Here is a 72,089-nt window from a genome sequence, read left to right as displayed (position 1 = left end):
ATGTCCAAGGCAACAGACATGATACTTGAAGAAAAAGCAATGAATGGTTATTGCTCTTGTCATACACCCAGAATTTAACAGTGATTAGCTCAAAAATTAGACACAGACTTAAAGAGTCTAAGAAGAGGATTTATGAATGATTTCATCTGTTTTGTTATTTGATAAAGAGATCCGTAGGCCAGAAGGACTACAGGACAGATGAAAGGCTAACAATTAAAAGAATCTGGAGACTGAGCGGGTTCTTACAGAGGCCTGTCCCTCCTGTGTTCACTTACAATTTCCCCCCAACAAAAAGACTTCTGTGGCAAGGAGAGGATTAGTCTAAAGTTTAGAAAAGTCTCAGAGAAGATGGTTTCTTGGATAAAGTTGTCAACAAAAGGACTGGCTTAAGACTCTTTGTTAAGATTTCTTAGGGGGTGTTTCTTTCTTCATTATCTGGATTATCAAAACACACTACTACCCCACTCCAGCTAGATTTTAGAAGTTTGGATTGAGCTCCCAGTTAGATTAAAATTTTTGGCTATCTCCTTCTACTCAATCTCAGTTATCAGTGATGATAGCAAAAGCAATGAGGAGCCTAAGCTCTGATTTGATGATGGAGATACTGAATAGTAGGAACAAAGAGTTCCAAAGATGTAATTCAAGCCCTGTTACACCATCGGACACACACACATGTGCTCACACACACAACCCCCAAATAAAATGAGAGATCTGTCTCAGCTAACACATGTATCATTTTCTGTAATGACTCCTTCTAAAAGAAGCCAGGGAAACTCAAATTACTTCATCTAGGGATCATCTACTCAGGAAACATAGTAGCCTAGAAATCAGAGACTTCTATGTATCCTTTAGAAGAACAAGGAAGAACTAATGAAGAAAGAATTAAAAAATAGTACCTATAGACCCAAAGTCTTCCCAAAGATGGGAAAAGGAAAAATGCATACAAATAACCCAAAGAAATCTACCTTACTAAGTATTGGATTTTCGTGAGGTGTTTGACAAAACCTCTCCAAACATACCTGAGATGAAACTGTGTGGGCTGGATTATGGGACAGATATATGTGCTCAATGAGTGGTGGTTTTTCAACCTAGAGAAAAGCTAATAGTGGTATGGTACAAGGTACAGTCTTAAGTCCCATCCTGGCCAAATATTTGTATTAATCATCTGAATAAAATCAGAGAAGGTCCACAATTTATTCATATAATCATTGAAGTAAGTAGTTATAATTAATGTATTACTTCCATTTTACCAAAGAGGAAATTAAAACTCAAAGAAGTTAAATAACCCATCCATGGAGTATACCAGAGTTAAACTACAAACTTCAGGTCTGGGTGTCTCCAGTGTGTATGATCTTTCCAGTAATCACATACCTATCGGATCTGGAGAATACACAGTTCTTGAAGAAGCACCTGGTATTTACCACTGGATCATAATTCAAAAGACTAAGCCCTTGCTAAAAGCTAATGTGTATGTACCACTATATACCTATTAGAATGGCCAAGTTCCAGAACACTGACAACACCAAATGCTAGCAGGGATGTGGAACAACAGAGGAACTCTTGCTCGTTGCTGGTAAAAAATGCAAAATAGTACTTTGGAAGACAGTTGGGCAGTTTTTTACAAGCCTACTCTCTTACCATACTCTCTTACCTATGATCCAGCCACCGTGCTCCTAGGCATTTACACAATGGAGCTGAAAACTTATGTCCACACAAAAATCTACACATAGGTGTTCATTCATAATCATCAAAACTTGGACACAACCAAGATGTCCTCCAGTGAGTGAGTGGATAAATAAACTGTGGTATATCCAGACAACAGACAATTATTCAGAACTTAAAAAAAATGAACTAGCAAGCCATGAAAAGACATGAAGGAGCCTTAAGTGAATATTACTAAGACAAAGAAACCAATTGAAAAGACTGCATACTGTATGATTACAACTATATGACATTTTGGAAAAGGCAAAACTATAAAGACAGTAAAAACATCACTGGTTGCCAGGAGTTAGGAGGGAGGGATGAATAGACAGGGTACAGAGGACTTTTAAGGCTGTAAAAATAAGTATGATGCTATAATGGTGGAGATGTGCCATTATAAATCTGTCCAAACCTATAGAATGTACAAGACCAAGAATGAATCCTAATGTAAACTTATGGGCTTTGGATGATAATGATGTGTTGGTATAGGTTCATCAATTATAACAAATGTACCATTCTGATAGGGGGAGGCTATGCATGTGGGTGGGGAGGGGGCAAGAGTTATTTGGAAAGTCTCTGTAACTTCTGCTGAACATTGCTATGAATGCTAATATTGCTCTAAAAAGTTACGCCTATTAAAATCAAGCAGATTGCCTGAGTGGTTCAGTCAGTTAAGCATCTGACTCTTGGTATCAACTCAACTTCTGATCTCATGGTCATGGGATCAAGCCCCACATCAGGCTCTGCGCTGACAGCATGAAGCCTCCTTGGGATTCTCTCTCTCTCTCCCTCCCACCCCCCTCTATGCCCCTCCCCCACTCTGTCTCTATGCCTCTCCCCCCACTCATGCACACAGGCATGCACTCTGTCTCAAAATAAATAAATAAACATTTAAAAACAAACTAACAAAAACCCCTAAAGAGCTATTGGGCAACAAAGCAATATAACATTTATTCCTATAAAATTTTATCTGATTTCATTTCTTGCACTTTAGACTTAAAATGTCAGCAAGTTAAGTAAAACCGTGACTTAGTGGAAGTTGGCATTTTTAAGTACAATGAGTCTGGCTGTCCAGGAAAGATAATGCCAATACTTTTAGGTGATATAAATGAAAGAATAATAAGATGGTGTACCAGAGAAGGGAAATAGTTTTCTCTCCACTGATCAGGTCACATCTAAATTATCGTTTATCTGTATCCATCACACTTTAAAAGAAACATCATATTGAAGTAAATATTTATTGTGTATCTATTAGCTTACAAATCTAATTCTGTTCAGTCCTCTTCACAAGACTAAGAGGTAAGTGTAGTTATTTTACAGAGAAGAACACAGAACCAAATTTAAGTAGATTTGATGCTCGGACTCTCTGTCCCCAAAGTCTGTACTTTCCCTACCCCAAAATGCAACTCTGTACAGCAAGCTCCAAGGATGGCTACTAGGGGACTAGAGGGTGTGGAGGCCAAGGCACAAAGAGGAATAGTCCAAAAAGAGAAAACCCAGGGGGCAGAGAAACTCCCTCCAGAGGATTGAGAGTTCTCATAAAGAGGCTAGCCTTCTACTGGGTGGCTGTGGAGCCAAGACAAATACATTGAAAACTCAGAGATCCTAATTTTGATACAGCAGGAAGAGTCCTTGAACAATTTCACTTGCCTACTACCAATGGAATGAGTTCCCACAACAGTAAGGGGCTTCCTCTGCACCCCAGAAGACATAGAAAGCTATAGGACAGATCCCCATATTGTGGTGTAGAATAACTGACCTCTAAGGTCCCATCCAATCCCAAGATTATTAAGGACTTTTGAACAGCTGTGGACATACTATACGTCGAATTATAGTGAGATCTTATTGTTGCAAGAACAGGTAGACTTTTGATTTTTTTAAAGATTTTTTTAAAGAAGTAATTGATAAAATTATGCCCTTTAATTACAATGGAAAATAAATCATGCTTGTGCTTTATTCTTTTTCTCCTTTAATTAGTGGATCTGAGGCACCTGGGTGGCTCAGTTGGTTGAGCACCCAACTCTTGATTTCAGCTCAGGTCATGATTTTACAGTTTGTGGGATCAAGCCCCACATCAGGCTTACATTTCACTGACAGTGCAGACCCTTCTTGGAATCTCTCCCTCTCTCTCTGCCCCTCTCTTGCTCTCTCTCTCTCTCAAAATAAATAAACTTAAAAAATTGGTGGATCTGCCTATTCAAAAGCTTAATAAAAATTATATATAAAACACAAAAACATCATTATAGTCTTCCTCCCTTATTTTGTAAAAGGAGCATTCCTGGTGCTTATACATATTTTTTCCCATGTTTTTGTTGATTCTTTTGTATAGACATACACTTGACCTTTGAAACATAATTTATAATGCAATTTGATATATCATTTTAATGATGCTTACTTTCTCAGTCACTAATACTACTCACCTAATATTTCTGTCTCCCAGGCTCCATAATTGGATGGCATTCCCTGGTCCTCTGGTAAGTAGATAAGTCTGTATGATTAGTGCTGGCCAGTGAATTGTGAGTGGAAGTAATATATGTCACTTCTGAGCCAAGCATTTACTGAGCCAAGAGATTGCCAGTGCAATACTCTCTAGATCTCTTTTTATTTTTTCCTTCTGTTACAGTGACTAGCAGCATTCAGGGTGGTCCTAAAATGAGGAGATGTAGAACAGAGTCCCCAGATGACATGTGATGAATATATAATGAGAAAGACAAATAAAGCTTTGTTTCAAGCCACTAATATTTGGGCATTATTTGTTATTGTGGTATTACCTAACCTATCCTGGCTAGTACTGAGTCACTGTCCAACATGGTAGTTACTAGCTATATGTGACTATTTATGTATAAATTTAAATTTAATTAAGTCAATTCAGTCCCTCAGTGACACTAATCACATTTCAAGAGGTCAAGAGCCACATGTGGCTAGTGACTACCACAATGCACACTGAAGGTATAGAACATATCCATCCCTACAGAAAGCTGGTGACATAACAGTGGTAGGAGTTTTAATAACATCTTACTTTCCTTGATACTTTAAGTGTGCATCTAATACCACCTTGGAGTTATTCTCAAAAAGTGTCACTTTTCTAAAACAAAATCTCTGGCAGTGTACAATGGAGATTACCTTCTGGAGGAAAATAAATCACTTTGGACAGTTACATTTCTTAGAACTAGAGGGCTCAGAGGTCTTTTCCTGTAGGATATATAGCAGAAGATTGACACATTTTAGTTACTCTTGACAACTTTCACAAATGAAAGTCTCACATATCCCCACTCCTATTTTAGTCCATCTTCTCTGCCTATTCACATTTTCTACTTCTAACTCCTCTGCATCCTTAAGTAGGTTAATAGGCACCTGTTATAAGATCTGAGGTGCTCAGTAATGATTCATCCAGGTTTATTTAGCATCCTTGGAAACAATTGTTCCTACTGTAAAAACTACCATTGGATATTATAAGAAAGTCTTGTAGGAGACCCAAACTGAACCAAGATATAAAATAATTCCTCCCATTTATTTATTAATTCATTCAACAACCATCTAAACACTAGAAATACAAAAAGTAAATTTCTCCCAAGGATTTTATAGTCTAATGGAGAATTAGATAGAAATAAATACAAGATCCAATGACAACATAACCATCTGTCCTATCAAAGAGGAGATGACAGTTAATCTTTGTCTTAAAATGAGAGTTTGCCAGGCAGGCAGTCAAGGGGGTGAAAACAAGATAGCCACTTCTATAACACTCCATGTTAGTTATACTTTAAGTAAGTAAGTAAATAAATAAATAAATAAGCCTGAATGAGGGAAATACAGAAGGGATAAGGTATTTTTAGCTGTAAGGAATTGAAAATCCCAAATAAATAGTTTAATTCATGAGGATATTATTTCACATAAGTCTGGACATAGGTGGTTCCAAGATTGATTAATTTGATGGGTCAATGACATCAACAACCCAGGTTCTTTCCATTTTTCTTCACTATATTTTCAATGTCCTTCATTGCCTTATTCTCAAGCTGTTCTAATCATTGTCACTAGAGGCTACCACAGTTTCAGGCATCACATGAGGGTACAACAATGTCCAGTTGAAGAATAGGGCATCTTTTACTGTGTGCTTCTTTTTCAAAGAAAGCACCATTCTCTTCATATCTTAGTGATCAGACTGTCACATCTCCACTCCTAAATTGCTAGCAAGAGTAATAAGATAACTGCTTTAGAATGATCATTAACTACTCCTTATATGAAGCTAGGATCACCTTTCCTGGGGAGGGGGGGAAAACTTCTGAATAGTCACAGCTTTCTTATAACTGAGGAATAAATGGGAACCACTGTTGAATAGACAAGCAACAGTTGATCGTGGAGTCTAAGGGTGCAAGGAGCAGTGTGGCTGGTGGTGAAGAATGGCTATAAGCTTTCCAGTCTGGGGTCTGGATAACTTGTTACATAATTTATAATCAGGTAATTAGTTTGGGAGAGAAGGTCATGAGCTCATTTCTGGACATACTGAGTTTGAGGCATGCATCAGTTATAACTGCTGACCTGGGACCAGGAAGTGAGGACTGGCTATGTGTGGGCATCACCTACATAATAATGTCCTTGAAGTCTCAAAGACATGATTGCCAAAAAGAACATATATAAATAGAAGAAGCACAAGGCTGAAAGACGAATCAGCAAAAGAGACAAAGCACCAGTGGCTAGATTTTGATGGGTTGGAGGGGGCGGAGCAAAAAACAAGAATCATTCTGGGTGACAAAAGATAAGAAGAATGTTCTAAGAATGAATGACCTACAGAGAAAAATGTCAGGGGGCTGCACACTAAGGCTGGCCATGGATTTTGGTGGGTACTGGTCATCAGTGACCTATAAGGGAGTAGTTTCTATAGAATGGTGGTCATAGAAAAATATAGTGGGTTAAAGAGGGAGTAGTAAGAAAGTAGAAGCAAGGACTATCTTTCAGAAACTTCCGTGAAATGATGGAAAAGATAGAGTACTAGCTAAAGTGTGGAAGGGCTGAAGGAAGAAAAATGAAAGAAGTTGGAAGCATCCATGCATTATCTAAACACACAAGGCATGCTCCCTCCTGAGACTCAGACTTCTCCCCAATATCCACACAGCCAGCTCCCTTGCCTACTTCAAGCCTCTGTGCCAACGCTGCCCATCTCTTTCAAACATGGGGATAATGATAGTTTCTATCTCAGAGCTGCCTGTGAGGATTGAGTTAATACATTTAAAGTATTTTAAATAGCGCCCGGCAGATAGCCAGCTAGTAGCAGCACTGGTGGTGGTGGTGATGGTCCTGGTGGTGGCGGTGGTGATGGTGGTAGTTGTAGTCACATGGTGGTAGGAGTCACGGTAAGATGGAAGAGAAAGGGACCAAGGAAATTAAAGGTGCCAAAGCCATGGTATTGCAGCTAACAAGGTAAGGCAGGAGTCCAGGAGGACAATAAGAAATCGAGCTGAAGAATAAAAGACTTACATTAGGGTTTAAAAATGAAGTTGAGGAAGGAAAGGGGACCACACCTCGTTCTGGCTGTCTGTGACTGTGGCTCCCTATGGTGAGCCCGGCTAAGTTAAAGTTGCGCGCACTTTTACAATGAAGTACACTTGGGTTTTATTAGTGTCTTGCTCTAATAAACACTCAAAAATGAAGATGGGTGTGTTAGGGGCACCTCGCTGGCTCTGTCAGTAGAGCACACAACTCTTGACCTCTAGGTTGTGGGTCAAGCCCCATGTTGGGTGTAAAGATTACTTAAAAATAAAATCTTTAAAAAGGGCGGGGGTGGGGGGGAGATAGCTGTTTTAAAATATAAATATTTTTCTTTCCAGGGGCGCCTGGGTGGCTCAGTCGGTTAAGCGCCCGACTTCGGCTCAGGTCACGATCTCACAGCTTGTGGGTTTGAGCCCCGCGTCAGGCCCTGTGCTGACAGCTCGGAGCCGGGAGACTGCTTCGGATTCTGTGTCTCCCTCTCTCTCTGCCCCTCCCCCCACTCTCATACTCTCTCTCTTTCTCTCTCTCAAAAATGAATAAACGTTAAAAAAATTTTTTTTGAATATTTTTCTTTCCAGACAAATTTCAATTCCTGCAGATTTGTATGAAATATAATAGTAGCACTGATTTGTGTTTGGTGCTCTAAGATTTTTTTTTTTTTGCCTTTTTTTAGTTTTGTAGGTATTCTGTAATTTATTATGTGTAAACAATATTTGAGGAAAGATCTAGGAGATTCAAGGTAGGAAATGCAAAAGGTCAGGCTAATAGTACTAACAGAGCCCACTAATATGGCCACAAAGGGCCACACATCTCTAGAAAAGACAATTCCCCAAAAGGGTAGCTGGGGAAGGCAGATAAAAGACGAAAGTTGGGTCATGTGACAGGTGTCACTTGAGTAACGGTACTGGGGCCAGAGATAAAAGCCCACTCCTTCTGGTCACATGACACAGCTTCATTACGCTCCCAGCGGGGGGTTAGAGAGTCTGGATGCCATTTTTACTTATTTATTTATTTGTGTGTTTTTTCCCTTATTCTGTGATAATGAGAAAATGTTTAAACTCCCATCTCTGTGTTTAAACATTTCTCCCTGCTGACAGCAGCGGGATACCCCTTGATCAACTGTCAGATTGGAAAGTGCAATTTTTCTGGAAAGTAAACAGCATGTTAGCTGGTTGGAAATAATTTTCTGTTTATTGGTAGCTGTTAGTCCGGGAGTGATGGAGCCCTGTGACAGCACTTGTCAAATGAAGAATACAAAACAAGTTTGGAAATACCTTTAAGACATAGTTTTGACAATAGGGCCTTACTATTTTTTGATAGAAATGTATTCTAAAAAAGTTAAGTTAAAATGGGCAAAAAAAACTTTCCCAGTGTCACCAGCTCCTGGAGATCCTTCCGGCAAAACTGACACAGAATCTAAGGAAAACTCATGGAATGCTGGAGTTGGAAAGGTCCTTAACAGGACTAAATCCAACCCCCTTTGTTACCACTGGGGAAACTGAGACCCAGCCAAATGCCTTGGACTCATCTCACAAATAAGAAGAAAACATAATAACTACCAACATAATAAAGAATAAGGGCTATATTTGCTTTTCAAATTCATGTGTGAAAATAAATGGAAAAGACTGGTGGAAGCTTTTTAAACATTTGGACCTACATTTACTTAACATCCAAGTTTAAGAGCTTATGTATAATGTGGATTGTTTTTGTGGAGTGGCTAAAAGGACATCCTCATAGTCCTTCACAGATTAAACACATTGTCATTAGGGAAAAAAATGGCTCCAAGAGAAGTAATATATATTCTCAAGCTATATATTGTAATCAGTCAATATCTATCTTGAATTAGGCTAAATTTGAGGTCCCAATTTGTCCCAGAATTTGCCTCCCTTCTTCCTGATAGAAAAGTATTGCCAGTTGTCAATTAGGAGTCTTCACCTAGATGTTTCCAACAAATATGTCAAGCCTTATATGTCCAAATGTCTTCTCCCCCATATCACAAACAGAGTGTTCTGTTTCTCCCATCCCATTTCAGTTAACAGCAACACCGTCCACCCAATTGTCTGCCCCTTCTACCTACTTCCAAAATACCTTCCAATCTGTTTTCTCCTCTCCATCTCCACTGCCAGGCCACAGACCTGTGGTTCTCAAAGTAAGGTCCCTTCATCAGCAGGAGCAGCATCACCTGGAAAATTGTTAGAAATGCACATTTTCAGGCCCCACCCTGGATCTTCATAATTGGAAGGTGGGGGCTAGGGCCCCGTAAGTCTGCATGTTAACAAGCCTCACAGGTGATTCTGATACACTGAAGTTTGAGAACCACAGCCCTGGTGGTATTCTCCAGGTCCTGCCCAGTAGTCCTCTAACTGGCCTCCCATCCACCAGTTCTTTTGTCTCCATACCAATGATTCTCAACTTTAGCTGAATTGGATTCACATTGGAGAGGTTTGTTTTTTTAAAGACCAATTTCTGGGTCCCACTGCCGGGAATTCTTAATCTGGTGTGCAGCCTTAGGCATCAGGATTGTTTATAGCTCCCCATGTGATTTTGATGTGCAGCCAGGGCACAGCTCCACGTTGAAGCCAGGGCTCTCTTGTTATGATGTCACTATCTCCCTGGAAAAACTTCCATCAGTCATAGGATAATTCTGAATGGGATGTTTCAACATGGCCCCAATGGACTGCTCTAGCTGGTTCCATCATCCTCTAGTGTCTATACTCAGCCACACGGAATTTTTCATCATTCCCAAAGGCAATATTCTGTTTATAGCCCTAGACTTTTGCAAGTTCTGTTCCCTCTGCTTGGAACTTTCTTCTACCTTCTGCCTAGTGGATTGCTATTCATCTTCAAGACTTAACTCAAAAGTCACCTTCCCTGATTTCTCCACCCCACAGTTAGTTGCTCTCCCCTCTGGGATCCCAGAGCACTTCTTTGCTATTACAAATCCTATGTCCCCATAGGATTGTAATTATTAGTTGATACTTCTTCCTCCTTTACTAAAACTGACTGCATAAGGAACAGGTCAAAAGAATGCTTAGTTTTTTAATTTTATCCCCAGTGTCTAGCATAGACATTGAGAAGATGTTCAGTAAATGTTGGTTAAGTGCATGAATTGAAAACATAATCAACAATACTTGCTATATCTTTCATTGAGATCAAATCATAGTGCCATTCTGCTTTTCATTCCAGAAACAGTAAAGCTCATATGGCTTCATTTATATATACAACAGGGAGTCAACTAGACGTACACTCTGTCATTTGCTGGCCTTCATTTTCTAATCTTTAAAATAGCATCAGGGCATCTGGTTAGCTCAGTTAGTTAAGCATCCAACTCTTGATTTCAGCTCAGGTCACAATCTCACAGTTCATGAGTTCAAGCCCCGCCTTGGGCTCCGCAATGAACTGAGCAGGGGGCCTGCTTCAGATTCTCGCTCTCTGCCCCTCCCCCACTTTCACACATGCACACAAGCACTCTCTCTCAAAATAAATAAACATTTAAAATAGCGTCAATAATACCTGCTTGGTAGAATGAGTATGAGGATTCATTATGTAACACTCAGCAGCATGCTTGACACAGAATAGGCACTAAATAAGTTACAATTTTTATTATCGTAGTAAGTAAAACTAACTGAAAACAAAGTTCAACTAAGAAGCACGTCTGTTTATTCATCTGTCTCCACCTTCAGCGTGTGAGCTCCTGACAGGCAGGAACTGTCTTATTTATCTATGCGTCCTCTGGGGCTGGGAACACAGTAGGCATTCATTAATTAATTCAGTCACTCACTCAAGAGCATTTATTAAGCTAATGAATGAAATAAATAGTATCTGGGTTAGAAGGAAAGGGTTGCTGTATGGAGGGCATAAGCTCACACATTTGCCCATCTTACAAAACAGAATCCACTATCTTAGTAGTTGGAAGATAGTTAGAGATTGTCTTTAAAACTCCTTATTTACAGGTGAGGAAATGGAGATACCCACCCAGGAAAGCTATTTTAATTTCAATACTAAATACAGAATTTCTGGGTTATGAATCAATGCTGATCAAGTAGGAATTCAAGTCCATGTTTGTAAAAGTTGGCCCTAACGGTGGCTTGCTGAGTGAACAATAACTAGGACAGCACCTGAATTTTCACATGATGAAAAACTGGAAGGTTGAGAAGGAAAAATATCGCTGATGGCAACTTTGAGTATTGTCAATTCCAGACTATATATAAAACAAAGCAAAACAAAACGAAATGAAATAAAAGCACGTCTTACCCAATAGGTATGGGTTACCCCGTCCTTTCAAAAGGCAGGCAGAAAACACAATTTGGGTCACTTAACAAGTGTTTATTTAAGCAACAGCAAAACAGATAAAAGTTTTGAGCAGATATAATTGCAGAAATAAGCCTCTTTTAAAAAAATCACCTCAATAGATGGGTCTCCAAAATCTGAGTCATTCCCAGGAGGTCTGAAAGCTACTTTTAGCTTTCAGGGCAGTGTAGTGTGGAGTTTCCCAGGTGAGCCAGAGTGACTGAACTTGGAAGTCAAGAAGGCTGCTCTGGTGGTTAAGATTGTGACAGCCAGGAGTGTTGATCACAGATGTGCGGCAGAAAAATACAGGGGGCTCTTTGTGACAAACATCCCACGCCATCCGGCCTCGGTGCCCTGATCTACAGGAAGCACCTCCATGTAACACCCTTCCTAGGAGGCATCCACACCCTCCCCTCACCCTTGCGTGCAAGCCCAAAAATAAAATTTAGGCCTTGCATTAGTTTGCTATTGCCACCACAAAATACCACAGACTGGGTGGTTTTATTTATTTTCTCACAGTTCTAGAGGCAGGTAGTCCAAGATCAAGCTGTGTGCAGGGTTAATGTCTTCTGAGATCTCTCCTTGGCTTGCAGACACCTTTTTCCTGTGTCCTCACATGATACCCCTTGGTATATGTTATCTGTGCCCTAATGTCCTCTTCTTAAAAGGACACTAGCACCCACCCTCATTTAGCTTAATCACCTATTTAAAAGCCTTATCTCCAAATACAGTCACATTCTGAAGTATTGGGGATTAGGACTTCAATATATGAATTTTGTAGGCGACACAATTCAGCCCATAACAGTCCTCTTAGCTGCAAGACCGGTTGCTGACTTCTCTCACACAGAAAAATGAATGAATGAATGCACGAACAAATGAATGAATGCACGAACGAATGAATGAATGATGATGAATGAATGCTCTAGACCAGCCAGACACGAAGCTGCAAACAATGCTATGTTTTTCTCTGGCTACTCTGGGTTTTTTTTGTCGCTATGTAAAAAGGCACTAATGGGGGGGGGGGGGGGGGGGGAGGGGTGGGGGTTAGCAGGCAGACCCCAGCCCCAGATAACAGGCTGCTCTCCAGGAACACGTGTTAGAAAAAGTGCTTGATCAGAGTGTCAACTTGTGGGCCACGTAGGAACACTAAGTGGTTCTGTCTGTCACCTCCTCCACCCCCACTGGAATTTGGCTGTAATCTGATGGAAACACTTTGCCTACTTTCAGGAGAATTTTCCACTATCAGTAAGGCTGTTTTTCATACTTAGGCTATCACCAAAGGCTTTCAGAACAGCGGTACTGCTCTCCCCCTGGGAGGCGTGTGTATCTGAAGGGTAGCAGGATGTGGAACCAAAAGCCACTCTGTGCAGAATGTTCTATTAATTGAGCTTCTCATTCACATTTAATTACAGACTGTTTCCCTACCAGTGACTCTGGGCTAGACACTACTCCTGCAGCATCTCTTCATTAGTCCTGTGTTACAGCGGACAAAACTTGTGGGGGGCAACATGACAGATAAGCAAGAAGCAGGCAAGCTGTTTTCAAACTCAAACCCAGCCCATGTGGTTCCAAAGTCCGTTCCTGAACCTCTACGCATGCTGTCCTCATGTCCCTGTGAAGCAGCCCAAGTGACCTTCAGCAGCAGCTACGTGAGACATGGTTACAGGTGCCAGTATAAGAGTCAGAGTGCCTGACCTCGCAGCTTCATTGCTAAATATTTTTGGGCAAGTTATTTAACCTCATTAGGCTTCAATTTCCTCATCTGTAAAAATAGGTCCAATAATAGTACTTGCCTATAAGGGGGTTATAGTGAGACTTGAAAGGGTCTGACCCACTAAGGGTATTCAATAAATGAGAGTTACTAGTATTATTACCTCACCACAAATACAATCAATATTACAAGTTTGTTCCCACTTAGGGGTGAATAAGCATGTGTGTTATTTCATGTTTTCATGTTTCCATGAAAAAAAATAAGAGCCACTATTTAGTGAGCACTACTATGTGTCATGCAGTAGACTAGGTGCTTTATATACATGATCTGATGCTTCATATATATGACCTTATTTATTCCCTGTGGCCATCCTCCTATTCAGATTAAGAAAATGAAGCTCAGAGAGGTTGAGTGACTTGCTTGAGGTCACACAGCTAAAAAATGATGGAGCTAAACTTTGGTTCCAGGACTGACTCCAGAGCCCACGATTCTAGCCACTAAGATACACACTGTCTCTCTGAAGTAATAAACTTAAAAAAAAAAAAAAAATCCCAAGAGTTGCTACCCTCAACTGCGTATAATCTTTTAAAGAAATTGCTTTGAAAGGTGCCAATTTATCCCATCAATGCTGCCATTGTTCCTACTCTTTGGCCCTCAGAACCATCCACAACCCTCACGAGAAAACTAGTCTTATTCAATTATATCAGCCTCATCTTTTAATCTAACATGGTATTACTTAACTCGATTATTCACCTTATTCCCCAGACTTTGATCTAAGTGAATTTTGGCTGTTGTTAAAAATCAAATCCACCTTTAAAGCATAAAGATTTGCCCCCATCAAGATACTCCAAAGAATGTACTTAAGTGCCTAAAAAAGAAAGGAACCAGAGTGTTTTTAACAGTATCTTTGGAATAAGTGATTCGTCTTCCAAGAAGACTGCTTTGAAGGGGAGACTCATGTGGGATGCATAAGCTCTGGTATGTTTATTTAAAACATACCTTAAATTTCCTCAGATACATTCACAAGTAACTTGCCTGGAAGCCCCAGACACTCAACTGTTAAGGCAGGGGAAATTGATCAGGTATCTGAGTCCTTTTCAACTGTATCTTTCTTGGACTTCTAAACTTTTATTCAGCAGATTATAAACATGAGCAAAAGAGTTCATTGAGGAAAGGAATCCCCACCTAAACAGACACCCTCACACATACACCTTGGACCAGTTCTCTGTTCTGCAACACTGAGCCATAAGCCAGAAATGGCAGTTAGTAGCTAGAGAGAGTTTTGGGCTCTGAAGGGACAAGTGAAGGGACAGTATTGGTGCAGCCTTTGTTGTTGTTGTTGTCATCATCGATAGGAAGTCAGCGATTCTCTCATTCATGGAGCTACCCTGAACTTAAATGCCTGCCAGTTGCTAGAAACCACGAGTTGCACCTGATTTGGGTGCTGGATAACTTTTGAAAAATTTCTCCATTTGATTTTTACATGGCCTCCCATTTGATAGTTAATTCAATGTCAGATGCATGGGACTGTCCTTTGACACCCTTTCTCAGGAACCAACATTTGGTGAGTCAGGGTGGCTACCCCAGCCCAGACATTCTAACTGGGTTTAGGCTCTACATCAGACCCTACTTAAATCCCTTCTTCAAATCAACTCCAAGCACAGACCTTCTACTTTCTGCAGTAGTCTAACGTTGGTTTCTTTAAGCTCTTGTCATCTTACTTTTGCCTACACTGCTGCCCCATTTCTCACAAAGCTTCCCTGGTAACCATACTGTGTTTCCCAGATGTTCGCAACCCTGAAATATCCCAGATGACAAAATGTATACACATTGTACTTGTCCAAGTGAGTCCATCTTCACTCACTTTGGTCTAATTCCCCTTTGTCTTGTCAATTAAATAGTAAAACTTTGATTAGCATAATAGGGAAAATAATGCCTCCCCCAAGATGTCCAGATTCTAACCCAAGAATATGTGAATATGTTACATTATATGGCAAAGGGGAATTAAAATCATAGATGGAACCAAGCCTGCTATTTGGCTGACCTTAAAACAGGGAGATTATCCTGGATTATCCAGGTAGACCTAATGTTATCACAATGTCTTCAAAAGTATGTGATGGAGGAGGAGCTTAGAGCAATGTGATGCAGAACTGGAGGCAGAAGAGGAGGTCAGAGCAATGTGATAATAGAATTGGACACACTATTGCCGGCTTTGAAGATGGAGGAAGAGGACCATGAGCCAAGGAGAATGAGCAGCCTCTATGAAGCCGGAAAAATCAAGGAAACAGATTCTTCCCTAAAGCCTCACAAATGGAATGCAGTCCTGCTGAAACCTTGTTTTTAGCCCAGTGAGATGCATTTTAGACTTATGAACTACAGAATTTAAGATAATAAATTTGTGTTGTCTTAAGCCACTAAATTTATGATTCTGTGATTTGCTACAGCAGCAATAGAAGATATAGTTACCTAGGACCTAAATAACAAGAAAATACAATTCACTGACATTTTTTCTGCTTATCACTTTCAAGAGAAGTATCCAAATCTCAAGAAAAGTTGAAATTAACAACTTACTAAAGGGCGCCAGGCTGGCTCATTCAGTTAAGTGTCCGACTTCGGCTCAGGTCATGATCTCCTGGTCTATGAATTAGAGCCCCTGGTTGGGCTCTGTGCTGACAGCTCAGAGCCTGGATCCTGTTTCAGATTCTGAGTCTCCCTCCTCTCTCTGCCCCTCCCCCTCTTATGCTCTCTCTTGTTCTCAAAAATAAATTTAAAAATATATATTAAAAAAAAAATTTTAATTAACAACTTACTTTTAAGCAAGATCTTAAATTGGGTTCTTTGGAAACAGACTCTGAGATGGAAAGTTGGGGGCCACTGGTTTCTTAGGGAGAGCTCTCAGGGGGTGCACCTTTAAAGAGTGAGGACCCAACAGAGGGAGACGCTGGCCTGCAAAGCAACTGGATCTGAGGCCTTAGCAGACCCCACGGGCAACTCTGCAGCTGCTACAGCTCTTTAGAATTGTCCGAAATTGAGGCCATGGGGCTGAATTTATGTATCCACATTATCCAATCTAGGAGGGATAATGATCTTGGGCCAGGGCGTTCCTGGTTGCTGAAGGCAATCTCCAGCTAGAACACAACTGTGAGTCATCAGCTGCTGATATTCCCAACTGCTGGGGGACTGGTAGATCAGTCTTGAGGAAGGGATCTGTGTAGGCACTATAGTATTCCCTGCAAGCAAGCTGTATTTCCAGGATATGCGAGCTCTGAGATCTGTCTATATTCCATCCTGTGATACAATGGTTAAGAAGAAGAGTTATTACTCGTTTGGTCCTTCTTATGCAGTGCTTAAGGACTTTGCTCTCATCCTCTCCAATCCTAGCAAAGTAACTACTACTAGCTGCATTTTACAGATGAGAACACTAAGGCTCAAGAGCTCAGATGAGTGAAGTACTTGGTCCCAGGCCACCCAGCTCATTAAGGGGCAAAGCCGGGTTTTCACATCAAAGCCAACCCACTTCATCTCCAGCCCACCAGAAAGCACATGCAGCAAGTTCTTAGGAAGCAAATTAACGTTTACAAACATTAATCTAACACCGCAGGATTCCTGGCCCTCAAAGGAAGATAAGATTATGTTTGTTAAACTCTGCTTCCTAAATAGGAAAGGGGGCCTGATACCAAACGATAAGATATTAAACAAGGGTCGAAATGAAAAAGAACTTCTGGTGGCCCAGAGGGTTGAGCAGATCAAGGTTTGTACTACACACTGTAAATCAAAGTTAATTACATTTTTGCTCCACATTGTACACGGTGAATTGGGTCGTAATTTTTACATATGCCTTAGTGTTCTTTTTCCGAATGGAAGCTCCTAGGGGAAAAGCATCAAGTTGGTCTACCTTACCTTGTATGGCCCCTGGCACCGCATCAACACAGGACAGCACATAATAAATACCATTTGATGATTTTCTTCCCTTGCAGTCATGACCCAGACCCTGTCTAACGGCCTATAATGCAATATCATTCACTGTAGCACTCTCCCTGCGGGTTGGATCTAGAAAATATGGTGCTCTGAAAAACGCTGTAAAAGCTCTCTTCTTTAATAAGAATCCTGGTGTCCTGTGATAGATGCTATAAAATCGCGGACTGGCTGGGGTGTTCATAGCCGCGTGGGCCCGTTAACAATGTCTGGTTCTGTGGTAACATACTTCATATCCTGGAAAGGAGGAGGTAGTCACCAGAGTGCAAAAGCGAAAGCATTTATTATAAATAACACTAGGTGACCCTGGAGTAAACACAGCTGTGCCCTCATGGTGTCTTGTCAGTGGTACTCCCTCAGTAGATTAAAGAAATCCATGTTTTATGGGGCCATTACTTATTCTGTATATACACCACAGAAGGCTGCTTTTCCATCAGACCTTACTTACTGCATATAAGGTTTCAGGCCCTGGAATTGCACGAAGTGGAGATGCTTCACTAGAACACTTAGACTAGAATGTTCTGATATTTTCAAAGGGGAATGAGGATCAGTTCTTATTTATTACTAAATGATTTACACTGCATTTCTGGCTCTGCACAACTTGCAGCAGCCCTACTGATTTCTTAGATCCGTCTCACCCACCGCTGCAGCTGGGATGGGTGGAATGAGCATGAGACTTTATTTAGAAAGGTTAGGGGCCTGGCTCTGTCATCTACTAGCTTTTGGGACTCAGGGCTATTCCTTTAACTGACTAAGACTTATTTTTCTCATCCTTAAGTGGAGACAATGAGCTCTGCTTCTCGGAATTGTGCTAAGTTATATCGGTGGTCCCCAAATTAGGGGGCTGAGTGGGAATGGAGTAGTAATACATGGTGAGACTCTTTAAGTTGCTGGGGAAAAATTAGAATATATGTGGATATCATCCCACTTACATAACATTATAATATTATTATATACATATTAGTAAATATAACTATTAAATACATAAAGTTAAAATCATACAACAGTTAGTAGATATCACATACGTATATGTGTAGTATGTATGTGTGTATATATAAGACACTTGTGGGATTTTTTTCTACTTTTTGGCTGTTATAAACAATGCTACTGTGAACATTCGTGTACGAGTTTATGCGGACATATGTTTTTATTTCCCTTGGGTATATACTTAGGAGTAGAATTCCTGGGTCATATGGTATCTCTATGTTTAACATTTTGAGGAACCGCCAGACTGTTTTCCAAAGCAGTGGCACCACTTCACATTCCCACCAGCAGTGTATGAGTGGAACCTATTCATTTTCATGCCAAATCCTCATTAACTCCTATAGGAATTCCCCTTTGGGTAGAAGGACTGGCTCCTGGCCCTTAATCCTGAGGGAAGAAGTAAGAAGTGTTTGCTGTGGCTGCCTCTGCTCTCAGCTCTGCTTGGAACTTGTCTTAGAGTAGCCGGGCTACCCCCTTTGTTTCAGGCAGCTTCAGGCTCTGGGATGGTTGGAAGAGAACGTTTATTTTCCTGTTTCTTAGGAGTGTTTTGAGGAGGGAAATTCTTTGGGATCCTTGGAATGAAATAGCACAATTTTATGGAGTCCGTTGGTGGTGGTTGCCACAACAAAATGAATAGCTGTGATACTTAAAATCATTGAATGTTAGCTTTGGAAGGGTCAGTAAAGAGACGGTCTAGTCCAGGCCTGGTAAGTAAGCTGCGGCCCACATGGCAGTCTGATCAATAATAGGTGCGTAGGATCGGGGAGCTCTGTCCAGGCTCAGGAAAAGGGCTGGGATTGACTAGCAATGTCTGCCCAGGTGACAGGAGGGTATCAGTGGTGGCACTTATGCTACCTATTTGCTTTCCCTGATTAAAGCCAGCCACAGTACCCCTGAGGCTGCAGCCAGGGTCACACAGCTGGTTAATGATAGAGTTGGAACAAGAATCAGTTCAATGTTTTTTCCTCTGTACCATACTGTCCCCAGTACTAAAAAGTGTCTCATAAAGGGTCGGTTTAGGGACACATTACCAAATCAGCAGGTCAGTTTCCATCCTGCTATGTTCAGACAATTCCCATCCATGCCTGTGGGAATTACTTCATCAGGGTTAACTAGTTAATGATTATAAAGTCTTGGTAAATGCTTACTAATAAAGAGGGGGCCATTCCCACATCCTGAACCCCCATATCTCCAGCTATCATGTGGAACTCTCTTTGAAGTCCACAAACTTTATGCATTTGTACACAGGGAGTGTAGAGGGGGATGGGTTTGGGCCAAAGAAAAGAAGTTAAGCCCCTTCTGATTTGAAAGGGAACGGCTGCGTGTGTGCCTCCACTTGAACAAAGAGAAAAGGAGCTCCATAGTCAGCTCTTAGATCAGTCAAACCCCAAAGTCATTGTGGGGGAGAAATAGAATTTATCCATGAGGGAGAAATGAATATTGACTGTAAAAGATAGCCATTTTTTAAATTCTCAAATCTAATGAAATTCTTAATTCTAATGAAATCTTGAATTTCATTAAAATGTAAAATATGCCCAAGTTTCTCCTTTTCTATTTTACTAATGAATTAAATTCTATACAGCAAAAAATCACATTGAAGAACTGAGACCTTGGGGCACCTGGGTGGCTCAGTCGGTTAAGCATCTAACTTCAACTCAGGTCATGATCTCAAGGTTAGTGAGTTTGAACCCCGCGTCGGACTCTGTGCTGACAGCTCAGAGCCTGGAGCCTGCTTCAGATTCTGTGTCTCCCTCTCTCTCTGCCCCTCCCCCACTAGTGCTCTGTCTCTCTTTCTTTCTCAAGAATGAATAAACATTAAAGAAAAAAATTTTTTAAACAAACTGAGACCTTTGGTAACTAATCCCTTTTCTTTCTCTTCTAAATGTTATTGTATAAAAAAAGAAATAGTATGAAAGTTATTTCCTCTTCCTTCTGTCCCCTATTTTCTTTTTCTTTTTCTTCCATCATCACTTGAACACCTCCTCAACATCCTGCATTATGTCAGGATTCAAGTGACTGAGCCACAGTCCCTGTGCCAGGATTCAAGTGACTGAGCCACAGTCCCTGTGCCAGTGGGTCCGTCCACTAGGCTCAAAGTCACAAGCTCCCTACAGACCAAGGTGGAGGCAAAGATCAACTGTCTCCAGGGAAAGGGAAGGTCAAGAAGATTCTGAAAGGCAAGTAGGTAGTCAGTGGGCAGAAAAACAGGAGAGAGGCACTCTATGGTCAGGAGGCACAAAGGCACAGAAGGCTTCCAGAACTGCAAAGCTGAAGGTGCTGAGGCATAAGGTAGCAGTGGAGGAGGGTCCTCAGAGGAGCAGCAGGAAGTGACACTGGAAGAAAGGACCTCTCTTCCCAGGTTCCTGGGGTGAGCCCGGCTCCAGAACCGTTCTGTGGAAACGACTCTTGGGTTTTTCATCAAACTGCTGAAACTAAACCAGAAATGCAGGCAGAGGGGTGTGTGTGTGTGTGTGTGTGTGCACGTGCACACACACGTGTCATATGCACTTGTGCTTGAGTGTATATGAGAGAGAGAGAGAGACCACATTTTACTTATCCATGTATTCTTTGACAGACATTTGGGTTGTTTTCACTTTTGGCTATTATAAATAATGCTATGAACATTTATATACAAGTTTTCATGTGGCCCTACGTTCTCATTTCTTTAGGATACGGACATAGAGGCAGAATTGCTGGGTCATGTGGTCACTCTGTTTAACATTTTGAGGAACTGCCAAACTGTTTTTCCAAATACCTTTTAAAATCTGAATTTAAAGGTAACTTTAAACCTTTAAAATATATGACATTCCTCTAACAGTTGTACACCACAATCTGTGCTCCCCAAGGATTATGTGTTTATCATTGCCAAATGACAAAACTAAAACAATTTAGTAATGAGTTTGATGTCTTTTATTCAAAGGAAAAGAATCCATGGGTTGGGGGAGTATAGTGACTAGCAAGCAGCAGGAGCACTCTTCCCAAGGGATTTTGAGTGAGAGAGAGAGAGAGAGAGAGAGAGAGAGAGAGAGGTTTACCATATGTTAGAGGCAAAGGAGGCATCTGGAAATGGGGCATGACTGGGGAGGAGGTTGGGCATCTCCTTATAAGGGCAGCAGGTCCTGTTGACTAGGGTAAGGTGAGCTAGCTAAAGCTGAGTTGGAGGATTGTGATTGGTGTTAGTTTTCCTTGACAGTGAGGCATTTTCTGTAAGAGCAGGCTAACTTAGGTTTAGATCTGTGACATGGGCTGAGCTCTGGCAGGCTTCTTTTTGTGGGTTCTAATATAAAAATTAGCTTTATCATCATATTAGCAGGACATCTTTTATTCCTGCAGTTCGGGGTTGGAGCATCATGGAACTCAGTGGAGCTAAGCTTAAAGGCAGGGGTGGGGAGGTTGTGTTCTCTATCCTCCCAGGGGAAATCCCAGGTTACTGCCTCAGACTTATGGAGAAGTAGTTTCCTTCCCGCCTGGCCTAAAATCCTTTCTTGGTTTTATATAGAGGTATTGGCTTTGATCAACACTCACATCCCTTAGAACCTCCCTCCCTCTAACATTAGACCGGTGTCTATGGGATCAGTTAAGTTGAAGGCAAAGGCCTACATAGTTTTGGGGCTTCTAAATTCCCAAAGCAATACAGGAAAGGAAACACCAAGTGAGGCCCTCATCATGACCAGAAGATCTGGGCAATAATTCCCTTGATGGTTGGGTCCCAGAAGCCCAGATTGGGGAGGATAATGGGATAAAGAAAGGTGTCATTGAACTAGGTAGCAAGCCTGGGGTGGGGAAGGGTCTAGCCTCTAGAGCTGACTGCCTTCCTACTATGTGCCAGCTGCTTTAGGTCCAGCTCTTTATCCCCATTTTTACAGAGGAGGAAAGCTTGGTGATGGGAAACGAAGAGTCCGATGACCAACAGCAGAAAACAGAACTGAACTGGAGACAGAGTAGGTCTGAGTCCCCCAGACTGGCCTCAGAACTGGGCCAACGTCCCTGCCATCTGGAGCACAGGGGCTGGAGCAGGCATCCAGTCCACACCATTCAGTGGCCCTCCGGCACCAGCACCTGGCCCTGCTCAGCAGAGCGGCTGTCACTGCTATTTTGGAGGCAATCATATATTTTTAATGACCTGCAAAATCTCCCTGTGAGAGGAGGGAGATTTGAAATTACAGCCAAGCAATTTGCATTGCGAATCAAGTTATCCTCCCTCCTGCTCTCCAAGAATATGCAGAAATAAATGCCTCCTAATGAACCCTGGGGGGCTGAGGCTTTGATATGAATTCTGCTGGAGGGGTAAAGAGTTCTAGGCAGGCTGAGACCCAGCATGAAGTTGAAGCAGGAGGGCCAGGGCCCTTCCCCTTCAGAGCAATGGGGAAAGGAAATTGGATTATCTAGCTAGCAGTTGGTGTTTTTCTATCTCTTAGAACCACAGATGAGAGCTCCCCGCCTTCAGATGCGGGGAATTAGATTTAGTCCTATTTAACCAGCCGGCTCCCGCAACCCACTCCAGCCTCCTCACCCTGGCCTCACTCACCCTTAAGCTCCTTCCATACTCACTGAGCTTGCTGAGACCAGGAGCTCCAAAGCTTTCGTGTATTCCAAAACTAAAGAAGATCTATGAAAGATGACAGAGCTACCCCTGGCTGGCTCAGTTGGAGAGCATGCGACTCTTGATCTCGGGGTTATGAGTTCAAGCCCCACACTGGGTTTAGAGATTACAAAAAAAATAATAATAAACTTAAAAAAAATAAAGATGATAGGTAGGTAGGTAGACAGACAGATAAACTTTCTCTCTCAAGTCAGGTAGCCTTCAGTTCTGGCTGCCTCTCAAAAAACAACAGCCCTCCTCCCCTCTCCCACCACCTCCAGGGTCTGTGTTTACTCAGCACAATGAGGTATGTGTTGGCAGGTACATGCCTGTAGGAATGAGCCATGTGGGGGTTGGCCTGGGAGCTGAGTGGTGTGGGTCTGAGGGCATGTGGATGTGGTATTTGTGTGGGCTTGAGAGTGTGTGGTAATGAGGGTTTGTGTGGACTTGTGAAGGAGAGGAGGTGGGGAGACCTGTTAACAGCCTCCCTCCGGGAGTTCGTGGAGATGAGCACAAACCCAGCTTGGACAAAGGAAATCCACAGAAGATCCGGAGCTCGGTGTCAGCTCTACCTCTGCCGTGTCCTTGCCCCAACACCTCTCCCCAGAACTGCACACACATCTCCTGACCAAGATACTCCTCTTTCACAGCTGGCCCTGCCTCAGAGGAGCCTGAAAACCCAGGAAAGCCCCTGGTGGGAAATGGAACCTCACACCATGCCGCGGGGGTTCTCCATGGTTAAGCAGGTGGATGTATCCTTCAGACAACCTGATCAAAGCCCAATTCACTGATCAGAGAGAATAGAACAGATTCTTCTATCCCTCTATTTCCTTATTTAGAAAACAGGGATAGTAAAGGACCAATCGTAGTGGGCTGTAGTAAACACTTATGTGCTAATAAATATGAGTTATTATTGGGGTGAATAGGTTGGTAATCACTCAGCAGTTTTGGGATCCCATTATTCCAAACAATAATGGAATAAGATGAACCTTTTTAAGATATTCTGAGGCACAGTGAGCAGAGGCCTGTGGGTTAGGGCCATATGCAAGGGAATAAATAACTTAACCCATGGTATAAGGAAGGTCTCTGCTTTCAGGATTTCCTTGTTGGGGATGGAACAGTGTACATAGGTTTGGGAAATTTGTTACATCAAGATGCCCTGGAAAAAAAAAGAGAGAGGAGAAGAACTGTTACAGATTAAAAAGAAACACAAGAGTTGCATTAATCAAATGCACCTGGGAACATTGATTAGATCCTGACTTAAATGATCAAACATTTTTTAAATTATGGGATAATCAAGAAAAATTGAAGGCCGCATGGATATTAGATAATATTAAGGAATTATTGTGAATATTTTTAGACATGATTATGATATTGTGGTTATGTTAAAAGACCAGACAGTCTTTACCTCTTAAAAAATATACTGAAATGGGTGAAATGATAAAGTGTTTTGGGTTTAACTTAAAATAATCTAGCTGGTGGGGGCAGTTTGGGAAACAGGGCGGAGATAAACAAGATTGGGAAGGCGAGTGTTCAAGGGGTTCTATTATATTGTTTTCTCTAATTCTATGTTTGAAATTTCTAAAATCAAAATACTAAGAAATAAAAAAGGAGGCACCAGGGTGACTCAGTCAGTTAAGTGTCCAACTTCAGCCCAGGTCACAGTCTCACAGTTCGTGGGTTCTAGCTCCACATGGGGATCTGTGATGACAACTCAGAGCTTGGAGCCTGCTTCAGATTTTGTGTCTCCCTCTCTATGCCCCTCCCCTGCTTGTGATCTCTCTGTCTCTCTTTTTCTCTCTCAAAAATAATTAAATAAACACTTTTAAAAAAAGAAATAAAAAAGAAGCTCCCTCTGGAACTGTCACTTGAAGAGTGGCTTCTGCCTTCCCAGTGCCACCAGGACAAGATGATTCAGTCGAGCCCTTGGACCAACAGGGAGGGGTACAGCTGAGCAGTGCTTTCTAAGCCCTATAAATCAACAAGCACAGCTGAAGCCATTTAGTAGGAAGCTTGTTAATAAGAAAAATCTGGTTTAAATGGGTCATTTTATTGGGGAGAGGGAGCGAGGCATGATGGAGAACAGGGCTGCCCTGGCAATGAGGGGGTTTATAACTGGTGCCAAGCTCTCCCCCACAGACAAGGATTGGACTGTGTTAACTCTATCACCACCTCAAACCTTTCTCAGGAGGATGGTGAATCTGAGGTGCTAGCAACAGGATTAGGGGATGGGCCAGAGCATGTGCAGGGTAGAATGCTATTGGCTTATCTATTTCACCAGATAGGCAGGCCTTCAAGGGGGTGCTGGGAGTTTTTGTATTGCAGAGAAGCCACGTTGGGGATGGAGATGCAGCACAGACTCTCATGCATGAGGACAGAAAAGTAAAGAGGGAACCAGTCAACTTGATAAGATGATTTCAAGTAGAGTAACCTGAGCCAAAGAGAGAAGGCCTTCTAGAGAAGTGAGACTTTGAAGGGGAATCTTAATGGAAAAGGACCCAAGAGAAACCCTGAGAAATAAATAATAGAGCCAAACCAAGGTTAACGCTTGTGGTTAAATTGCATTAGAAAATGGTTTTTGAGGATAGATGCCATAGAGGGTCATATGACTTGGCTTGCTCAGCCAAGGGCTAAGAGGGCCCAGGCACCTGCGTTCAGGACATGAGTAGTGACAGGCCAAGACAAGGAGCTATGGAAGAATTATGATCTCACCCTTCTCTCCTTTCTTGATTTGCCAGCGACCCAGGTCTGCTGCAAGGGTCAGTGGAAAAGCACTGGATTTTGAGTCAAGAAACCAAATTCCAGTTCCAGCTTTGACATTTCCTAGTGGTAAAACTTTGGGCAATCAATCCTTTGGACACTCTCAACTTCAATTTCCTTATTGGCTAACGGAATGAACAATACCTGTTTCACAGAGTTGCTATGGAGGGGTATTTGCGCAATAAAAAGTGCACAGGATTTGGAGAGTAGGTGCCACGGAGGCTCAAGCTCAGGCCTCACCAAACTATGAGCCATGTGCCTTCAAGCCAGTCGGTTGGTGCCTCTGAGTCTCTATTTTCTCATCTGAAAAATGGGAGCAGAATACTAGCTTAATGTGAAAACATAAAGAGAAAATGTAAGTAATCGGTTTAGAATAGTACCTAGCACAGGTGAACACTTAGTAATGTTAGCAATTAGCATTAATGCATTAATGTTATAAAATATAAGAACATGGGGCGCCTGGGTGGCTCAGTCGGTTAAGCAGCGGACTTCGGCTCAGGTCACGATCTCGCGGTCCGTGAGTTCGAGCCTGGCGTCGGGCTCTGTGCTGACAGCTCAGAGCCTGGAGCCTGTTTCAGATTCTGTGTCTCCCTCTCTCTCTGACCCTCCCCTGTTCATGCTCTGTCTCTCCCTGTCTCAAAAATAAATAAAACGTTAAAAATTAAAAAAAAAAAATATATATATATATATATGAACGTAAATGAGGCTAAGTGTGGGATGTTACTAAGAATGTCACAGAGAAAACACTTGGGGGTCAGGGAAGGGAGCTCGGATCTTTCCAGACTTTGGGTCGTTACAGCATTTACTTTGTGTACTTTTTTTTTTTTTTTTTTTTTTTGGTCTTGTTACCTGGAGCACGGGGGTCACCTGGTTTTAATGCAGGCACCATTCTGCTTTGACGTGCAATAGACCTGGTAGTGTCTATTAGAGCAATAAACACTGTCGATTGATTGAGATCTTTCTCTACTTGGAGAAAATGGGCAGAAACTATAACATGGGCATGATCTGAGGTTTAGGAGAAGAAAAGGGAGCTTATAAGTTGGGAGAATAAAGGCAGAATATTGTTGTTTTCAATCTTGAGTTCGAGTGGGTAGCTTCAGAAAAATCTTTAACATGAACGATGATTTTTATGCCAAAAATCTTAACACCAACGCAAAAAAAAAAAAAAAAAAGTCCCGTTTGCATTACTAATACTTTAATACTCATGGGTACACACAGATCTTTAAATAAGGGCCAGTAGACGGTCATCTTTCCCAGAGTTTGTACCTTGTGGTTACTGAAGAGACGGTTATGGCACTTCCCTTGCTAAATTAAACCTCGTCCACTTCACCCACATTTGTTCCTGGCTCCTGCCACACAGTAACAGCCCTCCCTGTCCTGGCTGGTCCCCAACCCTCCCACAGAGCAGGAGGCGACCCCAGCCGATCAGGGGATGTTTTCCTTCCCGTCTGCCCCCATTGGTCCCCTGATGGTAGACGCCTGGGGTGTGAAACTGCACACCTACAAAGTTGGCCTTCTGGTTCGGGGGGCCTCAAGAGGAAACCAACAGTCCCTCTGTTTCCTGTGAATGAAGGATTATGTGATTGAAACAAATCGTACCCTCTTTCCTCTTTCCAGATCACACCAGCCAGCCCAGCAGCTGAGAGTTAAGGAAGCAGCGACAGCAAATCAAGGCTGGGCTGAGACCCCAGGATTTGAAAATAGATGTGTGGGCTTCCAGATGCTTGTTTATCTCCATCTCCACACTCCCTCCCTGCTTACACCTTCTCAGTAGGGAAGGCCCCTCCACTGGTGTGCAGAAAGGGTTAATTTCCTCTGGGGCGGGGGTGGGGAGGGGATTCTACCACCCCCACTGGCTTGCTGTTTTGTTCCCATGGCTTTCTTTCCACTTTCTTCTCTCTTGTAGGCTGATTTGAGTTTGAAGGGGTTTGTGTCACACCACATCTGCCACTGCCAGCTGGGCTCCAGGCAGGGAATATACACCTTGTTGACATGGGACAGCACTGCCCAGGGTGCCCCAAGGGCCCCGGAGCGCTTCTTACACGGAGAAGAGCAGCCACTTGGCTCCTTCTGTAACTAATCACCACCGTTGTTGAAACATTACTACTTTTGTTACAACCACTAATGTCCCAAATGAGGAACAGGCGCTTTGGGGTAACATCAAACACAGGATGGTCACTTCTCATTTGGGATCCCCCAGTCCTCCCAGTGAACGTGGGGGGAAGCCCCGTTTGATTGCTCTGTTGGCAGGGCTGGAACAGTGCTGGGATCTGCCAGTCTCCTGTTTGTTTGTTTTTGAGGGTTTCAAATGTACTTTATTTCTTCAATCATACCATTTTTTAATGGGTACACAGTGCTTTTACTTGGCATCAGTTATGAGCTGGTTTTGTAGCAATTCAGTATTACACCAGCTAGGATGATTACTGATCTCTCCATTGCTATGGGGCGAATGCCAACAGGGGACAGTTTCCATTCGATTTTCATTTGCATTGCCTTCTGTGCCCATACAGCAACACAGCTAATACGACATTACCCTACGTGTCGAGGAAATCAAAAGTCCAGTTCTGTGGCTTTGCCTTGCCGTTGTTTGCTGATTGCTTTGAATTTGGAGTGACTTGGTGTGTTTTTGGCCAAAGGAAACATCATCAAACTGTAGCCAGCACTGCAGTAACCACAGCTGCGGGTTTGTTGCAACTTCATGTCAAGCACACTTGCAAAGAACCCTGAAAAAAAGTGTCTCCTTTTTAAATCAGGGCGGCATCCCCGAGGAAGGTTTTGGGGTACAGAATCTGAAAAGCCTTATAGGGGAATGAGTGCAAAGAGCATGGGACTGGAAGTCACCCAGCCTAAGTTTGAGTCTTATCTTTACCTCTCACCACTAGCTATGTGAACTTGGATCATTGCTTGCCTTCTCTGAGCTTGTTTTCTCATCAAAAAACCAGAAATACTAATAGTATAGGGTTATTATGAGAGCTCAAAGAAATGTGGACAGGTGGTTAGCACAGTGCCTGGCACCCAGTAGGGGCTCCATAATGAAAGCTATCACAGTCATGTTGATCTTGGCGTCTGGCACCCTTCACAGACCGCCCCCTGTACACACACGCATCAAGCCACGCCCAACATCCCTTAGCAAAGTAACTAGCTTATGATTTACACTTCTCTCCTCACTGGCCCTGGATCTGGGGAAACCAGATGGAGGTCATAGTAATGACAACAACCCTTCCTGGCTTATAAATCACAAACACCAACACCCTACTATTTAATCCTCAGAACCATCTTGTGGGGTGTATGTGTATCTTCATTTTTTTTTTTTTTTTCAGAAGAGAAAGCTAAGGTCCCAAGGGGTTAAGTGAGGTACCCAAGGTCACACAATTTACAAATGACAGACCTGGGCCTGAAGTTCAATGTTCTTTCTCCCACTCCAGACTTCCTGCTACCCAGTGCTCTGCCCACACAGGGAGGTAAACACCCTCACTCCCCCTAAACATTTACCATGCCCATGTCCCAGAGGTATTTGCTAGGGAGTTAGCTTACTTACCTATGACAATATAGAACTGTCAGTGAGTTACCTCTCCCAGATAAAATATTTGTATTGGGGGGGTGGGGTCTTCTGTTTACTAGGCCTTGACCCAAAGGATTTACTATAATGGGGACTTTTAGGTCTTGTGTGGTGAATTACATTAACCCCCTGAGTGACTGCCTTTCCCTCCTGTGTAGAAGGCTTGTCACACACATTGGGCTGTGGCTACATGAAATAAAGGGGAGACATCACACAATTGTAAAGTTGTCAGTGACCTTTACCTGAGTAGGACATGGCCCAATGGTTGGGCCTCTGTGTTCTAGACCTAACTCCATCTTCTTTTCCAGCTGGCTCAGCCATTGAGATCTGGCCAAAGGGGGCCAGCTTAACCTTTCTGGGCTGAGCTAAAGGAACCATAAGCTTTTCCATAACATACACATCTCATTTGTTAATAACACACTGTGAGGTTGTATGAGGTAGGTGCCATTTTCCCTTGTACAGATGAGGATGCTGAGAGATCCAGCAGGCTTAACTAAGTTGCCCAAGATCCCAGGCCAGCATGTGATGGTATCCAGACTAGTCTTATTCTTTTAGAATGGTGGCTCTTCTACTCTTTCCTACAGACCCTGAACTTCCTGGGTGTGTACAGAATGAAGCAACCACAAGTTTATCCTCCCATAAGGCCAACCTTTGACTCTGCAGATGGTACAGTAAATCATGGAGATTGGAGGAACCCACAGAGACCACCCCGTCCACCACCACGTTGCATTTGGGTGTGGACCCTGGAACTCCACTATGATGTGTGTTTGGAGAGAACCCAGAGACAACTCCCTCCTAAATGGAAGCAAGGAGAAGCAAGCTCTAGCTGGCTTTGTAGGTCGAGGGGGAGGTCAGGGATTGACCCAGTTCTGCTCTCTAAGGATGTGAAGGGTTAACTGTGTCTGTCATTTCCCTTAGGCCTAGCAAGAAATTGTGGGTTTAAATCATAGCAGGAAAAGTCAGGATTAACATTAGAAGGAACTTTCTGACCATGAAGGCCACAAGAAGCTGAAGCAGATTCATATGAAAGGGGAGAGGAAGCTACTTCTTTGGAGAGCTGGAGGAAATAGGTTAGCTGCCGGGTAGGGTAGCATACCCATCATGGAGATGAGGAGATTGAGGTCTAGGATTATTAGATTTCCCTTTGAGCCTTGTGGCTAAAAACTGCTAGAAGACACCATATAAACAGAAAGTGTAACTACACTTATTTTTAATTGAATAATCATTGCTTCCAATTTAGGATGATTTCAACAATGCTTCTTCTTGTACTTCTATTTTGGCTCTCTAGGGGAAATTTGAAGTTTCCTGGTAATTTATAATTTTAACCACAGTTTTCCTGAGGCAGTAAGTTTATATGGGAAAATAGTTCACTCGGAATCTTAAAATTTTTTTCTATGTTATAATTTGCCATCACACTAAACACACATGTCATTATCTCATAAGCTCATAATTGCTGACTCCCCTAACCCTGACATCTCCGGAACAGGTAGTTCTTCTTCAAAGAACATATTGCGATATCAGTACAAAATTCAGGTGCCTCTATGTGACAGGTAGAGAAGTTAAAAAAAAGAGAAATGACATCCAAGAAGTAAAGAAATAAGGACATTCTGTGACCCTGAACTTTGAAGCTTTCTCCTCCTTGGATTGGAAGATCCTGTCCTTCATATATGACATGCAGCTGGGAGTGATGCCTTATACCCAGAGGGCATGTGTTCCACTGCTTTTCTGGGAGGTGATGGGTTTACACAGATCCAAACCCACTCTTACTTGTCCTCTCTCCCTTGTGTTTATGAGATGGCTCCCAGGCGAGTGAGCGGAGGCTGGGGGTACTGAATCACCAGGCTGCACAACTAAACCTGTGACCTTATGTTATCCTGACCTAGCCAGACAGCATGAACAATAAACGATTGAATCATCATCAAGTCTGTATTACAGAAGAGAGCAGTGCTTCCCAACCTTTCTCACATTGTGGCACAGTGATACGACAATACAATATTATAACACAATAATAATAATCTGGGATAAACAGATGAGGTTATTTGCAACCAGTCAGGTGGCTCCAGCCATTCTAGGCCTTGCCTAGACATCCAAAGGCTGAAGGGCTAACAGTTTGTACCTCATATTAGGAGGCTCTAGAGTAGAGTAAAATGGTTGAGGTAGAACAGTGCCCAGGTGGGAAAGGGCTCTGAAATTAGATGGCTTGGATTTGAGTCCGGGTTTAGTCACTTCTGACCTTGGGTGAGTTGCTTAATCCCTCATTGCCTCAGTTTGTTCACAGACATAATGGGATTAATAACAGTACTGGGGCATCTGACTCCTGGTTTTGACTCAGGTCATGATCCCAGGGTCATGGGATTGGGCCCCATGTCAGGCTCCATGCTGATTCTCTCTCTCTCTCCCTCTGCCCCTCTCCCCCACTCACATGCTTGTTTGCTCTCTAAAAAAATTAAAATAAAATAAAATAATAATAATAGTACTTACTTTATGGGGCTGTTCTTTCTTTTTTTAAGACTTTATTTTTTTAAGAAATCCCTACACTGAACATGGGGCTCAAACTCACTACCCCAAGATCAAGAGTCACATACTCCACCAAATGAACCAGCCAGGCACCCTTACATGGAGATGTTCTAAGGATTTAATGAGTTAATCCCTGTAAAGTGCTTAGAAAAGTGTCTGGCCCAAAGCAAGCACTGGATAAATGGCAACTACCGCTGCTCTTGCTGTATTGGCCCCAGAGTCCCAGGGCCTGCTTCCCAGCAGAGGGGAGCAAACATAAACAGCATTACGTTCCAAATCTAGTTAGAAACTGCAGTCAGATGATTCATTGTCGTATCAGAATCTCTGCCTCTTCCCTTCTCTCTCACCCCCTTTCTTTCTCCCCTTCCCTAATGTGGCTGTGGATGCTTAAGAGGTAGCAAAGAGGAAAGAAATTGACCTGGCAGCAGGAAATTCACATCCCAGCTTCGGTTCTTCCACCCACTCCAGGTGGGCTGCCGCTGGATATGTCACCTCACTTCTCGGGCCTTCAAGCTCCTCGTGGATTGAGAGACAATGATTGACCAGGTGACAGCAGGGGTCTCTTTCTGCTCTAACATGTCACGGCTGTTCCGTGGTGCAGAATTACGTAGTATGGTATGTGTGCCTGGTGGCTAGGGCCTAAATGTGCAGCCCTAACATCTAGGATGATTAACACAAAGCAAGTTAATGTTTACTGTGAATCAAAACACACCAACACATCCCCACCTGCAGTAAGAACTTCAGTTTGCCAATGTTGCCCTCCCACTCGCTGAATTCTAAATTAGACCCTTTTTTACTTCAAGAATAAATCTGTAAATATGTCTCCTAGGTAACATCTTGTTAGCTTCATTACTCAAAGCTCTTGAAAATAATAGAACTGCATTTCTGTTTAAAAATAGTTAGTAATTCAGTCCTCTCATTTAGGCCTCCCACCCAATTAATCTGAATTAGTAAAGCATGTTCATTTCTGCTCAGATGAGGACACTGGATAAAACACACAAGCTTATATTCATCCATGAGAAATACAATTTAAAAATGCCATTTCCCAGCATCTGGGATTATTCTTTCCTAGGTCTGTATTATGTAGAGGTGGATATAACATGTACATCTTTCTTGCTATTAAAAATTAATATTTTAGTCCAAATAGTCACACAGAAATAACAGCCAGAGCAACATCTCAATTTAATCCTGAAGGGCCAATCCTGACAAGAACTATCCCACCTTCAGGGTTGAGGAGAATTTGCTCTCCCTTTCTCTTTACCCTGTCTTCTAGAGAGGATGGTCCTCTGGAGCCCTTTCCCACATATCCTGGAAACCAGCTGTATTGCTCTTGCAAAACCATGCCAGAATGTCCTAGCAGAGGGGAGTCAGGGCAGACACGTGTGGCCTGAAGGACTTGGCAGAACAAAGCTCCTCCAAGCAGGGCCTGAGGCTTCACTTTGTTTTTACTGAAATAAATGCCCCTCCTCTGAGAAGCCCAGCCCAGGCGTGTGTGAGAAAGACTTTCCTGGAGTTTGGACACCTACCACAGGTTCAAAACACTGCCAGTCCCATCCAATGTTCTCAAAGCCTTGGAGAGAGTTTTGACCTCTTTCTCAGGAACAGATGGGCTGACAACCTGGAGGAGAGCCAGGTCGAAAAACTGGTCATCCTCAGAATCATATTATGGGGCTGTGGGGGGGACCCCAGGGTCAGCAGCAGTGGCATTCAGGGATCTGCATCCTGGAGGGGGAGGGGAAAGGCAAGATGAATGTGGCCAGGACTTTTATTGCCTGTTACCTTTGACAAATGACAGTGGTTAGCAGAATGAGTTCACCAGCAAAGAAAACACAACTCTCAAGGCAGCCATGGAGCCCTTTGAGAAGTGCATTTTCTCTCTCCTACTGGCACAGCCATCACCAAGGCAGAAAGAAGCAAGCCCCTGAGTGTGGCCTAGACCAACCAGGCCCTTCCATGGCTTGGTTCCTGTGGGAGGCTGAATAATGGCCCCCAGAGATATCCAGATCTTAATCCTTGGAGCCTGTCAATGTTACCTCATATGGCAAAAATGACTTGGCAGGTGTGATTAAATTAATGATCTTGCGATGCGGAGATTATCCTGGATTATTGAGGTGGGGCCCAAATGTAATCACAGGTGTCCTTATCAGAGAGAGGCAGAGGGAGATTTGATTACAGGAAACAAGGCAATATGAAGGCTGAAGAAGATTGAAGGAAGGGGCCACAGCCCAAAGAAGAGGGCAGCCATGAGAAACTGAAAAAAAGCAAAGAAACCAATTCTCTAGAGCCTCCTAAAGGAACGGGTCCTGCTAACCTTGACCTTAGCTCCATGGGACTGATCTCAGGCTTCTGGCCTCAAGTAAGTACTATATGCATATAAATTTGTGTTGTTGTTTTAATTTTTATTATTTTTGAGAGACAGAGAGAGACAGAGATCAAGCAGGGGAGGGAGAGAGAGAGAGAGGGAGACACAGAATCGGAAGCAGGTTCCAGGCTCTGAACTGTCAGCACAGAGCCTGATGCAGTGCTCGAACTCACAGACACCAAGATCATGACCTGAGCTGAAGTCAGTGGCTTAACTGACTGAGCCACCCAGGTGCCCATAAATTTGTGTTGTTTTAAGCCACTAGGTGTGTAGTGATTTGGGTCAGTAGTAATAGGAAACTCAAAAAATTCCTGGGGAGGGGGTATGTCCCAGATGCAGGCCTCCCTTTATGGCAAAGGGACTCCTGAATAAAGAAGGAGCATCAGTGCACCTCCAGGCAGATATTCCCACAGCCTGAGCACTGCATCATTGGCCAGCACTGGCAGTATTCAGGGCAGGGATGGGAAAAAGAAATTGTCATCTATTGAGCACCTACTATGTGCTTCACTGTTCACGTATTATCTCATTTAACCCTCACAGCAACCTTTGTAAGGTAGATGCTAACACTTCCTTTTCCGATGAAGACACTGAGCTCAGAGACTTCAGGACATTTACCCAAGGTCACACAATTGGTCAGCAGTTCCCCAGGGATGTTTAGATATGGCTTGCCCCTCCCCTGACCTGTGTACCCCTTCCTTAGGAATCCTCCAAAGTAAGAGATTAGATGAGGCAGTTGCTATGGCTGTAGTTCCAAGGAGTTCATTCATTCATTCATTCACTAAACACTTAGTTATCATCTCCCAAATGCTCTGTCCTGCACTGTGGGAAAATGGTGACCTTCTGCCTCAGGTCACTTCCAAGCCAGGAACAGATATTTATGAGACAATTTATGTGGGCATTTCCCTCTAAAAAGTCCACCGCCCATCTCGGGCAAGGACAATTGGCACAGAGGATCATTCATGGTCCACAATAAGAATTACTCTATTTTACCAAGAAGGAGCTAAAGCTTGGCCTTGTTGGTGACTTGTCAGAACAGAGAGAAGAGGAAGTGGGATTCTTCATGCCAAGAGGAATGACACTGGTTTGAAATCATAAAGTTTTCCTAGAGGTGTACATAAGTTTGTATTGGGCCCCAACACACCCTACACACTACAGGTGAGTGTTGGTTAATGGTTGGCCAGTTTAGGGATATAGGCTATGACCTGGAACAGTTCTGCTAAACTGACCCAAAGTTGGGGCACCTGGGTGGCTTGGTTGGTTAAGCATCTGACTTCGGCTCAGGTCATGATCTCACGGTCTGTGAGTTCGAGCCCCGCGTCGGACTCTGTGCTGACAGCTCAGAGCCTGGAGCCTGTTTCAGATTCTGTGTCTCCCTCTCTCTCTGACCCTCCCTGTTCATGCTCTGTCTCTCTCTGTCTCAAAAATAAATAAACGTTAAAAAAAAATTTTTTTTTAATAAATAAATAAAGAGGAGAGGCAGATTTAAAAAAATAAATAAATAAATAAATAAATAATAAATAAAATAAAAAAAATAAATAAACTGACCCAAAGTTTAGCATGGACTGACTTCTATCACATCAGGCTCTGTGAGAGGCAAGAACAGGACCTAAAACTTGCACCTACATTAGCTGCTCTGTACCTGGGGTATAAAAGACAGGCACTATTGAGTTCTTACTGGATATTCCACTCTTTATGCCGTTGCCCAGCAATAATGTTGACTTGTGTCCCATTTGGTCTGTAGTTGTTTCAGATAAGATGCTCTCAGTTGCAAATAATAGAAAATCTAATCCAAATCAGCTCAAATAAGCAAGGTATTTCATTGGCTCCATTTAACTTGAAAGTCTAGGAGTAGGGCTGGCTTCTAGAGAGGCTTGTTCTAGTACCCCAAACAATGCAACGAGGCTTTTTTCCCCCTTTCAATTCTCACCTTCATGTCCCCATCAGATTCTTCCCACATAAGGCTTTTTTCTCATGACCCCAAGACAGCTGCCAGTACCCCAGACTGAGTCTTTTTGGCCTTAATGGGTAGAGTAGGATGATGTTCCCAACTGGGAGCCAACCAAGAAAGCCAGGAGAAATGTAATGCACTGATGGTTGAAAGCATATCACATGCTCCCTACCTAGCACTGGGAGTGGAAGCACCTAGGTACACACAGCTGAGAAGGGGAGGAAGGGTGATTCCCCATAGGAAACTGGGGATGTTATTAAGAAGGGAAGGGGAGAATGAATGGATACTGGGGAGCCAACGAAAATGTCTATGAAATGCCTATAAAACTGATAGAGTTTTTTTGTTGTTGTTTTGATCTTAAATGAACAAATTTTCTACCTTCTTAATACTTCCTCAAAATGAATAATCTTGCAAGGGCTTCCTTAATTGGGTACTTATGATATCACATACTCTTTAACACTCCAATGAACAGATTTCTTCTTCATTAAGGGTACAGGGCTTTTAGATGTCAGCTCTTCCCTCTGTTCCCTCTCTGTGCTTCCCCTAAAAGAAGCAGTGCTGAAATATTGCCCTTGATTAATCACAGGCCAATTATCTAGTTTGTGGATTATCAGGACTCCTCCTTTTTCTTCCCACATCCTGCCTGCCTTTTAGCCATCCCCCTGCTCATTAACAAGTCTGCCTGAAAAGATAGGGTAAAAAAAAAAAAAGAAAGAAAGAAAGAAAGAAAGAGAAAAGAAAAGAAAGGAAAAGAAAAGAAAAAAAAGAAAGAAAGAAAAGAAAAGAAGACTCCAAATCAGCCAGTTTAGCAACTTACCAACCCTGGAAAATTTTTTGAGGAGGAAATTGAAAAGAAATGATGACATGAGATTATCCTGAATTTCTATGATCTGTGATAATTTTATTGACTCCTTCCCCAAGCCCTTTCTACCTCTACTTCCATCCTTCTTAGACCCAGTGAAAACAGCTGAATTCTCCAGAAAAGGCACATTTCTTAGACACCCGGACATTTCAAATAGCTCTACTCCTATTCTATCATTTCCCCAGTATCTCAATAATTCTTTAAATAACCCTTTTTTTGTTTGTTTTTGTTTTTGTTTTTGTTTTTGCATCAAGACAATTGCTTTTGAGATCTGTCGAGAGGGTAACACTCAACCCTACTGTCCAAATCAAGAATTCAGACTCCATGTCTCTGTTTCCTAATGAATAGGAGTCAGATAAGCATAGTAGATTTTGCTAATTCAGGTGAACAAAGTGACAAAGTGAAGTGGCCCCTTGGGTGAGGTAGGGCCACTCCTATCAAGCCAGAGTGCCTCCATTACCTTCACCAAGCATCTGGTCACCATTACCACCCACCACCCGCATCTAACTGGCCCCTCCTAATTCTGGTAGGCTGGACTAGAATGGCAACCTCCTAGGGCTTCGGTCTCCTCAGCAGAATTCAAACAAAAAGGAAAAGGATATCATTTCTGTTTTCCAAAGACCATTTTCCCAACATCTAAAAACACACCTTTGCCCTTTGAGATTTGTCTTTCTCTTGATCATACCTGGTAGAACAGAGATGTCCCATTTGGCTATTGGATAAGAGTAGTTATTAGAAGGATCCAGCTCCTCATGCCATAATGTGAGAGTAACCCAAAGTAGTTTCAGTAATGAAACCGGGGGAAGTGTTTTCAAATCCAGACTGCTAGTCCCACATTCTGCCTGTAAGTCTTGGTAGAAAGTAGCGGGTCAGAGACTTGCCTTAGTCAGTTTGGGCTCCTGTAACAAACTAGATTAGTGGCCAATAAACAATAGAAATTTATTCCTCATTGTTCTGGAGGTTGGGAAGTCCAAGATCAAGGCACCAGCAGATTTTGTGTCTGGTGAGGAACCATTTCCTGGTTTATACATGGTCATCTCTTTGGCTTTTCACTAGGTCCTCACATGGTAGAAAAGTAAGGGAGCTCTCTGGGGTCTCTTTTACAAAGCCACTAATCCCATCATGAGAACTCCACCCTCATGACCTAATCACCTCCCAAAGGTCCTGCCTCCAAATACCATCACATTGGAAATAGATTTCAACCTATGAATTTTGTTGCAACACACACACTCAATCTGTATTAGGGCTGCCACTTCCTTTTACTGGCAATGTGGCTTGGCCCAAATGAAAGGCACATTTATAGGCAGAGTTAAGTCACACATTGACAACCTCTCCCAGCAATGTTTGGAAGGGTCATAAGCAACCCATGCCCTTGGCAATGTTAGTGGTGACTGTCATCATGGCAGTATAATGCAATGCTGGGCTCAGAAACAGAAGAAAACTGGACTCCAGATCCACTTTTGCACCCAACCCTGTGGCCAACTGAGGCAAGTGACAACCTCTCTGAGCCTTAGTTTTCTCAACTGGAAATGTGAACCTCAATAAACCTCACAGGGTTTTCCTGAGGATCAAATGCACTAGTGTGCATAAATGTATGCAAACTGCACTCCAAATTTGAATAATGATAATGACGATCATGATGCCAGGATACATACTTGCCTTCAAATGGCCACAGTAAGTGAATAAGCTTGGGAGGAGGGCATATCTCACATTGGAGCACCCATGGATGCCTTCCCTCATGTGGGTTATTAGCCCCGTAAAAATCATGTGGGTTATTAGCCCCAGCAGTTGACTTCACAGCTGCCTCCCATCCCCACTAAGGGACATGTCATCTTCCCATTGCCCATCATTTTCGGTTCCCTCTGCCAACTGAGGATTGAAAACAGCTGTCTTTGCCTGTATGGCTTCATTTGCTTCTCCAGTCTCATTATGACCCTAATGATCAGCACCAGGCACTGTGCTAAGCACTTTATATCTACAACATTATGTAACCTATATTTGTAGGTGACAGTATAATAATAATTGTTGTTATCCCATTTTTACATGGAAAGACTCTGAAGCCTAGAAAAGATTGGTAACTGTAACTTTCCCAAGATCACATGGCTAATCAGAGACAGAACCAGGTTTCAAAACTAGCAGGGCCTGCCTGACTGTGCATTCTCTAACCATTGAACTTCATTACCTCTCTGTTCCCTTTACCCAGGTTGCAGGGAGGTCCCCAGGCCCAAGAGGGACAGTCAGCCCTGCCTCTTCTCAGCCCAAAGAAAGGCTAGAGCTTCCTTCCTGGATCCTGGAACCTCCTCCTTGGGATGACTGAACTTCTGGACCCCACTAAGTTTCATGCAGGACCTCTGGATGAGAACCTACTCCCCTACCCCCACCCAACAGGTTCACAGATAAATGGATGCCCAGGAAGGGAATAGATCCTTACATTAGCCGGGTTTCAGGAACCTGAGGATTAATTGCCCTGCAAGCAGCTTGTTAGAGGCTGTGTTGGCAGATGAGGAGAGCAGCAATAGAATCAGCCAATTAAGCAGCCAATGGTGCTGAACTAAACGTGACCTCGTACTTAATTGTGGATGTTGTTTCTCAGCAGTTTCTCACCAGTCTGGGTTTGGGAGAAAGAATGGGACAGTGAGGGGAGGGTGAGTGGCAAGAGGAGACTCCCATTTCTTTCTTTCTTAAGGAGACAGTAGCATCAAGCATTCAGTGATTTCCAGCACAGGACAGTTGGGGAGGGGTAGCCAGTATCTTGGCTGAAGCCCAGGGGTAGCAGGCACATGACAAAGGGACCAGGCCTTATCAGCTGGACAAAACATTTCCAAATAGGCCAGAGACCCAGACTCAGGGCCATATCTGTAACAGGGGTTAAGGGACAGTGCTAGAGGCAGGATCCTGCTGGTATGGCAGGAAGGAGCTCACATACAATTTGAAAACTTCTCTTTCCTTTCTACTCATGATGATTAGGGAGCTCCTTGGTCCTGTCCACACTTTGTACATAAAGTATCTGGAGCACTGTATTCAGAAAACATGTGAGCCTGGAAAGCAGTGGAATGGGGGGCTCAGGTGGAGGAGGAGACTCCACACCTAGCTGGGAGCAGCCAGTCTGACTACTTCACCAATGCATCCATGGCTGCCCTTGAGGGCGCCTTTCCGATTTTCCCCTCAAGAAACTACTTGCCTTTGAGCTTCAATGAGTGTAGTTTGCTGACAGCCTCCAGGTGTTAGAGCCTTCAGGCCCCACCTCCGCTCTGAGGCCAGTTCTTCCTTGAGAGCCCCCAGGCAGTGACCAAGCATCCAGAAGGACTAGGGCTTAGCTGTCTCTGCTAATGTGGGACTCCTCTAATTGGCAGCCTTGGTTCCAGAGCTCTCTGTTGGGTTGGCTGAGACTCTGTCAGATCTACATTATGTTCTGAGAGTCTCTCTACCCAATTCTTCTTCTTTACCCTTTTATCTTTCACAGGTATTACCCCCTGAATCAGTCCATCCAGTCTGTCCAGCTATCATAAAAACAAACAAACAAACAAACAAAAAACCAAAAAACACCACAGACTGGGTGGTTGAAACAACAGACATTTCTTGTCTTACAGAAATGTCTTACAGTCTTTCTCTTCTTTTTTTTTTTTTTTTTTTTATGTTTATTTGGGAAGGGGGCAAAAAGAGAGAGGGGGACAGAGTTTTCAAAGCGGGCTCTGCCCTGACAGCAGAGAGCCTGATGCAGGGCTCAAATGCACGAACCTGACATCATGAACTGTGTCAGATGCTCGACCACTGAGCCAAGCAGGCATCCCTCTTTCTCTTCTTGTAAGGACACTAGTCCTATTGGATCAAGGCCCCATCTGTATGATCTCTCTTAACCTTAATTACCTACTTAAAGTCTCTACCTTCAAATAGAGTTACACTGGGGTCTCAGGCCTCAAGATATGAGTTTGGAAGGGACACAATTCAGTCCACAACACATCCCAATAAATTTAGATTCCTGACTCTGTCTTAGCATCTGCTTCCCAGAAGAACTAACCAACACAATCATCTACCTAGGGGCATGTCCCACACCTAAAGAGCTGTTCCTTTCTCCCCATTTCCTTCTAGCCCTATTCTGATTCCCCAACAGATAGATGTCCCCTCCCTGCTTGCTCTTGTCTCAGTCCCACAGAATAGGCAATGTCAAATTAATGCTTCTCCCAGCTAGTGCCTACACTGGCTTCTCCCAAACCCTAGACTCCTAGAAAAGCAAATATGATCCCCAAACTTGAGATGTTCTACTTAACAAGGGGGACATGTCAGGGTGCCTGGGTAGCTCAGTCAGTTGAGTGCATGACTCTTGATTTTGGCTCAGGTCGTGTTCCCAGGGTTGTAGGATTGAGCCCTGAGTTGGGCTCTGGGCTGACAGCAAGGAGCCACCCCACCCCACCCCTCTCTCTCTGCCCTTCTATTTTTAATTTTGTGAGGAGCCTCAATACTGTTTCCCAGAGTAGCTTCACCAGTTTGCATTTTCACCAGCAGTGCAAAAGGGTTCCTCTTTCTCCGCATCCTCACCAACATCTGTTGTTGCCTGAGTTGTTACTTTCAGCCATTCTGACAGGTGTGAAGTGGTATCTCATCGTGGTTTTGGTTTGTATTTCCCTGATGATGAGTGATGTTGAACATTTTTTCATGTGTCTGTTAGCCATCTGGATGTCTTCTTTGGAAAAGTGTCTATTCATGTCTTTTGCCCATTTCTCCCCTTAATTATTTGGTTTTTGGGTGTTGAATTTGCCAAGTTCTTTATAGATTTTGGATACTAACCCTTTATCTGATATGTCATTTGCAAATATCTTCTCCCCCCTCCCCCCACCGTCGGTTGCCTTTTAGTTTTGCTGATTGTTTCCTTTACTGTGCAGAAGCTTTTTATCTTGAGGAGGTCCCAATAGTTCATTTTTGCTTTTGTTTCCCTTGCCTCTAGAGACATATCAAGTAAGAAGTTGCTGAGGCCCAGTTAAAAGAGGTTGTTGCCTGTTTTTTCCTCTAGGATTTTGATGGCTTCCTGTCTTACATTTAGTTCTTTCATCCATTTTGAGTTTATTTTTATGTATGGTGTAAGAAAGTGGCCCAGGTACATTCTTCTGTTTGTTGCTGTCCAGTTTTCCTAACACCATTTGCTGAAGAGACTGTCTTTATTCCATTGGATATTCTTTCCTGCTTTGTCAAAGATCAGTTAGCCATACCCAACTAATGGACCCATTAGTTGTGGGTCCATTTCTGGGTTCTCTATTCTGTTCCATTGATCCATGTGTCTGTTTTTGTGCCAGTACCATACTGTCTTGATGATTATAGCTTTGTAATACAGCCTGAAGTCCAGAATTGTGATGCCTCCAGCTTTGGTTTTCTTTTTCAGGATTGCTTTAGATATTTGGGTCTTTTCTGGTTCCATACAAATTTTAGACTTGTTTGTTCTAGCCCTGTGAAGAATGCTGGTGTTATTTTGATGGAGATTGCATTGAATATGTGGATTGCATTGGGTAGTATTGACATTTTAACAATATTCATTTTTCCAATCCATGAGGATGGAATGTTTTTCCATTTTTTTGTGTGTCTTCTCAATTTCTTTCATAAAATTTCTAGTTTTCATTGTATATATTTTTCATCTCTTTGGTTAGGTTTATTCCTAGGTATTTTATGGGTTTTGGTGCAATTGTAAATGGGATTGATTCCTTGATTTCTCCTTCTGCTTCTTCATTATTGGTGTATAGAAATGCAACCAATTTCTGTACATTGATATTATATCTTGCAACTTTGCTGAATTCATGTATGAGTTCTAACAGTTTTGGGGTGGAGTCTTTAGAGTTTTCCACATAGAGTATCATGTTGTCTGTGAAGATCAACTATAGGAATATTTTCAAACTAGAGTGTATCAGAATCATCTAGGAGGTTTGTTGAAATATAGATTCTGGGCCCTACCCCCAGAGTTTCTAATTCAGTAGGCCAGCTTAGGATTCTCTCTCTCTCTCTTTCTCTGTGCCCCCCTGCTTGTGTGTGTGCATGTTCACATACGCTTTCTCTCACTAAATAAATAAATAAATAAATAACTTTTTAAAAAGTGAGGAGAATGTCACAAGCTGGAGAAAGTTTTTACCTCTTAAATGTAGATTCTAAGCCTGCAGAGGTTTCTGACAAAGCATAGACATTGACATGCCTCCACAATGAATGAGGTGCCAAATGTAAGAGGTGTAATGTAAGAGATGTAAGAGGTGCTCCCCCTGCCTTGGGAGCAGTCCATTAAGGGTGGGTTTGGGTGATAGGGACACATGGAGAATAGAAGCACCAAAGATACAACCACAGACAAGGGAATCCAGAGAGGGAGAGATTAACTCATCTTGGGAGGACTCCAGAGTACTTTTTAATACAGGTAGCATTTGGGTTATTTTTAAATAAAAACATTTATCAGCATTGGTTATAATGATAGGGTGTATTTAAATAATGGAGCATTTTGAATGCTAAGATATTTGGATTTTATTTTGTTGGTATTGGGGAGCCATGAAGCGATGCCTCCATAGGAGCGATCGGATCAGAGTTTTAGAAATACAGGTTCTTGGCAGGACAAAAATGTAGGGATAAGGTGTGAGTAGAATAGCTAAAAGCTGCTCTATCAGTGAAAGCAAGAATGATAAGGGCCTGACTTGGTCAGAGAAGTGGTCATGGAAAAGAAGGGTAAAATTGGAGATTTACTACAGAGGAGAATGACCAACAAGATTGGACATAGAGCAAAGGGTGCAGAGAAGATGTTGAGGTCATTAGTCTGAATGATCTACAAAATAACTTAGAATGGGATTGAGTCAAAGAGGAACAGTATGGGCTGAGATGAAGGCAGTTGGACATAGAGTTCTGGAGTCTGGGAGAATGGTAAAATGAAAGATACAATTCTGGAAGTTATTCCCAGTGCCATCTTCACACCTCGGTTCAGGTGCTGAAAAAGAAGAGAGAGAAAGTGAAAAAAGAAGAGAGGACCCAAAACCAAATCTTGGGGAAGCCTCCATTTACTAGGATGTGGTTCCAGGGAATGATTGAGAGGACATCATCAGAGCATGGTGGGGCAGAAGCTCTGGAAAGAGTTCTAAGTAGAAGGGGATGCTCAACAATATCAGTGTTATAGAGAGGCCACCTCACTAAGGATAAGGATCAGGACTATTGAGAGACTGCCTGGTGGAGAACATTGGGGGTTGGGGCACGAGGGTGTTGGACTTAAAGAACGTGGTTACAGCAAAGTGAGAATTGTGGGCAAAGGACAGTCCTGCTGAGTTGAGGTAGGAGCTGAAAGCAGGGAAATGAGGTAGAGAGAACTGACTCCTCTCTCAGGACCTTTGTTGAAGATCAAAAGGAGAGAAGGCAATCTAAGGTTATGTAACAACAAGGCCCCAAAAGTTGTTAATCTAAGAACATAAAATTTCAAAAACTTTTAATTTGAAAACAAATTTCAAAATGCAGGAAATTTGTAAAAATTATAAACTGGACATAGAATACCTACTTTTTATTCAGATTCACCTATTGTTAACATTTTCTCTATTTCATCATTTGCTCTCACCCCTTCTCCTTTATTTTTATTTATTTATTTATTTGTTTGTTTATCTATCTATATCTATATCAATATCTATATCTATATATCTTAGAGAGAGAGTGGGAATAGGGGACAGGGGCAGAAAGAGAGAGAATCTCAAGCAGGCTCCATATTCAGCATGGAGCCTGATGCAGGGCTTGATCCCATGACCCTGAGATCATGACCTGAGCTGAAATCAAGAGTCAGACACTCAACCAAGTCACCCAGGTGCTCCTCTTTTATATATATGTATACATATGTGTAAATGTATGTGTTTACATAGATATGTATGTAAAACATTTTTCTGAATCTTTTGAAAGAAAATACATACATCATGGCCCTTTACCCCTAAATACATCAGTGTGTATGTACTAAGAATAAAATTATTCTCTTATATAACCACAGTGTATTATCAACTTCAGTAAATTTAATATTGATACAATCCTTTTTTCAACTGACCTAATAACATTCTTTATCACAATTACCCCTGAAACTGAGGGCAGTGTATACACTTGCCTTTCTTCATAGATTCTCAGCAGCTGTAGCCGCTGGGGTGGGGTAGGATCTGGGTTAAAGGGAGTGGTCTCCTCCATTAGCAGCCACTTAAGCTGTATATCAGTTACCAATGGCCCTAGTTCCTGAGAACATGGGCAGGATATGGGACTACCTAGGAGGTAAAGAGAGGTAAAAAGGCAGAATTGTGTAGAGGTAAGTCTGGCTGACCTCCATATATGCTATGGTCCTGGCCTGTGTATTAGAAGAATTCCTTTTGATGTCCCTTCTCACTTTTATGAATGAAAAAATATTTATCAGTCTTCTAAGTCTTGTTCAGCTGAGTGAACGGTACTTTACATTAACCCTGTATTCCCTTTGGGCAAAGGATGCATTTCTGAGACTATATGAAGATATCCATGTCATTGGAAATGGATCCTTCATGGAATCCAAAACCATCTCAAGGACTTTATTATTTGCTTCAATGAGCAAACAGTTAAATTAGCCTTTCTAGGATGACCATATGTTTCTCCTCATTTCTCCACAGTCTTTGGCCTGTGAGGGATGCATTCAGGTTTTCATCCTTTTCAAAACTGTTTACTCACTGCATTGGCTATTTCTAACTCTGAGACAGAATATACCTGGTACTTTATCAACTATAAACACAAAAACCAATCTGACAAGGAGGTACAAACAGAGGTGTTTCTGACTTGAATACTTTTAGTAAGATTATTTGGCAACACAGAAATGTGTTCTCCTTAATATCTCTTTGTGGATCTTGGCAATCTCAGTGTTTCACACATATTCTTCTTTGTACCAGATGAATATTATATATCCCATTGTATTTGCCACTTTGCATTGTCTGCCAGAAATTCCAGAGCTATATCAAGTACTCAATCACAATAAATATACTAGCATATATAGTTCTTATGTTTTATCTCCATTTACCATATGTATCTATATATTTGACTTTCCTTCTATTTATATATATCACCATTTCCTATATCTCTGTGGACCTCTATGCATAACTATCTTTCTACATATGATTTTATTGTACATGTGTCTTTAGCTTTAAACATTCCAAAGTCATTTTTGGAAGTGAATGGGGTGTGCCTGATAAATATATAATTCCTTACAGGATACTTGTCTCATTCTGGCCACTTATTCTACCCATCCCACATATAAAAGCAAGTCCAAGACATTTTCTCTCATGCCTGTGAACTACCCTTCCTGGTCCCAACCATAAATGGCCTTGCCACAGAAGGCAATTTGGTTTGAGGCAGGAGCTCTTAGTTCAAATAAAAATTCTCTCCTGGGATTACATCCTGGGTCCTTGTGTTTATTCAATTTCTTCTGGGAAATTTGAGTCTGATGCTGACATAAACCAAAGGGAATTCTTGTCCAGAGGGGCACAGCCTTCCCAAGCTGACTTTTATAAGAGAGAAGGAGAGAAAGCCTGGCCTTGGAGAGCGGATGTTCCCCCAAGTTGAGAGGATCAGAGGATCACAGGTTATCCTTCTTCATACCAATGTGGACTCTGAACTGATTCAGGCCTAAAGAGTGGGACCAACACCAGCAGACAGGTCTGTGAGGAACTTTCAAGGCATTTCCCTTGTGACACAGAAGACATCCCAAAGCAGGGAAGATACTTTCTCTGGTGGTTGGTTCGGGAACCAAGTCGGGAACTGGCTTTCTGCATGTTTCTAAGAGGAACCAGAGAAGTTATAAAGTAGACATGTAGGTGAGGTCATTTTGCTCTGTCTCCAGCATAGAAAATAATAATAATAGCTAACACTTGTATAGACTTTTCAAGTGCCAGGTATTGTTCCAAGCACTTACATGCACGCACGTGTGCGCGCGCACACACACACGCACACACACCACCCAGGAGATAAGTATATTATCGTTATCCTCATTTTTCAGAGGAGGAAACTGAGGCTCATGGAAGATGAATAACTTGCCCAAGCTTACACAGCTAGCAAAGTGGCAGAGATGGCTCTTGTACCCCAGAAGTCTGACTTCTAAGTTTGTGTTTCCTACCCCTATGCTCTATACTCATCCAGCAACCAATACACAACTGGTTTCAGAGGGCCCCCATCCCACGCAAGCCAGAGGAAACAGACTCCTGCCCCCAAGTCCCGAATAGGGCAGAATATTGCTCTCAAGCCCTGAGAATGCCAGAGAAAACTTGTTCACTAGAACTGTGTTGGCCCATTTTCTTACCCATGCGCCAGAGATGGTTTAAAGTGTGCTGATTTAGAGTCTCATTTTAAGTCTCTTTTGAAGAATTTCATAAACATCACTCTTTAGATTTCTAGAAGGTAAGAATTTCGATCACATATTCATTTAAAACACATTGATTAGGGATCTACTGCATGCCACTCACTTTGCTTGGTCCTAGAGAGATAATAACTCAGACTCAGTGGTCCCTGCCCTCAGGTCCTTGCCTCAGGACACTGCCAGTCCTGGGACATGACAGAAGGGGACTAAAAGGGAGGGATGCTTCACCAGGTAAGGGAAGGCCTGAGTTGGAGGTCCCATCCTACTCTTAACCTGTTGTGTGAATTCACTTAAGCTCTCTGGACCTCAGTTTCCGCGGCTGTAAAGTAAGGCAGTGGTTCTGGACAGTATCTGAAGAATCCTCCTAGCTCTAAAGTTTGATTCTAATGGCAGTTGCTGTTAATGCTTTTAACTAACATTAACAAACATCTTCGGTACCAACCACTGAGTTAGGCTCTGTCACATACATCTCTAATTTTTCAAAGGGGCATCAAGAAAAAAATGCAGTGAACAATTAAGAAGATGATTTTATTCAGGCTATTGAAACAGGGAGAATGCTTATTAATGAAGAATATATCAAAGAAAATGAAGAGGCCTGGGGTTTTATAGAGGCAGGTAGATAAGGGAGTCATCCCCAAGTCTTACGGGAGTTACATGGAAGGATTATCTTGGAATATTCAAGGGCAGACAGAGGGGTCCTTTGCAGTTACACATTTCCAGCACACAGAGTGGGGAAGGGATTTCTCAGTTGTTGCTGTTTCCAGGAACATAGGGCTTAGGTGAAAGTTCAACATCATCACAGGAGCCACAAACTTCTGCATGTGTACAAATGTATAGCCAAGGGATACCTAAAACCACAAAATTAACATGGAAAATCTTCCCAAAGCAGTATCTACTTTTATTTGAAATTGTAGGGGCAGAATCACTATTTTACATAAAACAAACACTTAAAGAAAAGAATGATAATAGTTAAGATTTTTTGTTTTTGGTTTTTGTTTTGTTTTTTTAATTTTTTTTAACGTTTATTTATTTTTGAGACAGAGAGAGACACAGCATGAACGGGGGAGGGGCAGAGAGAGAGGGAGACACAGATTCGGAAGCAGGCTCCAGGCTCTGAGCCATCAGCCCAGAGCCCCACGCAGGGCTCGAACTCGCAGACCGCGAGATCGTGACCTGAGCTGAGGTCGGATGCTTAACCAACTGAGCCACCCAGGCGCCCCTGTTTTTGGTTTTTTAAGAGAGCAAGAGAGTGAGAGAGAGAGGGGCAGAGGGAGAGAATCTTTTTTTATTTTTATTTTTTATTTATTTATTTTTTTCTTTTGAGAGAGAGAGCACGAGCAGGGCAGAGGCACAGAGGGACAGGGAGAGAATCTCAAGCAGTCTCCACACTCAGCACTGTGGGGCAGGGCTGGATCTCATGACTGTGAAATCATGACCTTAACCAAAATCAACAGCAGGACACTCAACTGATTGAGCCACCCAGGTGCCACAAAGTATTTATGATTTTAAAGGTAAAATCTTCAGATTTCATCCTTGAAGTAGGACTCTGAAATAGGAACTTCTCTCTCTCAACCATTTGGGGTACCTCCATATAAGAAGTTGAGAAGCCATTTATTCTCTTATTGAATTCCCACAGCAACTCTGATAATACATGTTTTTTATTAAAGCTTCATGGGGATGATGTTATCTTTATGTCACATTTTGTTTCTTCATGTGGCTTCATAACTGTCTTGTTTCTAACCTTAAAATTTTTTTTAATGACAAACTTTCCATTTGGGGAATATTATAGAAATGTTGCAAGGATAGTATGAAGAGTTTCTGTATACCCTTTACCTGTATACCCAGCTTCTGCTAATGTTAACATCTTACATAACCACAGTATATTGGCCAAAACCAATAAAATTAATATTTGCCATTGATATTAACTACACTACAGATTTGATTCCACCCTTTTTTCCACCAATGTCCTTTTACTGTTTGAGTATCCAATTCATGATTCCACATTGCATTTAACATATATGTCTTTTTTTTTAAGTATATTTTTAAGTAATCTATATCCAATGTGGAGCTCGAACTCACGACCCTAGGATCAAGAATCACATGCTCTTCCAACTGAGCCAGCCAGATGCCCCAACTATATGCCTTTTGATTGACTGAAAGAATCTTTCATGAGGCCTCCTAAGTGCCAAGCATCACCCTATGCGTTAGGGAGCCAAGAAAACCAAGAGTCCTGGTTTATGGGCATATAAAGGACACAGTGGGGAAAGTGGCTTATTGTCTGCTCTGTGCTACTTAGACGTGAGAAGGCTTTATTACCAAGGACTGTGTGTTTGCGTCTGAATCTATTTGCAAACAGGTGTGTCAGCTCTCGTGTACACTCATTGGTTATCAGCGAGAGGAACCTCAGCACTAGGGTGGTTGTATTTCCCAGCCCGGGCCCCCCAAATCCTGGCAGCATTTCTGAGCTCATGATGTGACCTCTATTAGTCTCTCCATTGGGCTGCGCCTCCGGAGCCCTATGCTGAAAGGTTAGCACCTTTGAAATCAGATAAAGGGTGTCAAGACACAGCTGTGTTTGTTTTATAAATTAAAGAGCCAATCATTAAAATGATTGTTTTCCTGAAAATAAAGAGATTAAACAGGTCTCCCTTCTCCCCTACTCCCTCCCTCCTCTTTCTCCAGTTTTTCTCCAAAGGACTCCAGCTTCATGTTAAAGAGCAAAGAATTATCTCTGTTTCAATCTTGGGGTCTGGGCTGGCTCCATAACAATTATAATCTCTTATCTGAACCCGCCTGGAGGCAAGGGGGGCATTGCAGCCAAATTCTTTCCAGCATTAACTGCCATTCAAATGGATCCAGGAGAATAATTGAGCCTGGTCCTTTTAGTGTTGGGGGCCAAGGCGCCTCAAGGTGGTTCTCAGACTTCCTTGTTTGGTACTTTTCCCTTAACCCTCTCCTGTGGAAAGTTTGGTTTATATTGGAAATTTAAGATTTTAAAACAGAAAAGAAGAAAAAGAGGATAAAATAAGCATGTGAAAGTGCTTAGAAATTCACCCGACACTTAGTAAGTACTCAGTAAACATTACTTATTGTTACTATATTAAAGTAACAGACAGTAAAGTAAATTAAGACATTTGTACTTAATATGGAAACCAAAGGGGAGCCTTTAGGGTTTTTTTAGAAGGATGACAAGGTTGAACTGGAGTGGTGGTCTTCAAGGAGCTTACAAACTAGTAAGGTCTTTTTTTTTTTAATTTTTTATGTTCATTTATTTATGAGAGACAGAAAGAGACAGAACATGAGAGTGGGAAGGGCAGAGAGAGAGGGAGACACAGAATCCAAAGCAGGCTCCAGGCTCTGAGCTGTCAGCACAGAGCCCCACGCGGGGCTCCAACTCATGAACCGTGAGATCATGACCTGAGCAGAAGTCAGACACGTTAGCTGACTGAGACACCCAGGCTCTCCACAAACTAGTAGGGTCTTAAATCACATGCATATAACAAGACACAAGGTAGTAAATACAGTAAATAACTAATAATAATTAAATAACTTCACCTGCATCCTCCTATCAAGCCTATCTGGTAGCGATCATTTTATACCCAGTTTACAGATGGAAAAACAGAGATTAAGAAACTAGTAAAAGCAGAGGGGCACCTGGGTGACTCGGTTAAGTGTCTGACTCAATTTCTGCTCAGGTCATGATCTCATGGTTCTTGAGATGGAGCTCCCAGTTGGGCTCTGTGCTGACAATGGAGAGCCTGCCTGGGATTCTCTATCTCCTCTTTCTCTCTGCCCCTCTCTCCACTCACATGCTCTCACTCTCTCAAAATAAGTAAATAAACATAAAAAAAAAATAGGGGTGCCTGGGTAGCTCAGTCAGTTAAGCATCCAACTTCGGCTCAAGTCATGATCTCAGTTACGAGTTCCAGTCCCTCATCGGGCTCTGGGCCGACAGCTCAGAGCCCAGAGCCTGCTTCGGATTCTGTGTCTCCCTCTCTCTCTTTGTCCCTTTCCCACTTTGCTCCCTCTCTCTCTCTCTCTCTCTCTGTCAAAAGTAAATGGATAAACATTAAAAAAAATTTTAATAAGTAAAAATTAAAAATTAAATCTTAAAAGAAAAAAACAACTAGTAAAAGCAGAGCTCCAAGCCCAGGTAGTATCACACAGAGATGTGTGGTGGGGGTCCTATCTCCCCACCCACTCCGCGCCCAGCTCCATTACAGGGCATCCTGAGCATGGTGCACCAATTGGTGTCTCTCTTCTTTCTAGATTGGGAGCAACATAAGGACAGACTCCACGTCTTCTCTCTCATCTGTGCACCTGGAGGGCTAGCAAAGAGGCTGACTTGTGCAGATACTCGATACAAAGTGTGTTGTATTGACTTTGGGGCTCCTGGCTGGCTCAGTAAGAGGAGCATGCAGTTCAGTCTTGGGGTTGTGAGTTCGAGTCCCACTTGGGTGTAGAGATTACTTAAAAAATTAATAATAATAAAGTAAATAAGCAAACAAATACACAAAAGAATGGGAATCCCAAGCATCCCTGTGTAGGAACTCCTTGTGTCCTTATTCTGTTCACTAATCTCATGCTGCTATTTCTTTTTCTGGGACAAAGGGGTGAACCTGTGGCCTATTTTACCGAAACATCATGGACAATTAGCAATGGGAACTCTAAAATCCTCAGAGAATGCAAAAATGCAGCCAATGTAATTAATTGTGGTCTGTTCCCTGACCTCCGTAATGAAAGAAGATCCTTAATTTTTTTTTAATGAGAAAATAAAGAGCTTTCCCCCTTCAAGCCAGCATGGATGTTCTACTCCATGAGCAAATGCTGAGGTGGCCCAGCACATGAAGACAGAAAATGGTCTTTAAGCCTGGAGGTTTCTAGGGTCAATCTATAAAGATAAGCGCTCCCTGAGAGTTATTGTACCCATGTGAGACTTCGAGAATTGGGATAAGCCTCACGCTCTGCTTGTAGCACAGGCAGTGAACAAAAGGAAATGAACTCTCCCAATCAACACTAACAAAATGGACTCTTCCAGTCGACATTAGAAATTTTTATGTGAGGATCCAATGTTGAGCTCTTGCTCAATTACTGGAGATCCCTCCAGGCCCCTGAATTACCCACCAAAATATACCTAGGGGGAAATTAAAGAATGAGGAAAATAACTGAGGCCACTTTGTATAGTTAAACAGCAACAAAGCCCTACATTTTAAAAGTACTAAATGGCTCAAAATGAAAGGCCAAGCAACCCTCAGAAAAGTCCCAAAAGCCAGGCTGAGCCAGGCCAGCACATTCCCTGAGGAGGAAGGAGGGAGCCCCAGCTACCAGCAGCTGAGTGAGGAACTGGGTGCAAGCAGGGAGACAGGTCCCCTTTCCTTTCCTTCTGCGACACTTGACCCCCTCCCCAGGGCCTGTGTTATTTAATGATGCAGAACTTCCATTCCCATAATATCAAGCTCAAGGTAGGACATTTCTGGTTCCCACAGGTGTGTGCAGGTTTGGGCCACTCTGTGCTGCTGGGAAAGCCAGGCAGGGATTTGGAACAAAAGCAGAGCAGGTGCCTCTTTGGGTTTGAGAGGTGGGGTGGGCAGCAAACACTAAGGGCTGTGCTACTGTACTGCACTTCAGAAGACAACCCCCTCTAGTGCACCCGTCTGAAGGCAGAAGCCAACTGAGGAAACAGGTTGGTTTCAGCTGTGCATTTGACAACTGTTTACTTCTCAGCTTGTTTCATACTTTAAAAAAAAATTTTTTTTTCGGCTTTACTGGGGTATAATCGACCAAATTGTAAGATATTTAGAGGGAACGTTGTGGTGATTTGATATACACATAACCTGTGAAAGGATTTTCCCCCAGTTAGTTAATTAACATATCCATCATTTCACACAGTTATCTTTTTTTAATGAGAACATTTACATTCCGCTCTCTTCGCAGATTTCAATTATACAATACAGTGTAATTGACTACTGTCACCATATTTTACATTAGATTCTCATGCTAACTTTTTTAAAATGAAAATTGTCAAGTATCTAAAGAAGTAGAGATAGTAATGTAATCAACCCCCATATATACCTCACCTAGATTCAACAATTATCAGGATTTTGCTACATTTGCTATCTTTTTTCTCTTGCACCTTTGCTGAAATGTTTTATTTAAAGCAAATCCAAGGTCTCATGTCATTTCAGTCCTACACACTTCAATATGCATCTCCAAAAGAAAATAAAGACATTTCTTATACAACCACAACACTATTATCATGCCCAATGAAATAAGCAATAATTATTTGGTATCCTTTAATACTAAGCCTCTCCTTCTAACTATAAGAAATGATACCACAGGGTTAGAATCAGGGCTAAGGAAAAGCTCCCCTGAAGCTATTTAAGGGGGAAGAAATACTAGCCACAAATTGATTCTACAAGCCTCAACCCAAAATCTTTGCCTTGGTTTTGCATAATGGACACTTCACATAAATATCTGCCTTATTGGTCTTGCACAGATATGGATATTCTCCCATCCCCTAGCCCCTAAAAAACAGCCTCTAAAACAAGAGCTTGGGGGCCTCCTGGGTGGCTCAGTTGGTTAAGTGTCCAGCTGTTTTTCAGCTCAGGTCATGATCTCATGGTTTGTGAGATTAAGCCCTGAGTTGGGCTATCAGCTGATACTGAGGAGCCTACGTGGGATTGTCTCTCTCTTCCTCTCTCTGCCCCTCCCCCTACTCACTTAAGCACATGAATGCGCTCTCTCTCTCTCTCTCTCTCTCAAAATAAATAAATAAACATTTAAAAATAAATAAAACAAGCACTTGGGCTTTTCAGCTATAGGAGTCTTTTCAAAGTAGAGTGTATGAGAGTCATCTGGGAGGTTTGTTGAACTATAGATTCTGGGCCCCACTCCCAGAGTTTCTAATTCAGTAGGCCTGGGACAGACTGGAGAATCTGTATTGCTAACAAGTTCCCAGATGAAGAGTGTTCTGCTAATCCTGGGACTACACTTGAAGAGTCACCAAAATGCAGTAAACCACACAAATGGATCTTTGCTGGACAAATCTAGACACCTGGACTGCCGCACTCCACTTAATGGCCGCCTATGGTTGTTGAAGCAGCATCTTGTACTGAGAGCCATCTGTGTGCATGCAGGGAACTGGGATCTCTTCATTACCCTAGACTTATTCTCACTGCTGACATACTTGGGCCTTGATATGTCAGTTCCCACTAGTTGGGTTTCTGCTGCCTTTTTACCTGATAACTGGGCCCAGCTTCACTCTGCCATGACTGAGCTCCTTGCCTAGTACTCCATTCCCTGAGGGACCAGATTTCTCATCCTCCAATCTCAGTATCCTTCAGTCAGGTGACCTCATACCATGTCTTTGACTTGTCCTAGGGCTTGGCTGGCTTTTGCCTGTCCCTACCAGGGCACCTCCAACAGTTGTGAGGAGACATCCTTTCCTGCTGTCTTTTCTAATTCACACAGAGCAGCGCCTTTTACTAATTCACACAAAGGTGCTGTGCCAGGCCCTAGTCTGGTTCTCTGTCAATTGCTTGCTCCACCCTGATCCCTGGACTCAGCCTGAACTGTTGAATAATGAGTCCCATCTGGCTCCCACCCTGCAACCATACTGATTCCCCTCTGTCCCTCCCAGCCCGAACCCTTGCCTGAGCCTGCAGTACACATGCTTTCCAGCTGGTTCCTTCCAATGCTAGCCCATACGGGTGCTGGTTTCGCAGAAGTCCAGACCTGAGCCAGGTGGGCTTCCACTGCTTAGCTGTACAGAAGCCAGAACAGAGGCCAGAAGGAGCTGAACCAAGCTGTCTCCATCTTATCCGTCCCTGAAATATAAGTACATTTGAGATCTGGACCCTGGACATTATTAAAATTAAAGCCAACACATGACAGTTCACGAATCAAATGGTGTTTCCCAGACAGGCTGATCACTCTCCTCAGATGAGGAAACTTGCCCCAGGACATAGCCTCAACCCAGCAGCACTGGCTTTGTTTCTCAGAGCAACAGTTGCCCAGAATTAATTAATGTTGGGCCTGGTCTTCCCCATCTCTCAGAGGGGTCACTCTTGGTGCTCAGACCCCTTTACACACCAAATCCCCAGTTGGTCAGCCAGTTAGTGAATCAAATTTACAAATCCATTAACCCCAGAGGAGACCCTAATGACAAAAACTAAGCAAACAGGTGTGAGGGCCCCACCCTGGGAGAGGGTATGGGTGGGTGCATCCATCCATCCATCCATCCATCCACTAAACATTCACTGAGACCCTATGAGGACCAGGGACTCTTCTAGACACTGGGAGTACCACAGAGAATCAAACGGACAAAATCTTTGTCTTCATGGATATTGTATTCAAATGGAGGAAACATAATAAACAAGTTAATAAGTGAAAATATGTGGTAAAACAAGATCCTAATGTAACATTAGGGTCCAAACAACACAACTGGGTAAATACAGATTATTGTGAGATTAATCAAACATCAGGGGTGAGCCTGCTACAGAGGACAGGAACCAGTCGCCAAATTTTCTCTCTGCTGAAGTTAAAGCAAAGTGGGCTGTGCTGTTAAAGGGCCTCACTGTCTATTAAATAATGTAAGAAGAAAATGCTAAGAAAAAAATGATAAATCCAGGCAGGAAGATATAAAAATGTTGGGGGGTAGTTAAAATTTTAAGTGGTTTGATTTATATAACAAGTAGAATGCCTCGCTAAGAACTTAATGTGGAAGTGAGGGCAGACCTCACCACTGACAGGTACAGAGAAACCCAGAAACACTGAAAAGTTGGAAGGTACAAAAAATAAAGAAGAGAGGGAGGGTCTCTGAAGAGCATCAAAGGGAGTAAAGGATTTGGTTTTGAAGGGACCAGAAACAGATACACTAGCAACTGATGATGTACTTTCTGGTATCCGTTCAGAGGGACAAGGCTGGGGACACTCCAACAGGTGGAACAGGACAGGCCATGACACAGAGGTGAAAGAAAGGAACACAGTTTCAGAGGGTACGTTTTCTTGACTGGGTTTTAGAAGGGCAAGAGTTAAACTGAGCCAGAGAAAAAGGAGTAATGCAATGTGTGAAAATCAGGAGGGATGATTTTATCTTTGGCTAAAGGCCCTTGGACACCATTGCAGATTCAGATTCAGATGCACAAGAAAGACGGGCAGGAGGGCTGCTTCTACAGTCCTTGCGTGCTGCAGGGAAGCGCTGGCCCACAGCTGGCTGTGGAGATGGAAAGGCTGGAAAGGGAGGAAGCCAGGAACTGTGGGTTGTCCTGGCCCCTTTGTCTCTCCAAAGATGTGTGGGAGGCAGCAAGTGCCAGAGGTTTGCTCAACTCCCCTGTTCCTGTTTATTCTTCTTCCTTTAATGATATGATGAGCTCACAGTCCCCAGTGGTGCCAGGAACGAATTAGCCATTCAGCGCACTTCGGCATTAACACAACCACGGAGTGTTCTGCAGCAGGTAGGTCTCAGCTGCACATCAGGGGACCCGAGACTGCAGCACATGCCTGTGGTCCCTGTCCTCCAGGAACCAACAACCAACCACACCAACTCTGATGGCCAAGCACTGAGGGTGGGATAGGGGTCATGGCCACTGGGAGGGAGAGACCAGGTCAGCTGCACAGACCACCAGGGAACAAAATATTCCACTCTTCTTTGGAGGAAAATACTCCAGTAGATTCATTTCCTCTTTCTTGTTTTTAGTATTCTTGCCTGCTATGTCAGAGCCACAGACTTTCCAAAGAGAGTACATTTAAACTACCTTTTCCTTTACCATGTCTCAGCTCCTCTGCCTATGTAACTGCATGTGTATGAACCTCCACCCCACTCCTACCCTGTACAAATCCTCATTCCCAGCCAGCTGTGACCAATCTCCCACCTGTACTTTCTTAGGGGTCTCTTGACTCCCTCGCATTTCCACAGTACCCTGTAGAAACCCACTCCATTGTCTATTTACTCTGAATTTTTCCCTCACCTTACCCAACCTGCTTATACCAGTCAACATCCTGCCTCTCACTGCCTTGGCTCTTTCCAGAACCCTCAACACATAGAGGAAGGAAGAGCACATCAAATCTGTGCCATTGGTCATACCAGTCCAGTCTTTATCATCTTGTCACACCACCTTCTCCAGGTCCCCGACACTCCCTGGTTCACATTTTTTTCTTTTTCCTATTATCATCCTTGATGCCCTCAACCTTCATGTCAAAGACCTGAAGTACCTCACCTACCCTTTTCTGTACTCTCCTCCACCCTGATGACCTTTGTTCTATGGGGTGGTACCCACAGCTAGACATTTCAGTTCTGCCTCCTCCAAATACATTGAGCATGGCAGTGTCTCTCTAAACCATGGCCTGCTCACCATCCACATCCCCACTTCCTCACCCCTGTTGCCCCTTTATAACTCACACAGTCTAATATCCCCCTTTGGTCTACATTTTCAACAAATACACATATACCTGGACACCTCTCTAGGCTCTACTTGCCTTCTCTCCTTGTCTTCTGCTCCACCAATGAGCACAGCTGAACCAAAGGAAGGAAATACCCTCTATACAACACTAACTTCTCTTCAAAAATGATAACAACTGGTATTGTGAACTGACTATAGTCTAGAAACTACACTATTCTGTTCTAAGCACTTTATGTGGATTGTTTCATCTAATCCTCACAATAACCCATGAGTTAAGTACAATTATTACCCCCACTTTACATATAAGTAATCCTAAAACACAGAAAAGGAACTTGGCCAAGCTCATGCAGTTAGAGGAAAGATTTAAACAGAATCCATTATGTTTTTCCCCCACAACCAATTCTCACTCCCCAAGTTACATGGAATTGGTGTTGGTTTTACTAAGACTTTAGTAGCAGTATTCTTGAACCTACAAAGTTCCAACCTGCTGAGTGCTTCACACAGTGGAAGAACTCAGTAAAGATATGGTGAAAGTACTTAACTCACCAAAATCTGATTTGTGCATAAAATTTAAGACACTCGGGGCGCCTGAGTGGCTCAGTCGGTTGAGCGTCCAACTTCGACTCAGGTCATGATCTCACACTCATGGATTTGAGCCCCGCTTCAGGCTCTGTGCTGACAGCTCACAGCTCGGAGCCTTGCTTCAGATTCTGTGCCTCCCTCTCTCTCTGCCCCTCTCCCCACTCACACTCTGTCTCTGTCTGTGTCTCTGTCTCTGTCTCTGTCTCTCTCAAAATAAATAAACATAGGGGCGCTGGGTGGCTCAGTCGGTTAAGCCTCCGACTTCGGCTCAGGTCACGATCTCGCGGTTGTGAGTTCGAGCCCCGCGTCGGGCTCTGGGCTGATGGCTCAGAGCCTGGAGCCTGCTTCCGATTCTGTGTTTCCCCCTCTCTCTGCCCCTCCCCCGTTCATGCTCTGTCTCTCTCTGTCTCAAAAATAAATAAACGTTAAAATAAATAAATAAATAAATAAATAAATTTTTTTTTTAAATTTAAGACACTCAAGTTTATGTATGAAGTGACTTTCAAAGGTGAGATCGCTGGAAAGAGGGAAATTGTGGATGAAAGGAATAAACAAGCATATTTGAAAAAAAATGTTTTGGTTCTACTTGAATTAACAAATTGGAAAATGTTGACGACACTGTAATCTATGTTCATTCAGACACATATTTCTAGTAGTTGGTGCATTTACATTCATTTAAAAAAACACTTGGAATAAACAGCCTTGCAAATATTATCAGAAATTTTTTTCTAAAATTTTTAACATTTATTCATTTTTGAGAGACAAAGAGAGAGCATAAGCAGGGGAGAGGCAGAGACAGAGGGAGACACAGAATCTGAAGCAGGCTCTGGGCTCTGAGCTGCCGGCACAGAGCCCGACGTGGGGCTCGAACCCACAAACCATAAGATCATGACCTGAGCCAAAGTCAGAGGCTTAACTAACTGAGCCACCCAGGAGCCCCGATCAGAAATTTCTTAAACTCAGATTCTTAATATGATCCCGGAGAATGTGATGTTTTCTGTATCTAAGAGCTGATCCCTGGAACAAGATAATCAGTGATAAAAAACCAACCCAGTGTTAACATAAGCATGCAAATACAGGCTTTGGTGCTGAGGCAAAGGATATCTGAGAACCGTGTTGGGATCTTGAATGGTTTGTGGCTTACCAGGCAGTCGTCATTGTCACTCGTCATGTGGAACAATGGCATAATGACATGTAGAAGCTGTATCATCACGCTAAAAAAGACCCTCGACCACAGCCTGCAAGAATAGGCTTCAAATTGGCAACATAGATACATGTCTAAACCTCAGCCTTCTTTCTCAAGCTAATTCCTCCAACATTGAGACAATTACAGTTGAGCCCAGCTGCTCCTGGCCAGACAGGTGTGACTAGCATGGCAGAGTCTTGGTATATCTCTCTGAACTGGTCAAAGGCAAAACAAACCAAAAAGAAAACAAAGACTGTCTAAGATATTCTAAGAGTAGACACAAGAAATATGAGGAATGTTTTAAGAGGTGGCTTAGAACCATAAAGAAAAGCCACATTATAGTGCATACACCAGTAAATAAAGAGAAAGAACTACCTAAGCAGCAGATCGAGAATCAAAATTCTAGTTCCACAGACTGTGGCAGTTACAGCTTTGGTGAAATCTGTCAACCCCAGACCAGCTTCATTTGTTGTTTAAGAACAGATGTCTTTTGATGTAGAGAAAGAGGAACCCTTGTGCACTGTTGGTGGGAATACAAACTGGTGGAACCTCAAAAAATTAAAAATAGAACTACTTTATGACCTGTTAATTCTACTACTGCATATTTGCCCAATGAATTCAAAGACACTAATTCAAAAAGATACATGTACCTCTATGTTTATTGCAGCATTATTTGCAATAGCCAAGTTATGGATGCTGTCCAAGTGTCCATCAATACATAAATGGATAAAGAAATAGTATATATAGACAGTGGAATATTATGCAGCCACGAAAAAGAATGAAATCTTGCCATTTGCAACATGGATGGATCTAAAGAGTATAATGCTAAGTGAAATAAGCTGGTCAGAGAAAGACAAATACCATATGACTTCACTCATATGTGGAATTTAAGAAACAAAACAAACAAAGAAAAAAAGAAGACAAACCAAAAACCAGACTCTTAACTATAGAGAACAAATTGATGCTTACCAGAGGGGAGGTGGGTGGAGCAAGGGTGAAATAGGTGAAGAGGATTAAGAGTACACTTATCATGATGAGCAAGGAGTAATGTATAGAATTATCAAATCACCATATTGTACACCTGAAACTAATATAATACTGTATGTTAACTATATTGGAATAAATTTTTATAATAAATGAATAATAAAATAAGTTACACAATCCATTAAAAAATTTTTATTTTTTTTAAGTTTAATTTATTTATTTTGAGGTAGGGGGTAGGGGCAGAGAGAGAGGAGAAAGAGAATACCAGCACAGGTTCTGTGCTGTCAGCGGCAAAGCCCAATGCGGGACTCAATCTCACAAACCGTGAGATCATGGCCCAAGCTAAAATTGAGAGTTGGACACTTAGCCGACAGAGCCACCCAGGTGCCCCCATTAAAAAAAATTTTTAAAGGACAGATGTCTTTTCGAAGTCAAGTATCTGAAGGCAATTAAGTAATAGTAACTCAGTGGGCCACTATAAGCATGTCTGATTGGCAATCAGCGCATTCTTCCCCAAAGGGTGGTGGCAGAGTAGGATGGAAAATAAGTTGGAAGCTGGAGAAGATGTAGGGAGACTGGCTTTCCCACCCATTGCTGGCGAGTGTGAATGCCACATCATTTTTGGCAAGAATCAGGCAGTACCTAATAAAACTTAAAATGCACATGCCCTTGGTCCCAGCCGCCCACCCCAGGAAATCTAACCTACAGAAAGGAGAGCACCGGGGGTAATATGTATGCAAGACTATGTATTGCAGTGTTGTGTGCACAAGCAAAAAAAACTAGAAACAACCTGACAGGAGCTCAGTACAGGACTGATTGAATGTGTAATGGGCATCTGTCATCTGCCAATTCCTCACCATCTGTTCCTTTCTTCCTTGCTAACAGAAACTTTAGGTCTCCATTTGCTGGGAAAGGAGACCTGTAACTCCAGCTCCAGGGGAAAACCCATGTTAGTCTGAAGTGAAGTAGACTTGAAATCTATGGTTCCAGCCTGGTCCCACCTCTTCCAAACTATATGAGCTGGGTCTGTTACTCTTCTGAGCCCCATCTCCTCAACTGCAAATGGCTCATTCCCACACTCACCCTGCCTATGTGGTAAGGTTTTTAAGTGCAATGATGTAAAAGTATTTTGCAAACTACTAAGCATTCTACCAATTTAAGTGACTTATACCTTTTAGAAAAGTCAGTCTCTGTGTGTACGTGTTACACTTTGTATCTCTGTTCGCCTCCAGGCCCACAATCACATCTCCCCTCCTCCACCCCACGGTGTTTCCTACACATAAACCCAGGAGCAGCCAGCCAGGTCCCTGAGCCGGGCCAACTTACTGCTGGTCTTTCTCCACATGGGGTTCCAGCCAACACTTCGATTAACTTCTAACCGAAAAATGATGATGGCCACAGACCCAGCTGCTTTTGCCTTAGAAGGGATTTCTTTCAGATTTTCTTGTTCATGACTCATTACTAAGATATTTCATCCATATCCATCATCTTTCCAAAGAGGAACATTTAAGATTTGCTTTCCGGATCCCAGTCATCTTGTCAGCACTTACAATCACAGATACTAATTTACCTTGAGGAGCTGTAAACATTCGCTGACTTTTCTCCATTTATTTCCATCCTTTTAACACTATCCTTCCCCCTCACACCTCTGTGATTTTCTTCTTTTCTTGAGGACCAACTTTCTTGGTTACACTGCTCTGTGCTCCCTTGGTTTTCTCTGAGCACTCAGTTTTTCTGAAATGCAGTTTCCCATCTTCTGTGTGTAGAAAACTTCTCCTTTCTTCTCTGATGGGGTTAGAATTAGCAAAATTTGCTCCCAAAGCTACTGTTTCATTTTGTTGTTGTTGTTGTTGTTGTTGTTGTTGTTGTTGTTGTTCCTAAACAGAGATGCCATTCTGGGGTCAGGGCAGGGGGGCAGTGTACGTGTAGACGTGCATGTGTGTATTTTTAAAGACCCAGGAGCTGGGTCACTTGGGGATAAGCTTGTATAATGAGCATACAGAACCAAACTTAACCCATTTGGTTATAATGAAAAGTTGTTTTCTCCCAACAGTAGATTTGAGGCCTGAACAGAGGAACAACATATGGGGGAACAAGTGGAGGTGAGAAGAGGTCCTAGGGGACCTGGAAGAAACACTGAGGATGGCCCAGGGTTAAAGGGAAACTGGGTCACATAGCAGGGAGCCCCCAGGTTGCCATTTGGCACAGGACCTCTAGGACTCCATCTCTCAGATTCCCTGTCCCCTGCCTGGCCACACAATGCCTCCATAGCCCAAGGCAGAGGGGCCACAAAGAAATGTCACAGAGAGCACCTAGGTAGTAAAGTCTGACAGAGCTGGATTTGAATTTTGATACTGCTTCTTACTATAACCTTCGGAAAGTCACCTCTCTGGGCCCCAGTGGCCTCCTGTGTGGAGAGGGAATGATCATGAGAAAAAAAAACAAAAAATGCATATGAAGGCCTGGGAAGAAAGGGTTTGTGGTAGGATAAGAGAGGCTCATTCTGCCCTCAGGGAGAAAATTAGTCCCATTAAGGGAAAAAGAAAGCAGGTCCTACATAGTAGGTATTACCTGCAGCCACACAATAAAAACCAGCTGGGTAACATAACTGCCCTTTGACAAGTTTGCTCTAATTTTGTCAGGCTCTAGTCTAACCCTCTGAGGCGAAGTCTGCAATTCTCCCTGGATGGGCAGTTACTTCTTTTTTAAAACTAAGCATGTGTCACTTTATATGCACATAAGCAATAGTAAACCATTTATCTCCATCCACATTATAGATAGGGTGCAGCTTGATGCCAGTCTCCTTAACAACTGAGGATTTATATGATGCCCTGGAAAGGACACTTGGGCCTTAATCCAGATTCTGACACCACTTGTATGACCATGGACTAGTCACTCACCCTGCTCTAGGGGCCTTGTTTATTCGTACGAAATAAGAGCTTTCTATAGTTTCTTCCATCTCAGACCTCCAATGATTCTGGCTGTGACAACCCTTGACCTTATCTCCCAATACTGAACTGTCCCAGACCTGGGTCTTCTCAGGGAGTGTGCATGAATTAAAGAACAAGAATTCCAAGGCCACAGCCACCACAAGAGGAAGACACTTCAGGCTGAGCTAACTTTCCAGAAACTGTCAGTGGGCAGCAGGCCAGGCTTGTGGTGGTGGTAGGGAGAGGTTCCCCTAGATCTTACCCCATCGGGGCTCCTCCACTTTTCCGCAAGGACTGAGACTTAGTGGCTTCCAGGTGGAAGACTCTCCTCCCTCCACACCACCGTTTCTCATCATCTACAGATGTGTCCCCACACAATGACTTTTGTGAATGTGCCCCAAGGGCAAGGTGATCATGTATTCTACAGAGAAAGAAACACCCTCAACCATGCCTCCTGGAGGGGGTGGGGGGGGCAGGACCATTGTGCTTCTGCTGGTTCCATTATAAACATGTCCACAGAGACAAAGAGGTCAAGTTCCATTGGAGTCCATATGTTCCACTGAAATTCACCACCGGCCTCCCTGCAGCCCAGTATCAGAAAGAAAGTACCTGTACCCATTGTGCACCCAGCCTGGCAGGGAGAGGGAACAGGTGGGACAGGGGGTAAACCTTGGCATCACCCTCTATTTTAGGGCCACAAAACTTCTAGCAATAGGGCAGATACTTGTTTTTGGCAAAAAAAAAAAAAAAAAAAAGGAGCATAGCGTTTTCATGGATCACAAGGCAAAGGGGAGAAGACACTGTACCTCCATCGTGTGCTGACAGCTACACTACTCTATCCCACCACTCCTCAGCTGGTCCCACGACCTGGGCCCCTGTCCATGGCCCCCTTCCCTTCAATAGTCAGCATTGTTTAGGGAATCCCCTCCTTTTGTTTTTCCATCCATTTGTACCTCGGCTCATTTGTTTTCCATTCTCGGGAGCAATTCATCTGCTCTCGGGCCCAACAGTGTCTTTCTCCCCTTGATTCCTGGACAAGATCCTTGGACAGGTCCATTGTCTTAACAGTGGCCAACTCACAGTATTTAGTAAAAGTTGTGTTTTACAAAGAAAAACCAACAGGGATTCCAGTTTCTATCCATGGTAACTTCTGGGAAGTTTGGGAGTGGTGCTGCTGCTGTGTGGCTTGGCCTTTGTCCTCTTTGTTGGGGCTTTGGCATAAGCCAAGTTCCACAGGGAGATCTGGGGAAAATTCCCGTGATGCCAAGACAATGGGCAGAGCTCTCCCTGTTCTTCTCTGCCATCCTGGGGCACTGTAAAGGAATTATAAAATTATACTCTAGTGTGATAGAATGAAGGAAAGAGTTTATGGTCTTCTTTCCACTGCCCTGTGGACAGACAGCCCTTTATGGCTATTCAAGAAAAGTGGATCAGAGGGAAAAAAGAAAGAGCCAGTGTGGTTCAGGGCAGTTTGGGCCCAGGCAGGCTTGGATGGGGGAGGGGCAGGACTGGCAAAAAGAAGCTTGCCAAGAAAAGTCTCCAAGTGTACAGCATTTTATCAATGCACTCATAGGCTCTGCCTGGGTACACCAGAGAAGTCTCTGTTGCTGGGATCATTATGGGTGTGATCATCCCAGTTATTAATATGTCACCCACTGTGGGCATGGAGGCTTGTCCAGCCCCATCCATGGGCTCCTTTGCTTTTGGTTTTCATTTTGCCACAGACTGCAGGAGTCCTCTCAGTTGTCCAAAGAATTGTAAAGATAACTAATGGCATCTCTTGTCTCCAACAGAAAGCTGCACAGAATTATTGATAGAAGAAATGCTATTGAAGAAATGGTTGTAAGTCTTGAGGGTTGGTTCTTCAGGAATAAAAGAAAATTAAACCCAGAAAATAAAGAAAAGATACATTTCAAAGGGGGAATTATTCTTTTTTTTCCAAGCCTTAGTTTCCCAAGCAAAGTGTGTTACAGGTAAGAACAATATTTCCAAGCAAACTTTTTAGGCAACATCGAAAGAGTCAGACTCTCCACCCTCCATGCAAGCCTTGGGGATCATCATGTGTATGTATCATGGACATGCACACACACACACACACACACACACACACACACGCACACACAACTCTGCTCTAGCCCAGCATCTAGGCAGCGGTCAGGACATGTCACCAGCCCTACTAATCTGTAGGGAGGCCGTCTCATTGAGCCAGACTGCACAAAGATACCTCTTCAACATGGCGGAGACTCAGCACTCTTGGCAGAAACACTTGGCACTGGCAGGAAATCTCAGCAGGGCGGCTTGTTTCCGCTCATCAAACACCAGTAGCTTTCACCGAGAGCAGCAGAAAATGGGAGAAATGTGTCTGATCGCATCCGGGCTGTGTGTCAGCACTTTTCTGAGGCAGAGTTAGTTGGATTTTAGCTTTGAAGAAAAGGTTGTTATACTCTTCTTCTGCCCCACAGTATCAGCCAAGAAAACACTTGGCAGGAACTTACCTGAAACTCAGTTGCTCTCCCAACACCTCTGCAGCCATCTTGAGAGGGTCAGTTATTGAGAAACAAAAGTTAATGACAGAGCTCACTCTCTCCCTACTAATCACAGAGCACCCAATTACTGAGGAGAAATGAATGCCTGGGAACAATCACTTGAGCCTCTCTTGTACTTTCTCTATAACCATCTCCATTGCAATCCCTGCCTGTCTGTCTCACTCTTGTTGGCCCCACCAAAAGCTGGGCAAGGAAGGGAAGCCAGATGTATATACCCCATGCAACAATATGGCTTGCACCTGCTCAGCAGCTCTCCATAAATAAATAAATAAACAAACAAATAAATAAAACAACCTAGGGAATGAGGAGAGAGTCTGTGAATTAATTACCAGTGATCATGGATTTGAGGATGCCATCCCCCAACTAGTATTTGTTCTTATAACCAGGAACCCACGACTGCCCCCTCACAAGAAATACCCATGACTCCTTTCCTTGCACCACATATGTCTGCCCAGTCTAGAGGAGGGAGTGGACGATTTAGAAGACAGGATTTGTGCATTCCACACTTGGATTCACTCCTAGAGGCCCACCTCACACATACAGTAGTACAAGAGGACTTCTTTGAAAAGTATGCTGCCTTAGAAAGTCAGAACTCTTTTTTTTTTTTAATTCCTTACTGCTGCGTATTTGTTTAAGTGGGTTCCACACCCAATGTGGGCTTGAACTCACAACCCTGAGATCAAGAATTGTATGCTCTGCTGACTGAGCTAGCCAGGTGCCCCAGAAAGTCAGCACTCTTAAGAAAAGTAAATTTAAACAGACTGCCTATAAGGGTAATCTCTGAAATATACACTTATTCATCTTGAAGTTAAGAAGAGTCAAGACAAGTGATTCAAGATGCTGGTAGAGGCAATGCCTACTCTGTTTTATGGCCTATTATTTACTTGCTTTATGCTTTTTACTTTTCTTTTAATTTTTTTTTATTTTAGAGAGAGAAAGAGAGTGGCAGAGGGAGAAAGAAAGAGAATCTCAAGCAGGCTCCATGCTCAGCGGGGAGCTGGATGCAGGTCTCAGATCCCATGACTCTGGGATTGTGCCTGAGCCCATATCAAGAGTCAGATGCTCAACCAGCTAAGCCACCCAGGCACCTCATGCTTTTATTTTTTTTATTGAGATAGAATATACACATTGAAGTACACAAATCTTAGGTAGACAGTTTGATGAATTTTTACAGATGTGTGCAGACATGTACCCTCACACACACATGGCCATATCAACTAATAGAACATTTCCAGGGCTCCCTCATGACCCTTCAGGTTAACATCAAGCTCCAGAATGAACTACTCTTCTGACTTCTGTCACCATAGATAGTTTTGCCTACTCTAAGACTCTACATAAGCTGAATCAATACACACTCTTTTGCATCTGGCTTCTTTTTACCCAAAATTTTGCCTGTGACACTAGTTCATATAGTTGAATGGAGGGGTAGTTTGGTCTTTTTCATTGTTAAGTTGTATTCCCTTGTATAAAAATCCTTACTCTGCTTTGATCTCTTCTGGCATGAATGAGAGAGGGCTGCATGGGCTTGAAGCTTCTACTGGGCAAACCAGAGATGGAAGCCAGAATCCAGGCATGGGGAACAGGAAATGAAAGGCGGACTGCAGAGTCCTCAGGAAGGAAGGAGGGGAGCCAGCTCTGCTGTCTTGGACCATTTGTCGTGGGCACTCCTGCTGAGCAGGGAGGGAACGTTTCAGGCCAGCCTCTCTCCCAGCCCCCAGCAACTGCTGACTGCTCTTAGGCCATCAGCCCCCTCCCCAAAAGCCAGTTCCCCAAGGACAGAAGGGAACCTAGAGCCCCAGAGCCTGCTCCACAAACCAGTGTGAGAAGAGACCTTTTCTTTTATTTCCCTCTGGCTCACTAGCCAAACCAGTCGAGCATGACAACAGTCTGCCCATTAATGCCAAGTGCCAGCCCGAAGCATCTGTTTCTATTTCTCTTCTGTTTCCCGTGGGTGGTGGGTGGGAGCTCACTCGGCTCCTCTCCACTTTTCCCTCCTAATCACAGTCATTTGTTTTAACAGGACTGCAAGCGACTGTGGCTACAAAACCCAGGCCATGCCCACACAAAGCCAGTGAGCACCAGCCTTTCCCACATCCCCAGGTCAGCCTAAAATGAAATTAAAACAGCCCGCTCTACCATTATCCTCTTTCCTGCTTGTTTTGCAGGGCCTCTGGCTACTTTTAGAATTTCCCCACTGCCTGATGTGGCCTCTCAATACCTGACCATCCCTCCTCTGGTTTCCAAAGACAAATGCCAGGACCTAGTTTACATACGCCCAGGGCCTTAAAGGTTTGAAGACCAAAGAACCATCCTTTGCAAGGGGCCTGGCATAGCTGCTTTGGAAAGGAGAAAACGCTTACTCTGGGTGTGGGCTTTCTGAGGGAGTCTTGATCCTAATGAAACCAGAAGGGAACTTCTGAAAACAAATGTGAGAGAGGCTGATTGCCGAGGCGACATAGCCACCCTTTTTGCCATCCCAAACCTAAGGGCCCTGGATGGCCACCCTCTACCAAGCCCCCAGCCAACACCCCGGTATCAGCCTGGTCCCCTTGTCATTGCTACACACCAAGTCTGACCCTCAGCCCAGCTTCTAAGCCTTTCTCCTTCATTCCTCCACCTATGAGCATCCCTCTTACACACACACTTTGCCCACAGGGCCAAAGCTTTACCCGTGACCTCAAACTTTCCATGCATTCAGAAGTGGAGCTGCTGCCAGTGGCCCATACATGCGAACTCACTATCCATGTGACCTTGGATGCAGTCCTTTGCTGAACCTCAGTTTTTACATCTGCAAAATGGGGTTATCAATACCTTCCCAGCCTATTCCATAGAATTGTTTCTCACTGAAAAGTAATGCATGCTTGTTGTAAATGACTCAAACAACCCTAGCCTTGAGGAGTTTAAGTGTATGTGGGGGGCGTGGGGATGTGGGAATCTGTACCAGTCTCAATTTCTACTTTTTTCTACACTGGGTCCAGGGAACTTCTCTCTGCCTGATTCCCTTCTTCATTGGAGGTCTGGGTCCACAGAACACTCCTGACTATCTAGGAATAACACTCAAGTTCCCAGGCATTTTCTGGGTGTCAGACATTGTGCCAAGGAGTCATGTCCTCATCTCACTTAATCCTCATAAAAATTATTTGGGGTAGGTATTATTAAGTTCATTGCATCTAGAAGGAAACTGAGGCCCAGAGAGGCTAAGCAACTTGCCCAACATCACACAGGTAGGAAACAGAGGAGCAAAGATTTAACTTTAGAGTGACTACTTTCAATCACCAAGTTATACTACTCTTATGGGCTGAATTGTATTCCCCCCACCCCCACACCCCACCATTCTTTTAGGTTGAACCCTTAACTCCTAGTACCTCAGAATTTAACTGTATTTGGAGATAGAGCTTTAAAGAGGGAATTAAGTTGGAGTACGTGGCTGGCTCGGTCAGTGGAGCATGAGACCCTTGATCTTGGGTGGTGAGTTCAAAGCCCTACACTGGGTGTAGGGATTGCTTAAAAATAAAATCTTAAAAAAAAAAAAAAAGAGGGAATTAAGTTAAAATAAGACCATAGTGTGGGCCCCAATCCAATCTGACTGGTGTCTTTATAAGAAGTGGGAGAGACACCCACTGGGATGTGCTCACACAGAAAAAAGACCATGCAAAAACACAAGGAGTGGACAGCTATCTGCAAGCCAGAGAGACTTCAGAAGAAACCCAGAGACACCTTGATCTTGGACTTGTAGTCTCCAAAACTGTGAAAAAATAAATGTCTGCTGTTTAAGCCATTCAGACGGTGGTATTTTGTTATGACAGCTTTAACAAACTAATACAACTGCCTCCCCCCTTCCTTTGGGAATAACCCAAACTTTGGTCACTGTTCCAGCTGGCCCCACAGACTGACCAGCACCAAGTGGAGGAATGGAAAAGTCTGGGGAAAAACAGGAGGAATGGAGAAAGGGAGCCAACACCGTGATCCAGCCCTGGGCCCACTCCTACCATCCTGTGCCATTTTCCACCAGGTGTCCCTGGGGTATGCTATCTCCTCTTCACATCCCTACTCAAGAGTGGGATCTCCTCTGAGGTCCCTGACTTCACCTGATTGAAGAACACTCCCCATCTCCTTCTAGTTGACAAGACCACAGATGCGTATGGTCACTTTGGAACAAGTGGTGTGTGGGATCTGTGTGGAGAGAAAACAATTCTCAGTGCAGAACAGAGGATGTGAGGCCCTGGAATGGAATGTGAAGGAGAGAGACCATTCTGGCAGGGCTGTTGCAGGTGCTAGGAAGCCTCTGGAAGCACAGAGACAAGAGAAATTACTGTCGGCCCATGTGGGTGGTGACGAATAGGACAGACTTCAGAGTTGTCCATGTGGCCCCATTTTCTGCCTCATCAGTCACCCTTTCTCCCCCTCACTTCCCCATATCCAGGCATTAGCCTGAAGCTCTGGAAATCAGTGACATTTAACCAACCCAGCCAGGTCAAGAACCAGCACTGTATCCTTCCTAGTGTCTACAGCAATGTGGACAATAATTTCAAGACTGTGCTCTCCTTTCACTCCTAAGACCCTGTCCCAGTCCCTGTCTAAGTTTCCTATTGCTGCTACAACAAATTACCACACGTTAAAAAAATGTTTTTAATGTTTATTTATTTTTGAGAGAGAGTGTGTGGGGGAGGGGCAGAGAGAGAAGGAGACACAGAATCCAAAGCAGTCTCTAGGCTCTGAGCTGTCAGCACAGAGCCCAATGCGGAGCTCGAACTAATAGACCATGAGATCATGACCTGAGGTGAAGTTGGATGCTTAACCGACTGAGCCACCCAGGTGCCCCTCAAATTACCACACATTTAGTGGCTAAAACCAACACATATTTATTATCTTCCTGTTCTGTAGGTCAGAAGTGTAACACAAGTCTCATGGCTTAAAACCAAAGTCAGGGCAGGGCTGCGTTCCTTTCTGGAGACCAAAGGGGAGATCTGGTTTTTTGACTTTCTCAGCTGCCTGCATTCTTTGGTTCGTGGCCCCTGCCTCTATCCTCAAAGCCACCCATGGTCAGTCTTTCTCCCGTTGCATCACTCTGACTCTGACCCTCCTGCCTCCCTCTTTCACTTACAAGGACCCTTGTGACTACATCAGGCTCCCCCAAATAATCCAGGATTCTCTCTCTAGCTTAAAGTCAGCTGATTACCAACCCTAATTTTCCCTTGCCATATAACATGATGTTTTCCTGTATCCTGGGAATTAGGACCTGTACCTCATTGGGAGGCCATTATTCTGCCTACCGCACCCCTGGATTTCCTCACTTCCCAGGGAGAAGAAGATACTCTATAAAATTTATTCTGCCCCCCTTCCCCCATCTTTCTTTGCCATCTCCCACCTCACTTTCCCTTCACAATAAGCCCTATAGTTCAGCCCACCCAGTGTGGAAACAACATCTGCAGACTCTGAGTTGTCTTTCTGGACCCATTGGGCACTTGTCTCCAGGATGCCTATTCATGTGGCATGTGTTGTTGAGACCTAGGACTAGCTGTGGGAACAGATGGCCACTACTGATGACTGAGGTCAAGCTGTTTCCCCTGGGCCTCCGGGTCCTCACACCTCAGGGGGAGGATGTCACACTGGGTTAAGGATCCCATTTCTCAACCCTTGTGACCATGATGGTCCAATCATCCAAAAGCAAATTGATTCCCAAAAGATTAAAACCCACCAAAATGTCAGGTTGCTAATCCAAGATACAGGGCAGATTGGCCACACATCAGAACCCCTATTTTCCAGTGTGGAGCCAGAAGGCTGTTTGGTGAGCACAGAACCTTAGGAAAAAGAACTTCAGTTGTCTGGAGGGGGTGTTTCCATCAAATCATGGAAGCTTGATGACTCACATTTTCCCAGCATCCAAATACTCTTGCTAAGTGGCCTGAGAGGTTCTCACTGGGCATTTTAAATCAGTGCTTCATACACATCTCTCCCACCCCAATGGCTGCTAGATGCCCCCAGATTAGTGATTTCTTCCTTCCTCTCCTGTTGATATACCTCAGAACAGGTGCCCAAGGGCCATGTCCTTTTATGCAATGCACATGCTGAAGCTTTATCCATCCACAGGTGTCTGGGGGAACCACTAGCATCTGCTGCAGATAGGGGGATGGGTGGGAGAATGGGGGTGGGAGTCCACCTTGTCCTGAAGTGAAAACTTTTCTTGTGTGCTGTGAGATTGAACTACACAACGAGAACACTGGAAGAAGGAAGAGGGACCTCAAATTTCATCTAATCCAACCTCATCATTTTACAAATGGGGAAAATGTAAAAACAGTTTGGAAAGTTAAGGTCTGTGTATAATTATTGGTGGTGTTGTCATCTTCATCATCATCATTACCACCATGATTTGGGAGCCTGGAT

Source organism: Panthera uncia (assembly GCF_023721935.1).
Source record: "Panthera uncia isolate 11264 chromosome C1 unlocalized genomic scaffold, Puncia_PCG_1.0 HiC_scaffold_3, whole genome shotgun sequence".
NCBI classification, from domain to species: domain Eukaryota; kingdom Metazoa; phylum Chordata; class Mammalia; order Carnivora; family Felidae; genus Panthera; species Panthera uncia.
Note: the sequence above shows the minus strand (reverse complement) of the source record.